At 48.7% G+C, this 68369-nt stretch overlaps 2 protein-coding genes across 8 annotated transcripts; one reads left to right on the top strand and one right to left on the bottom strand.

Annotated features, from left to right (window-relative positions):
* Positions 1-9519: 9519 nt before the first annotated feature.
* PIGH (phosphatidylinositol glycan anchor biosynthesis class H) lies at positions 9520-20102 on the top strand. 4 transcript variants are annotated; one of them, XM_064571217.1, is made up of 4 exons: positions 9520-9861; positions 14128-14337; positions 14817-14897; positions 19966-20102. In XM_064571217.1, exons 1-4 carry the CDS (start codon positions 9682-9684, stop codon positions 20005-20007), a joined length of 513 nt encoding a protein of 170 aa, XP_064427287.1. In that variant the 5' UTR covers positions 9520-9681; the 3' UTR covers positions 20008-20102. The 4 variants fall into 4 exon arrangements, with proteins under 4 accessions (XP_064427287.1, XP_045757017.1, XP_064427285.1 ...); XM_045901061.3 differs by lacking the exon at positions 19966-20102 and adding an exon at positions 16235-17820 and having other exon boundaries at positions 9582-9861; XM_064571215.1 differs by having other exon boundaries at positions 9583-9861; positions 14814-14897.
* On the bottom strand, positions 11631-66196 carry PLEKHH1 (pleckstrin homology, MyTH4 and FERM domain containing H1). Of its 4 annotated transcripts, none has more exons than XM_064571202.1 (29): positions 65961-66196; positions 57821-57979; positions 46605-46667; positions 45600-45749; positions 43213-43296; positions 41660-41741; positions 40813-41570; positions 37538-37616; positions 36799-36890; positions 35069-35219; positions 34710-34852; positions 33725-33835; positions 32739-32825; positions 32239-32400; positions 30558-30638; positions 30010-30192; positions 29506-29614; positions 28608-28720; positions 27855-28031; positions 27451-27548; positions 26793-26970; positions 25881-26036; positions 24698-24798; positions 23829-23970; positions 22524-22666; positions 22274-22403; positions 20477-20563; positions 20024-20170; positions 11631-11764 (listed from the first exon to the last, which is right to left on the bottom strand). In XM_064571202.1, the coding sequence occupies exons 2-29, from the start codon at positions 57944-57946 to the stop codon at positions 11750-11752; spliced, it is 3948 nt and encodes a 1315-aa protein (XP_064427272.1). In that variant the 5' UTR covers positions 57947-57979; positions 65961-66196; the 3' UTR covers positions 11631-11749. The 4 variants fall into 4 exon arrangements, with proteins under 4 accessions (XP_064427272.1, XP_045757018.1, XP_064427273.1 ...); XM_045901062.3 differs by lacking the exon at positions 11631-11764 and adding an exon at positions 18282-19064; XM_064571203.1 differs by lacking the exons at positions 11631-11764; positions 45600-45749; positions 46605-46667 and adding an exon at positions 18282-19064.
* Positions 66197-68369: the final 2173 nt, after the last annotated feature.

Here is a 68369-nt window from a genome sequence, read left to right as displayed (position 1 = left end):
AATAATGATTTTTAAGAACTGGTTTGAAATAGTCTTGAAAATGTAACAAAGTTTTGCAGGCGGCAAGCATACCTCCAGTATGTCTCCAGCAGTCTCCAGCAGACCACTGTTTACTGAAAATCCAAGGGAACTTAGAAAAGACTAAACTGGAAATTCTCAAGGGCTGGGACCATAAATCCTTCTGCTCATCGTTTTATCCCTTCCTGAATACAGTGCTTGGTACACAGCAGGAGCTTGGCAAATAATTGACCTTCCAGATTTTTTATGAAATCCTTACTCATAAGCCTTGGTCTATGGCTCTGATATGGAATGGAAGTCCCCAAAGATTTCTTTCTGAATTTCTACTTTTACATACTAAAGAGCTGAACTCACCAACCACACCTTTGGACTCTAAAATTTAGAGTCTCTCTTTCATTTAAAAAAATTTATTTGTTCACTCATTTATTGCCAATACTTACTGAGCACTTAGTGTGTGCAAAGCATTGTTCTATGTGCTGTTCATAGAGATGAAGACATAATAGCTCATCACTTCCAGTGCTTACATTCTAGTGGGGAAAAGAGTCAAGTAGTTAAATAATTTCAGATAGTAGTAAATACTATGGAGAAAATAAAGGAGGGAAATGGGACACGAGGTGCTGTTTTAGATAGGGGTATCAAGGAAGACCTCTCCAAACTAACCTTTGAGCCAGACACCTGAATGATGAGAAGGAGCTGGTCATAACAAGTTCTGGGAGTAGAGCCTTCTAGGTTTACAGGAACAGAAAGATCCCAAACCATAAAGTTAAAACATGCTTGTGGATCAGAAGAAGAACAAGAATGCCTGTGTAGCCCCAGTGTGCCCCAATGTGCAGAGCAAAGGGCATATAGTCCATTGAATCAGATTGATAGGCAGGGAACAGAGGCAGCACTGAAGAGCATGAACTTTAGAGGAAGAATTTTTTTACACAAAGGCAGAGGGTTAAATTGTTCTGAACCTGTATTATGTTGTTGGGAATATTTGGTCCCTTCTTTTTTGCTTTGCTCTTCTATCCCAAGTCTGGGAGAATTAACATAATGACCCTAGGATACAGTTAAGGTAAGGAAGCAGAGGATGAGTACTATAGAGGGTAAAATAAAGAGTCTGTTTACCATGCAGTGGGGACTCCTGGATTCAGTAGAAAGGCTGGATAGAGGGGAATAAAGGAGGGGATAACTATAAGTGACTGGTTTCATTGCCTGCCCAACCCACAGCCTGGTCTAGAGGCAGCCACCTGAGCCCCTTACATACTCCTCACCGCCAACACCACCACAAAGAGAGGAGTTTTCATTACAAGCCTTGATCAGTGATAGGGATGTGAAAGCAGGAATATGGCTGCCAGCAACGTATAAATGAAACTTAGGTGTGAAATCTGTTTTGGCACCAATGGAGGCCCAGGTTGCTAAGGACACCTGAATGCTTTTTCCTTTGTTCAGGTTCCAAACTGAAAACAAGTCTTGAGCCCTCTGTACCTGAATGTTCTATTTGGGATGTTTTGTAACCAAACTAACATTGAGTTCCCTCCTTGGTGAGTTACAGATAGAGACTACACCAGGTGGAGTTGTCACACAAAGGAAAGTTTATCTGCAGCAAATAAGGAAATCATGGAGATTAACTTCCAAAGTTAGCCTTTGGGGGTGAGTGGGTTTCTTTGAATATTAGGATGAATACTCGGAAAGGGGAGCTTTGTCATTGCATGTAAAGATGGGCATAAGGTTGCCAGGCGTATTTAGAAGTCATGCCTACACAGGTATCCCGTGTTATGTTAATGAAGCTTGTATTCCTCCTCGGGCCGAGATTTTTTTTTTTTTTCGGGCTGAGATTTTAATGGTATAATGAGGTAGAAGTAACCATCAGACACTCCATGGTCCCTCTGCTCTGGTGTGAGTCAGTGGTCAACCTCAAACTGCTCTAGGCCTGTGGAGCTTTTCCTGTTGTTTGCCTCAAAAAGATAAGGTTAACATTCCCGTGAGGAAGAAGGGTATCCACAGGGGTCTTGCTGGTGACAGTTTTAACCTAATTAACCCTATGGGGCATAGTTTCACTTCCTCCCCACTCCCTACCTCCTTCCCTTCACTTAATTTCTTCTCATCCTTCAGGTTTTGGTGTCAAAGGCCCTTCTCTGAAGAAGCCTTTCCAGACCTCCAAAGTTGAATTAAACATAATCATAAAATTTGCTAAGGTTGCTGAATGATTACTATATGCTAGATAGCTACCTGCTCACTACTTCACAGTTGTTATTTAATCCCCATCACAAGACATGAGATAGGCACTATTATCATCTTCATTTCAGATATGGTAACCAATGCTTGCAAAGGCTAACAAATTTGCCAGAGCTCACACAGTAAGTGGCCAAAAGCAGAATCCCAAACCCGAGACAGAGCGAGGGTTTTAAATACCCCTCGCATGGTTCACTTAATTCTCTGAATTATAATTTTCTATTTAAAGGACTGTCTCCTTCTCCTCGAGAGCAGCTTGAGAGCAGGAATGGTCCCTTACTGTCATTTAATACAGTGGCTAACATGAGAGGTGTTCAATAAATTTTTATTGAATGATTATATATTTTAACACTGCAAAATGGTGTGTACACTATGACTACAATAATTTTTTTTTTTTTTAAAGATTTTATTTATATTTGAGACAGAGAGAATGAGAGAGAGAGAGAGGGTCAGAGGGAGAAGCAGACTCCCCGCTGTGCAGGGAGCCCGATGCGGGACTCGATCCCGGGACTCCAGGATCATGACCTGAGCCGAAGGCAGCCGCTTAACCAACTGAGCCACCCAGGCGCCCTGACTACAATAATTTTTAAAAGTGCAAAAACTAAGAGATGGAATGAGAGAGAAACATGTAACACTGAAAGGTTTTTAGGATTGTGTGTAATATTTTTCTCTCATTCAAAAAATTTCTATATTATGTCATCTTTTCAACAATGAAAACATTAAAATAAGAGGACTTAAATGCTTGGGAAATGAAGATTTATTGGTTTAGGTGGCAGGATTATGGATGTATTTTCTTTTATATAATTTCAATTCGATGTTGGGAAAATAATAAATATATCTTATTAAAAATGGACTAGTAATAAGATTTTAAAAATATATATTATTTATAAGAGTATCAAAAACCACTAAACACCTAGAAATAAGTCTAATGGAAGATGTGCAAGACAACTACAAAATATTGCTGAGAAAAATTAGATAAGAACTAAATAAGTGGAGAAATATACCAGGTCCATGGACTGGAAGACTCAGCATAGTTAAGATATCAATTCTCCCTAAATCGACTGGTAGATTCAATGCAACCCAAGCAGAATTTTTGGTGAAAATACAAAGAACCTAGAACAGCTATCACAATCTTGAAGAAAAAGATTGAAGTTAAAAGACAACATCATGAGAAATCAAAACCTACTATAAAGCTATAGTAACTGAGACAGATTGATGTTGACACAGGGAAGACAAAATAGAAAAACAGACCAAAATAGAGTCTGGAAACAGACTAACACAAAAGTAGTCACTTGATTTACAACAAAGCCACCATTGCAGTCAGTGGGGAAAGATGGTCTTTTCAACAAAGCTATTGGGGGAAGGGCACTTGGGTGGCTCAGTCCGTTAAGTGCCTGCCTTCAGCCCAGGTCATGATCCCAGGGTCCTGGGATCAAGTCCTGCATGGGGCTCCCTGCTCAGCAGGGAGACTGCTTCTCCCTCTCCCTCTGCCCCTCCCCCCAACTCGTGTTTTCTCTTGCTCACTCTGCTCTCTCTCTCAAATAAATAAATTTTTTAAAAATCTTTAAAAAAAAAAAAGCTATTGGGGGAAGAAAAGAACTTTGACCCTTACCGTCTATCAAAAATTAATTCCAAATGGATCATAAGCCTAAATATGAAAGGTAAAACAATAAAGCTTTTAGGAAAAAAAAGGAATAGAATATTTTCATAACTTGAGGCAGGCAAACTGTCTTGAATAAGATCTAAAACAACATTAACCATGAAAGAAAAGATTGATAAATTAGACTACATTAAAATTAAAACCTCTCTTCACCAAAAGACACCATTAAGAGTATGAAAACATAAGGCATAGAGTGCATTTTACTGCACGGATGATAGCACCTAAATAAAAAATTGTTTTAAATGGACAGATAAGGAAAATTCCACTTCTAAAAGATGGGGTAGGCATATCCTTCCCTATCTTTCCCACTGAGAACAGCTAAAATCCTTGGACATTTTTGGGGTGCTTGGGTGGCTCAGTCCGTTAAGCATCTGCCTTCAGCTCAGGTCATGATCTCAGGGTCCTGGGATTCAGCCCTGCATTGGGCTCCCTGCTTGGCGGGGAGTCGGCCTCTCCTCTGCCCCTCCCCCTGCTCATGCTCTCTTTCTCAATTCCCTCTCTTTCTCAAATAAATGAATAAAATCTTAAAAAAAAAAAAAATCCACAGTGCCTGGATGGCTCAGTTGGTTAAGCAGCTGCCTTCGGCTCGGGTCATGATCCCAGGGTCTTGGGATCAAGCCCCACATCAGGCTCCCTGCTCAGCGGGGCACCTGCTTCTCCTTCTCCTGTTTGCCCTGCTTGTGCTCTCTCTGTCAAATAAATAAAAATATTTAAATAAATAAATTAATTAATTAATAATATCCTTGGACATTTAAATGAAACAAACAAAAGACTCTGAAAGGTGGCGAGGAGGCAGACTGACTAGAGAGTCTCACTATGACACAGCAGTGTGTTCCCTGGGTTTTCTTTTTGCCTCATATATTCCAGACTGGGTGCTGGAGTAAATGGCAACCAGGAAATGCTCTATAGAAACCTGCCTTCTCTAGACAAAGAACAAAGTAAGGCACAAACTAGCAAGACAGAAAACTTTTAGACATTACCTACTCTACAGCAGCCAAGCATTACCAAAAAAAAAAAAAAAAGTGCCCCCTCCCCACTCCTGCCAGCTGGGGAACCTAGACTTATACCTCACCAGGCTGTAAAGAGGAGCTCCACCCCTGCCACTGGGGTGGTATCAGAGAAGGCTGAGTGCAGAGTGGGGGTTTTATCCCTTTTGAGTAGTAACAGCTTCCCCCAGTGCCACCCCATGGTGTCAGTGGAGTACATGAAGGGGAACTTGGACTTCCACACCCATCCAGAAATTACAAGGAACACCTCCCCACCAGGTGTCAATGGAGGCCAAGTGGAGAACTTGGACTTCCACCTCTACCTAGCAATAATGTGTTAGTGTCCCTTTTCCTCCACTGGAGCAGTGTCAGTGGAAGCTTGTTAGAAGATTAAATAAGATCCAAAATCTCATAATATTCAAAATGCCCAGGTTTCAACTGAAAATCACTCATCATACCACAAACTAGAAAAGTCTCCACTTGAATGACAAGAGACAATCAACAGATGCCAATACTGAGATGACATAGATGTTAGTATTTTCTGATAAGGGTTTTAAAGCAGTCGTCATAAAAATGTTTCAACAAGTAAATACAAACACATTTCAAACAAATGATGAAGTTGAAAGTCTTAGTAAGGAATAAAATATATCAAGAAGAACCAAATGGAAATTCTAGAACTGAAAAATATAACTAAAATAAAAAACTCAAGGTATGGGCTTAACAACAGAATGGTGAAGACACAGGAAATAATCAGTGCTTTTTATAAAAAAAATCAGTGGCTTTTTATAAAACTGAGATATAATGGACAATACTTATCCTTTTATTAACCTTATTTATTTGGAATTTTTTACTTATATGGGCCTTTGCTTTTTCTCCCCAATTGGTAAGTGGTCCTAAGTAGAAGGAGACCTACTCTCAGTTGACATAATAGCAGCAATCATTAATGCTTTATCATAAAATAATAAATATAATAAAAACTACAGTATGAGACAGTATTCTTAGAACAACTACTCAATCCTTAAGTGCAAGCAAATACTAAAAAAGAAGGTTCTATAGAAGGGTTTTAAGAACCCAGCATGGGCCATAAAAATAAAAAGTTAACTGAATTGTTTCATCAGATTTTTTCTTTTTCTTTTTTTTTAAGATTTATTTATTTTAGGGGCGCCTTGGTGGCTCAGTCACTGAGCATCTGCGTTCGGCTCGGGTCATGATCCCAGGGTCCTGGGATCAAGCCCCACATTGGGCTCCCTGCTCCGCGGGAAGCCTGCTTCTCCCTCTCTCACTCCCCCTGCTTGTGTTCCTTCTCTCGCTCTCTCTCTCTAATAAATGAATTAAAATCTTTAAAAAAAAATTATTTTATTTTTTAAAAAGATTTATTTATTTTAGAGAGAGCACAAGTGGGAAGGGCAGAGGGAGAGGGAGAGAGAATCTCAAGCAGACTCCCCACTTAGCGTGGAGCCCAACACAGGGCTCGATCCCAGGACCCCGAGTTCATGACCACAGTCAAAATCAAGAGTTGGCTGCTTAACCAACTGAGCCACCCAGGCACCTCGATCAGATTTTTTTTACTTACTATTCATGTTCATAGATACTCAGATTCCAAGAATAACTTCACTAGTAGAAATAAGTACCCATCTTACTAAAAGTCAGATTAGTTCTGTGTACTGTGACCATAATGCTCAATTCACTCAAATATATTTTGTTTCTTGTAGCCAGTACTCTTTGGAAAGTGTAGCAAAGACTGGCTAGTAGTTGTTCTTACCAAATCACTTCTCTCTCCCCTCTGGGCATACCGATAAACCATGTTTCCCAGCCTCCTTTGAAGTTTGGTATAGACAAGCCAATAAATTCTGGCCACTGGAATGAGGGTGAAAGGCTTGGCCATAAAACCCTCCCATGCATGATCCTCCATTCTTGCCCCTCATCTGTAGGCCAGATACAGAGGATCAAATGGAGAGAAGCAGGATGAGGTCCCAAGGGATCATGAAGCCACTATCTGGAAGAAGCCTGGGTCTCCAAATTACCTCTTGGCAGAAATTCTAAGTCATCTGACCACAAGCATCCACGTGGAACAGAGAAATAATAAATAAACACTTGTGTTCAGCCTCTGAAATTGTGTTTTTGTTTTGTTTTGTTTTTAAAAATAACAGGGTATCTTGACAAATACAGAGTACACATGTTTCTCACGCTTCCTTTCTTTGCTTCTCCACAATGGAATTCATTAGGGTATTATGACCCTGCAAAAAGATAGTAAACTTTCTTGGAGAAACTTGCTAATTGGTAAGTCTTTTCATCAGCTGCCCTTCTTTGCTGAGGCTTATTAATACTTTGAAATCCAACATTATTTATTTATTTATTTATTTATTTAATGGACAGAGAGAGACAGAGAGAGAGGGAACACAAGCAGGGAGAGTGGGAGAGGGAGAAGCAGGCTTCCCGCCGAGCAGGGAGCCTGATGCAGCCCCGGACCGTGGGATTATGACCTGAGCCGAAGGCAGTGGCTTAACTAACTGAGCCACCCAGGGGCCCCTGAAATCCAACATTTAGAGCTAAATCAACACTCCTTGCTCTTATTTTAAAGCTTATTTATTTTCTTTTAGTAATCTCTGCACCCAAAATGGGGCTTGAACTCACAACTCCAAGATCAAGAGTCACATACTCTTCTGACTGAGCCAGCCAGGTTGCCCCTCCCTCCTTGCTCTTTTTATTCGGTCATGGTCATGAGAACTTATCACTTCATGTCCCAGATGGCATCTAGCTAAATGGCAAATACACAGGTTTCAATTTCTACTGAGGTCTCAAATGCAGAACAGAGTTAAGATGACATTGTGATCTGACAGAGCAAAGGAGTTATAAGGATTTTGGAATTACATTACCACACTATTTATCCCTAATCATTTAATATTCAAAATTAAGTACATTAGGTACCTTTTTTCTTTCAATGATCTACAGTTTTGAACCTTCTGAACCCGCACAGATTCTTAATCTTTTTTGTGCCACAGACCCTCTGTAAGTCTGGTAAACTTTATCACTATGTTTTTTAAAATGAATACAATACATAGGATTTAAAAAACAACTGAATTAAAATACAGTTATCAAAATATTTTTAATATGTGTTGTATGTGTCTCTATTGACAGATTAATAAGATATAGAAGGGGAGGTCTAATAAGTACTGCAATTTTGAAGTAGTGATGAATGGAAACGACATTTTGAGATAACAGTTATTGTGAAATGAAAATATTTGTGCTTTCTATCAGAGTGACAAGTATTGCTAATACTAATTGGTTTGCTGCCTGCATTCATAACCAAAAAAAAAAAGGTTAAATTTCAATTAGAAGTTAATGAAACTAAAGATAAACTTCTGATTTTATCCATGGAGTTCAGGTTAAGAACTCTAGGACTGGAGGTTCCCCCAAAACATAGACAGTGTTTCTCTGAGTGGTGGAAATATGGGTGGCTTAAATTTTTCTTCTTTTCTGTATTTTTCAAATTTTCCACAATAAGCAAACATCACTTTTGTAATTTTAAAAGACATCACGTGTTATTTATTGCTTGGTAAGATTCAGGGTATAGAAATAAAATTGGAAAAACAGCAATACTTGAAGACTATCCTTTAGGGGAAAAAAAGGAAACAAAATCCTGGATGAAGATGGAAAAATGGAACCTGACTTTCATCAGAAACTTAAAGCTGCTGAGACTGTTATGCCATTTATCTTTATAGACAGAGGGATCAATTCTTTAATACATGATGCTGCCTCAGGGCTGAAGCACCATAACTCTAACAGGCCACAATCCACTCTTAGGCCACATCCAAAGTTAAAAAAAAAAAAAAAAGAAGAAGAGGAAAACCCCACAGGCTATTACTCATGAGTTTAGTAATTTTATTATCCACACCCTGTGCATCTTCCTCTCTTACTAACCTCCTAGCCAGGACTCATCTGTCTACTCAGTGCTCCACGCAGCGGTTGGGAAGAGAGAACTCCCAGCCAGTGAAATCCAAACTTCTTACCAGGCCCTACAAGACCCTCTAGCACCTGAGCCCCGCACCTCCCTCCCCAACTTCCAGATGCAGTTTCTTTTTGTCAGCCTCTTGACTCCTCCAGTAAGTCAACCTTGTTCCAGCCTCGGGGGCTTTGCCTTTCCTGGTCCTCCAACCTGGCAAATTCCTCCTCCAGAGCTCTCCCAGACCAGTCTGGCTCCTCATCCGTGCAGCTCCAGTGTCCTCACAGACACTTTCCTGACTGCCCTATTGCAAGTGCCCAAGCCAGCCCTGCCCGTCATATTATTGCCAGCAGCACTCTCTGAAGTTATTTCCATATTGTTTCTCTTACTAAGAACGACGCTACTTGAAGGCAGAGACCTTCAATATTGGTCAGCGCTGTATCCTCAGCACCTAAAATTACCTGGCCCAGGAATGAATGAATGAATGAATGAATGAGTGGAATGAGCGTATACCTGTGGACTGTCTCCTCGGGGCGTACTCTGGCTTAGAAATAGAAAACGGTTTGCCGAGGGAAAGCGCGTTAACAGTGGTTTTAATCGGCCGGTTGAGTTAGCCCCCTGCGAGGCTCTGGAGTAGCCGGACAATCGCAGAAACCAGGCCGAACCAGGGAGCGGAGAACAAGCCCGGAGACCCGGGCCACAACTCTCGACGCGGAACTGCGGCTGCGCGGAGCGTGGGACGGGGCGGGGCGAGGTGGGGCCGACGCCGCTCCCCGGAAGTGGGTCCAGAGCCGGCGAGAGGACGCTGGCGGGCGGACTAGAGCGGCCCGGCCCGGCGGGGAGGAGGCGGCCCGGCCATGGAGGACGAGCGGAGCTTCTCGGATATTTGCGGTGGCCGCCTGGACCTGCAGCGCCGCTACTACTCCCCGTCCTGCCGGGAGTTCTGCCTCAGCTGCCCTCGGCTTTCGTTGCGCTCGCTCACCGCTGTCACCTGCGCCGTGTGGCTAGCGGCCTACGGACTCTTCACCCTCTGCGAGGTAATGGCCAGTCGGCCCGTTCCCGCGGTCCGAGTCGGGGGCTGGGGTTTGGAAGGGTCTTTGGAGTCAGAGGGTCGAGCCCGGGCCTCCTGTTGTTGAGTCGGAGGGCGGGAACTAGCTGGTTCCGCCGCTGGACAGCTGTGAAGTTTTTACACCTGTGCTTTATCCCTCTCATGGGTGGTGCTCTGCGGTTCCACCCAGCGTACTTCTAGCCCTGTAACAACAGCCTGAGGCTTTAACTTGCCTGTGCTCCACGTAGTCCACGCTCACAGTAATTCAGTTCCAAGAGCTCGGAGAACTATTAAGTGGATCGTCCTCATCCATCACTTCCACTCCTTAGAGGAATCACTGCGAACAGTACTTTATGTAGTCTTACAGAAACTGCCTTTGCCTCCACAGCATGAGCTTGATAGTTCTTCCTAATGTTTTTCAAGGCAGTCTGCCCACTCCCCACCCCCCTTTCCCCAACTTCAAGTACTTTCTAAAGAACTGTGAAGTTTTGGAGATAAGTTGTTTCTGTGCTCACTTTCCAGGCTCATTCCTATTTTCTGAGCCTCGGTTTCCGCACGTCTAAAATGGAATTGCTCTCTGCCATGCCAGCGTCACAGTATCACGAGGGTCCCGTGCGGTAGCTTTGTGACAGCCCTCAAGAGGAGTCATCCTGGGCGCCTGGGTGGCTCAGTTGGTTAAGCGACTGCCTTCAGCTCAGGTCATAATCCTGGAGTCCCAGGGTCGAGTCCCGCATCGGGCTCCTTGCTCAGCGAGGAGTCTGCTTCTCCCTCGGACCCTCCCCGCCTCATGCTCTCTCATTCTCTCTCTCTCAAATAAATAAATAAAATCTTTAAAAAAAAAAAAAAAGGAGTCATCCTAATTGTACTTTTCAGGATGAGTTTAGTTTCATATGTAGTGCCCTAAATTGAGTATTATTATTCCAGGAGTGATCCGACCAGAGCTAGGGCTATTTATTTCTATAATTTGGATCTTGTTTTCATTTAATGCATTCATTGGCGTTTTTACCATCAAAGCATGGAAATTTGGTGTAGATATATGCAGAATTAAGACTGCCCTAATTTGTACCAAACTGTCTAAAAGTTTGTTCAAAAGTCAGTTGAAATGGTTAAGTTGCCAGGACAGTCCTCCTCCTTTCCCCTAAAAAGATTTAATTTATAACGTAGTTGAGTTTAATACTAGCCTGCGTTCTGGCCATGTGAGGGGGAGGGAACAGATCCTAATTAAATGCCCCGACTGCCTTACTTCAACCTTAGAAGAAAACTAAGGCTTAGAAAGAGTAATAACTTACTTAAAGTCACAAAGCTAGTAAACGGCATACTTGGGTTTCAAACCCAGGGCTGTCTGACTCTGAAACCCTTTCTTTTCCACTATACTGTCTCCTCTTAGGGTAGAGTTTGCTTAGGAAAAATTTTTAAATAGAAGTTTGTTTTTATGCCAGCTCCTTTTTGTACTGTCTCTTGTCCTGGTATGTCCCACTTACCTCCATCAAGGTCCACGACTCAGTAGCCTTATCTTCCTTAAACTCCACTGCAACACTTCTTGAGGGCTCTGTGTACCAAAGTTTCATATCTTTGTGTTCAAAACTATTTTGTCAGAGTAATGACTCTCAGGAGTGAGAAGAAATGAAGGAATTCATAAAAACATGTGGCTTAATTTCAGCCCCAGTGTTAGAATTTCAGACAAAAAAATGAAGTATAAAGAATGCAGGTGAGGGCGCCTGGGTGGCTCAGTCGTTGAGTGTCTGCCTTCGGCTCTGGTCGTGGTCCCAGGGTTCTGGGATCGAGTCCCGCATCGGGCTCCCTGCTCAGCGGGAAGCCTGCTTCTCCCTCTCCCTCTGCCCCTGCTTGTGTCCCCTCTCTCGCTGTGTCTCTCTCTGTCAAATAAATAGAATCTTTAAAAAAAAAAAAAAAAGAATGCAGGTGGTAATGAAGTTTTGGGCAGGGATTACCTTATTAAAAAGCTGATATGAATGAAATCCCCTCACTTTTACTGTTCTTTATCCCTTCTTTCCTTCTGGTTTTTGAATTCACAGTTCTATTAAAATTGCAGGTTATTGCCTTATTTATTCCAATCTGGAATGCTTTTCCCCCTTCCTTTTCTCAACTAAGTATATCTGTCAGTAACCACCACCTCTTCTGTACCAGTGAAATCCTTCTTCCTTAGAAGTCTTCATGGGATATCCTGTGTGCTTTGATGTCTCTTTCTTGCTCTCTCTTTCTCTTTTAATCCTTTCTTAGGCACTTACAGTCAGTTTCATAGTATTCTCCAAAAATACTTTATATGTATTAATTTTGCCTCTTACACATCTGTAAGGGCCAGGACTGAATTTTATTTCTCTCTATTCTTCCATAGTGCTTATTCAGTTCAGACTATGAACCAGACACTGTACTAGATACTAGGCATTTAATTAACTCGAAGTAGATATTTCTGGATCATCAGAGACCCAGCACATAGATTTTTCCATTCTCCATTCATTAATCAACAAGTAATTACCTAGCACAGAGGTCAGCAAACTTTATCTTTAAAAGTCCAAATAGTACATATTTTAAGCTTTACAGGTCTCTGTCTCATAGTCTTCTGTTTCTTTTTCTTTCTTTTTTAAACAACTCTTTTAAGTGTAAAAACCATTCTTAGCTCAGGGTGGACCAGACAAAAATAGATCACAGGCCCAAACACTCTTGATCCAACACTTACTGTTGTGTTAGGTAGAATGAAGTAGAAAAGTATTTTCAAGGAACACCAGGGGCAGTCAGTAGTTAAAGCAGTAAAAACAGATTTTATTCAGAAACTATTGCAGTAGGAGAAAAGAGTGACCTCAGTGCAGAATTGGGCTCAATTCTGAATACAGCAAGGACAAGTAGGAATTTATAGTCAAAGAGCACAGTGGGGTTGTCAGTGGATGGAAAATGACTAAAAGGAAACATCAGGGGTAAAGGGAGATTCTGGCTAACTTGACATGATTCTTGATAAAGGCAGGCCAAGGTGATCAGATGCCAAGGGTTCTCTCTCAACTGACTTAGCAAGATTCTTGGTAGAATTTGCTGGGCAATGCAGGCCCAACAAGGATGGACACCAAGCATGATGGTTTAGAAGAGTATGATTAGGGTTAGGTCAAAGAGGGCATCTTGTCAGTAATAAAGAATAGATACTTCCTGCCATCAAGGAATGACATTAATAAATTACTGAATCTGTTTCGTTTCTAGGTCATCAGTGATTTTTTTCTGTCCCATCCTTCTAAATAGCTTTTTGGGGGGGAAAAAAAAAGAAAATAATGGTACGTAAAAAGAAAATACATCAATAGAAAAACACATTCAACTTCAGAAATGTTAAAAGATTGTAAATGTGTCTTAGAATCAAAGGAATAAATACCTTTTGAGCCCTTAACACGTAAGTTAGTCATTTCAGCTACTCCATCAGCCTTAACACATCAGTTAGTCACAACCCAAAAGAACTAAAAGCGCTCCAAATGATATGATCTTTATTATTTAACAAAAGGAGTCAGGAGGTAGGAGGGCTCTTGAGGTCATAAGAGGCTCTTAAGGGCCTTTTGATTCTTTTCATGTTACTGCTCCTCCACCATTGGTGTACTCGTCCTCGACCTGGCTTTCTGCATGGTCTGTCAGAGTAGCGTGGTTCCATAGTAGTTCCAGGCATCCAACCCCAAGAGGAAGGGACCTTTTCTTAGATCTCTTTTTAAGATGGACTTCCGTTTTCCAGAGGCCCCTTCAGCCGACTTCCCCTCACATCCCATTGGCCAGAGTTATGTCATGTGTTCATTTCTAAAGCAATCATTGGCAGGAGTGGGAACCAATCATGATTCCAAGTTCTATTAGGAAGGAGGAGTAGCTATTGAGTACTATCAGCTACACTGTGCTAAGCATCTATTATTATGCTGTCTAATTTTGCATCTGCTGATGGAGCATGAGAGGAAAAGGTCTGAGTCCTTAAGTTTCAGTTTTGGAAGAAAAACCTCTGAGAGTGGTGTGATGGTAGATACTATTTTGGTGATGGAGGTTCTCCTCCCACACCTATCCATTTGTTGTCTGGATGTATTTCATCATATGCTTTCATAGCATTACAGAGTTGAAATAAAAGTGATTTCCTCTTCCTCCATGCATGTACCTTCCATCTTTTCAACTCACAGTAGAACACAGGCTTTTTTCCACACTGCCTAGAGTGGACCAGTTAAATAACAGAGATCTGTGCAGAGGACCATTTGGTGACCTTACCGCCTGTGTCTGGCTCTCTCTTCAGAACAGCATGATACTCTCTGCTGCCATCTTCATCACCCTCTTAGGCCTGCTTGGTTACCTCCATTTTGTCAAGATTGATCAGGAGACTCTGTTAATCATTGACTCCCTTGGCATCCAGATGACTTCATCCTATGCCTCAGGCAAAGAAAGCACTACCTTCATAGAGATGGGCAAGGTGAAGGATGTGGTCATTAATGAGGCTATTTACATGGTAAGTAGTTAAGTAGTAAGTATTACAGGTTTCTCTGGAGGAGATAGCCCATGGCCTTTGCCTGGATCTAAACTGAGTCTTAATACCTTGATGTTACAGAATTAAACTTGAAGATTCTGTTCCAGTATTGTAGTGTTTCCTTTTTGGATGGCATGTCCATAAACCATGAAAGTGAAACTTATATTGGAAAGATACATTCCTTTGTTTGTATAGAGATTTAGCAGGCTTTCATAGATCGTAAGTTAGCATTTTGACTTTATTTTTTAGCCCAGCTTCAAAATCATCTCTTAGTGTTGTTGCTGCTGACGTTTCATCGTTTTTCATTTAAAGAATGAGAATATACTTTTCCCTCACTTCAAAAGCAATCAAGTGTTCTACTACTTAGAGATAACCATTTATAAAAAAGTTTTTAGCCTCCCTTGAAGAAAAAGAAAATAAGTTTCACTTAGATCTCTATTTGGTTTATTTTCTTACAGCAGAAGGTGATTTACTACCTTTGCATTTTATTGGAGGATCCAGTGGAACCACATGGGATATCCCAAGTAGTACCTGTCTTCCAGGTGAGCACAGAACAGTTGTCTAAAGTTTTTTCTCCAAAAAAAATCTGTTACCTTTCTCCGTTCTCTGCATTTCTCCTGCTACTTCGGTTCAGTAGGAATGTAAATTCTTGTCAAGATTATTTGAGGACACCTGACAGCTATTTTTAGTGAGAATTAGTGATTTCAGAAGTTTCTTTCTGAAGCAAATACAGGCTTTCAGAAATACTACAAATTTATCCAAATTTTAGAGAAAAAAATAGCAATTTCTGCTTATAAATCACCATTCATCTACTTTGTTAGTCTGCCAGTATAAGATTTTACATTGATGTCATTGATCTACACATACTGTTATACCCAATTTATGTCTTGCTTTTTAAATCAAATATACATATTTTCATGCATCTACAGAGTCCATTATACTTAACATTTTAAATAGTTATCATGTTGAGTATCAGTTCATTTAGCCACTCTACTGCTAGCTTTTGAAATCATCTCCAGGTTATTTTTTGTCTTGCTCTTACAAAAAATACTTACACAAACAGGATTATAAGTATATAAAGTGTTTATGTATATAGTTAACTGTGCCTTACTGCCCTTCCTTTTCTCACAAAGGATTTAAGGCTGCTAAGCTAAAATTCTTTTGCGTTACGGTTTAAAATTATATTATTAATGTTTATGAACAGTTTCATAGATTTTTACAGTTTGAGATTTGGCTCCAGAGATTGGACTACTTGACCATACTTTTTGGAATTTGTACTTGTTTTTCTACAGTCTTGGCTAAAACAGCAGGTTTAGTTATTTATTTCCTTTAGTATGTAGGTAAAGGAATTTAAAGTTACTAAATTGCTCCTTAAATGACAAAGAGATTTTTCATGTTTCCTTGAATTACCTATCCGTGTTTCCTTTGTTTTACACTATCCATCTCCTCTGTTAGTCAAGCAGAATCTAGATATTGATTATGCATTTGTAACAACTTATATACTTTGGATAACGAACTTGTATTAAATATGCTTTCCACATATATTTTTCCCATTCTGTGACTTTTCTTTTAATTTTGGTTGTATCACATTTCATTGTGCAAAATACTTTTCAATATTTACATATTAAATTGCCCTCCTTGTCCTTGCAGACTGTTTCACAGCTTGTGACATTTCCAGGAGGGTCTGTCTTTTGTTATTCCTCTTGCTTTCTTAGCCAGTAAGGTGCTGTGTGGCCTGAACTTCTGCCTCTCTGAGCTCATACCTGAGCCATCTAGACCCCCTGCTGTGGGGAGAGATTGAGGTTGCACATGGATGCAGCACTGCTAAGCTCTCTCTTATGTTCATCTTGACTCTGCATTTCTTCCCTTTGGAATTCAGAGTGCCAAGCCCCGCCTGGACTGCTTGATTGAAGTGTACAGGAGCTGCCAGGAGATCCTGGCACACCAGAAAGCCACATCAGCAAGTCCATGAGTCCCAGCATTTCAGAAGGCCAGTACTGTCTTCCATGGGAGATGACTCCTAAGCCATAGTGGCTGGTTTATTTTCTGTATTCTAAACCATCAGGTGGACATAGTCCTAGGAACCAGTATGGATGCAGTGGATCTCAGAGCCATAGAGCAGGTGACTGGGAACCTAACTCATTGTGTGATGTTGAGCAAAGTATTTATGTCTGTTTTAGTGATCCCCTTGTAAGGTTTTGCCTACTTTATCAATTGAGGGGAGACCTTAAGCGATATGTCAGAAGTAACGTTGACAAAGAGCACTTTGTGAAATTCCTAAGCACATTCAGGTTTACATTTTGTAGAGATTTGTGGTGCAAGGCAATGGGAAACTGATATCAGATCTCTTAAGAAACATAATTTCCAACTACGCAGTACCCCTGTATAAAAGTCAAGCCCTTCAGGTTCTGGTGAGTAGGAAGAAATGTCCTACAAAAGACTAGTCTCTGTCCACCTAGCTCCTGTGTTCTGTACAGGGTTAATTTATGATGACTGTCTTAATAAACCGATCTCCTTCCAAAACATACACAATAATTTGCCTGGTTCACAGACAGCTGCTTTTTATTGACAACACGAACATGGCACATTTCAGCCATGGATGTCAAGCACATTAATACTCTACTGTTACTCAGCATTGTCTATGGTTTCAAAAACATTTTTTGCCAAGAGGGGCGACATGAAAGGCTGGAGAGAAATTCAACTTTGGTTTCCAGACATGTTAAAGAAGGATAAACACACAAACTGTAGAAGCCTTTGATTATAAGGCAGTTTCTTCTGTGTAAAATTAATAAACCACGGGAGGATTCCTGAAGGGCTGGGAGGGAGATAGGGTGGGGGAAATAGCTTGACCCATAAGTTCAGTGTGAACACAGCTCCATCCTTGCTTGCTTTTTCCTTGGGATCCTAATTTTTTTTTTTAACTCCCAGGTAGATAATAATATCCTCATGGGCTTCAGAGACACTCAGGGTATTACAAACTAGAGCTGTAATTCCTGCCTTTTACACCAGCCCAGTAGGGGTTATTCGGAGCCTGTGGTACATGTGATATTTGACTTGTTCGAGGTAGAAATTTCTCAGCTAGTTCCCAAATCCTGGGGGAAAGGCAGCAGCAGAAATGGGAGATGGCTGTAAAATTTCCAGCCTTGCAAAGTCAAGTTCATTTAAAAGAGGCAGACACTCTCATGTGCTTCTTTTTTTTTTTTTTTTTTTATCACGCTTGTCAGTTTAAAGGGTGAGAGAGGGGAAGCCTACAGCAGCTGAGGTGTTCAGATAAACTAGTTCCAGCCTTGAAGTTCTTGCAGCGTGCAACACACACACACTTTGTTGAAGTCAAAGGCTTGGTTCTTAGATGCTGCTGCTAAACCCATACAGTTTTCAGCACGTTATTGACAAATGCTCAGACTGCCTTAGAGCTATGAAATAAAACTCTGTTTCTCCAATGCTGGAAAATCAGAGTATAATGAACTCTTCGTCTTTTTTTCTGTTAGGGGTGGGTGGAGACAAAGATCATCTCCGCACTCAACATAAGGTCTTAGTTGGGGATGGGGGGATATTTGTATCACCAGGATGCTCTTAGCCTATGTGCCTTCTGCCTTTGGACTAATTCCCAGCGGAAGTTCGCCAGAAGTCTTGAGGAGCAAGACTGGATTCTGTTTCTGACTCATCTTTGGTGGCCTCACAAAGCAGCAGAAACCAGTGCATTTGCTTGGTCTTTCAAAGAACAAGGAAACAAGTGACGATCACCCATTCTACAGTAGGAAGCACAGCCTTCACTGAGCCCTGTCTAATCGTTAAAATGAGACAGGGAGAGGTCATGTTGGACTTACCCCCTGCCCTTGCTTGTACCCAGCTGGGCTGACAGTCCAGTGTGAGGGAGAACAGCTTCAGTCTCAGCAGGGATAGTGCCTTTTCCTTGTCCTGTAAAGACAGGAGCTGCTGCCCCAGAGGGGCACTGCCAATGCCTACTCATTTGCAGTGGGGAAGGGAAAAGGTGAGTCTGTTCCTTTTTCTCCAGCCCTGCCAATACCTTTCCCATCTGGGAATGGAAGTCCAGTTTTAGGGAGTTCCAGGCTTTTGTCACAGTTCAGGTGAATTGGAAATTTTAGTCCTATCTTGTTCAGGGATGTTGGGAAAACTTCAAGTATAAATCCCCACATAAAGACCATGTACAATATAAAAGATACTAGCCCTCCCTGAGAGTATCAGTGCAGAAAGCCTTAATTTACATCACCGATGCCCTCAGTAACCAGTAACAGTGGACCATCCCAGTCTGTGTCTAGAATCGGGCAGCATCCAGAGCTCAGTATTCTGGTGAGAAAAAGTGGTTTCTATACTGGGTCTGGATTTTTAAAAGTTGGGCCCTGAAACAAGGCACCTAGAGAGTAAAGGCTTCATGGACACTGAAATACACATTTCATAGAACAGGGTGGGGTTGGGGGAGGGCTGTCAGGCCCATCACAGTAGTGTCATACCCCAGGATACAGATCTCTAATCCCAGAGGCACCAGGTTCGGCAGGGGGGGGGGGGGGGGGGGGTAGGAGAAACATTCACAGCAACGTTGGCCCTCTGGCAGCACAGGGAACAGAAGCAAAGAACTGTTGTCCATCCAGTTCCCATAGCTGGTGGGCAGCAGGTGGGCTGGTGGGGGGCTTCACAGTTGCAGAGCAATGGTTCATGTAGCTGGCCATGATGAACGTAGCCTCTGCAATCTTGAGACAACAGAAACAAAGGAATTAAACTGGCCTTGGCTTGAATCCTGGCTTTCTCACATACTAGCTGCTACACTGGGTGCATAACCGTCCTGGGCTTCAGTTTCTTACCTCGTCAAAATACCTGGGAGAAAATGTCGGGATCATTTCTGTAAGGTTCAGGGGCCCAGGGAAATGGGTGCCTATTGGTCTGAAGGGCCACTGACACACAGTACCCTCCTGAGAACAGGAGAGGCGATATTCTGCTCTGCTCATCTCCAGGCCAGGGAAGCGGGCCTCCCTGGAGGAAGTGTCTATATCCTCTCCTTTGGCAGGGGTGGTATTAAAAGGAGGAGGTTGGGGAAACTCCAATTTTAGGATTAAAACAGCAGGGTTTCCACTTACTCTCAGAAGGGAGTCAGGAACTAGATCAGAACTTGGGTTTTGGAGTCTTTGTTGTTTTTGCTAGTCTGTATCTCCTGCACTGAGCAGGATACAGAGGCCTTAAAGCAGAAGAGGTCTCTGGGATGGACTTTAAGACTGTAAGGAAGGGGGAGCACGTGGAGACCGTCCCGCTTGGGGAGCAGTGCTGGCAGAAGGCAGGAGAAGAGAGCATGCAGAGGAGGAAGCTGGCCGCCCTAGCCCCTGGGTCGGCTGCAAGAGGAGCAGTGGGGAGCAAGTGGGCACCCGCCTCCAGCCTGTGCAGCGCCGGGCTGCAGGGGCTGAGAGCACCACGGGAGCACCTGGACCAGAGCGCGCGCCCTCCCAGCCGGCCCCTCACCCGTCAGCTCGGCAGTGGCTACTGAGCTGCTACCCAACCTGAACCCTTTGGAGGACTGATTATAGACAAGACCAAAGTTTTACCTGGGACAGGGCCCTTCTAGGGTATGGTCATAACCCAGCTTCCTCCCTTCACTTCAAGCCCACCTCCTCAGACCAGAGAGATCCAAGTAACATGGTTTAGCAGCTGTCAGACCCACCTTGGGAGCAGCCATCCGGAAGAGCAACTTCTCAATGTGGCCTTTCGCAGAGCTCTGGTCTGGAATGGATCTAATCACAAGCATGAAGTCATCCCGGCAGCCGCCGAAGGTCATTACTGAAGAGTAGGGGTAAGTGATGTGCACTTGCTGCAAGAAGAAGCCAGTCAGTTCTGGGGAGACTTCCCAGCTGCCTCCTGAGCTGAACCAGCACCCCGTCTCTGCCAGGCACGGGCAGCCTTAACCAGAAAGGGAGAACCTGGAAGTGGTCCTAATGTGGAGATCTACATCTTGAATGTCAATAAGCCGTGTCTAGACTAGAGGACGTCAAGGCTTGGGTGGGGTGGGTAGGGAAACCATGGTCACTTAGCTCAGGCCTTTGAGTCTACAGAGGAGAAGAAAAGGCACTGTTGAGGAGAAGGAAGGGTCAGAGAACCAGCCCTTACTCTTTCGTACCATAGTGTTGTGGTCCAGGATGCTGACACCATCCTCATTCACAGCAATCCACACCAGAGTGCTCTCCTTGGAAGACCTCTGTGCAGGCTAGGGAAACAGGAAAATCCCATCAGACATATCCACAGCTAGGGATGCTCCACAATAAGAGCTTTTGGAGGAAGAAGGCACATCAAGGAATCTGCTAGGCAGTGATTTCCAACCTTTATCTTGGAAAACATGAAAGATGGTATTTGTACAGCATGCTGAAGTAAACAGAAGACATCTGGCCTTGGGGCTCTGGCCACCTAATTACCATCTTGAGAGGGGAGGAGTACCCACAGTACACTGTTGGGAGGCTCTGCTGCAGAACAAGGCCAGCCCCAGCTGCTTGTTCATGGGCACAGAGAACGGGCTGTGTTCTCCTAGTGCTCACAAACTGACAGCATAAAACCCACAGTCTCTCCCGGCTGAAGTGCATCTTGGTTCAGCCAATTTGCTACGGGCCGAGAAAGAAACAGGAATGTAAGAATGCAATCCTTTGGGCTTTAGGCTCTACTAGTGAGAAAAGTGGCTATTTGGTGGACAATTCCTGGTATGACTAATTTTCACGGCCGCACCTAAAATAGGGCAATCCAGATTTCCTAGCTCTCCTACCCAAAAGCCTGGGGACAGGGATGGACATGTCCTCATTTTCAGAAGCTTTTCCCAACCTCCCAGACTGAGAGGGTCCCAGGGTACCCTGTTATATGCCTTTATAACACCCCAATACTTCTCCTTTCTTAAGCACTTAGGACAGCTTGTAAAATAACTTACATGTGTATTTAAAGAATAAATATGATTATTTGATTAACGTGTATCTCCCCTACTACACGGGAAGCTCCACTAAGGCCAGGATGGTATCTGATTAGCTCATCTCTTGCAATCTCAAACAGTGCCTGAGACCTAGTAGCTCAACAATTGTTTCCTGAATGAATGAGTGAATGTCCACTGTCTAATCTATACCGTCAGTGAATAGGATCATGATCCAGCTTTGAGGACATGATAGTCTGATTATGAATAAAGTTATGCACACCAGACACCTGGCCAAGAAAAGTTCCAGCTGAAATTACTGCTGGCCACCTGGGCTTCATGCAGGGGAAATTAACTGTTGCCCGAGTAGTTAAGAGTCCCCTGTGGCCATGCCAAGTCAGTAGAGATGTATCTGTTTAGATTATATATTATTCTTTTACACTTTTTAAAAAATTAAAGTATTCTTGAGGTTGTCATGTCAAGTTTGAACGCTTGTGTGCGAATTAGTTGGTCCTATATTTTTTCTTTAGGGGTAGCACTGAGAAAGAAGTCAAAAAGGAAAGATTAAAGGACGCCTGGGTGGCTCATTTGGTTAAGCGTCTGCCTGCTTTCAGCTCAGGTCATGATCCCAGGGATCCTATCAAGTCCCATATCGGGCTCCTTGCTCTGTAGGGAGCGTGCTTCTCCCTCTTCCTGCCGCTCCCCCTGCTTGTGCATGCACCCTCTCTCTGACAAATAAATAAATAAAAATCTAAAAAAAAAAAAAAAGGAAGGAAGATGAAGGTCATCCAGAAATCATCCTGGCCCAAAAGCAGTGATCATAACTCTGCTCTGGACCATGGAAAGTGGAGGCCAGAAATGGGTGGAGAAATAGCGCCCCCTGGTGGTTTTGCTAGCGTGCAGGCGGGCCCTGCAGCCTGGACTGGCTCAAACAGGACCAGATGTGGAGTAGTAGCTTGAGGACAAATTTCGGGCACGTTCCTGAGGGTGTGGTAATCATTCCTTCCCCTGGAAACCATCGGCACTTACCTGAGCAGCAAAGAGCTTAGCACCAAAAAAAGGCCATTTCCGGGCCACTGTCAGGTAGATGCGGATGCACTCAGGAGGGGAGCAGCCTTGCAGGGCTGCCCACTTTGTGGTCAGCAGATCTGCCAGGTGCCTGGTTTGGATGGATGGAGAGAAATGGATCAGTAAGATGCCAACAGGTTTTCACTGCAGCTCTGAGGCCATCCAGCCCCTGCCTCCCCACAGCAACTCCCTCCGAGACCTTGCAGCCTACCTCAGCTGTTCAGGGGGTGCCCCATGTCTGTAGCGCCTCGGGTAGAACCTGTCCAGGACCTGCTGGAGGTGATGCTGAACCTTGGCAGGGGGTGTGCTCCCAGGGCCTGGAGGGCTGGGCCTCTCTAAGTCCCCATATTCTACCTGGGTTGGAAGCACATGGAAGAAGCAGTCAAGAATCCAAAGGTGGGTGGGGTGGGGCTGGGGCTGCTGGAGAGGTGACATAAACCATCACTTCATCACTTCATTGATGGGGTGTGGATGGATGTGAAAACACTTTCTGTGAAGAGACCCTTCATCTCAAGTTTCACAGACACTAGAGAAACCGCCTTATGGTCCTCGATTATTATTTACATCCACTCTCCTCTTACAGCGGGGGTTAAGTGCCTTATCCAAAGACACAGTTAATTAGTGACAGGCAAGGGAAAACTATGGATCTTCTGGCTTCTAATCCAAACATATGAGATCCAGAACTGAAGATGCTATAGATCCTAGAGTATTGCAGTGTTCCAAATGTGGCCTTTGGAATCACACCCGGCTCAGATCCCAGCTCTGCCATCTGCTGGCCTGGTAACCCTGAGCAAGTTATTTAAATTCTCTGGGCTTCAATTTCCTCATGTGGGGATAAGAACTAACTGGGATAATACATATAAAATACTTAGCAGAGAACCCTCTATGGAGTATTCAGCAAATGTTTATTATTATAAAGGTCAACTATTATTTCCCCTTCCTCTCCAGCATGTAGATTCAGGCCCTCCTCTCTCATGGGAACCCCGAGGGCATCCCAGATACCTCTGGCAAGACAGCCTCCTAAAGGTAATAGGGAGAAGAGTGGAAGTCCAAATGTACGTTCCTCTTCCTGATTCTACTTACAATGTTTTACAGTTGTAAGTACAAATCTTACCACATCTGTTCTGCGATATACATCATTTCAGTAGCATACTGAAGTACATGGTACAACCCCGTGGGGGAGGGCAGGGAGGCATTTTTGTTTTCGGTATACAGAGAAGGAAACTAAGGCAGAGACCACCGCAGTGACTTGCCAAGATCTCACGGTGGGAAGGTGGCCAGTGCTCAAGGGCAGGCCTCTGCATTCCATGTCCAGAGTTCTGCATGTAATCTCTATCTGCAGTGAAGGGCTGTGATGGTGAGGAGTCAGCTTCCCTCCACAGCCAGAGACAGCCAGGCCGCCCTCCCCTCGGGCACCGCAGGGTCTGCGGTCTCCTGTTTCAGGCTGTGTGCTACATGCCCCCTGTGAGTCCAAAGATGGTGCCCTGATCCTCCCAGTTCCTGAACAGAACCTTACCTGGGCCATCAGGGCAGCCATCTCAAGAGCCAGCTCCTTGTTGACAGGAAACCTCCCTGCCACTACCTCCCCGCTAGTCTGGGACGCCAGCAGCAGCCGCTCCCGCTCCGTCTCCCCTCTGACCTGACTCCGAAAGTACAGCCTGCAGGGAAGACGGCGAGAAGCAGCCAAGACTCAGCTGGGATCCCAAATGGATGAGGTCATCTTGGCATCTGTTTATCTTGATTTCCAAAGAAAGAAACTACTCTTTTTATACCATCTGTGAGCCTATTTTCTGTTGCCTCCAGAAAAATTTAAGCACGACCCAGGGCCGACACAGGGCCGTGAGCGCTCACAGCAACAGCGGCCCGCAGTACACCTGACCGCACCACTGCCCTGCTGGGTCTGCTGAGGGGGTCTGCTCCCCGGAGCCACAGCCTCTCAGGGAACTGGAGGAGTTCAAGATGCCAAGAGAATACTGGAAATCATGTGCCTGGAGACAGACCTGGGATGGGATTTTCTTATCTAAATGGACAAAAAATCATGGTATCTACTTCTGTATTTGCTGGAATTGTTACAGGAGCTATTTATTCTTGAGCCTTAAATATCTAGCGCTCATACAAAATTTCACTCTTCTAATGGAACCCGTGCAGCCACCCCACAAGGGTGGTCCGTTTTCCTGGCAGGTGTGTGTGTGTGTGTACATGCAGTTCAGGGACCAAGAGCCTGAGCTACCCAGGGTCTCACCGAGGATCACCAGAGCCAGCCTGGGCCACCACCTACTGCCCACAACACAGTGCCGTCTGTGGACGCGCTCTCTGCCCGGCACAGGCCCGAGGGTGCGAGTGATGGGTGCCCCCCTCCCCCTCCCCTCGGGCGGCGCTCGGGACCTGTTCTTGTACATCAGCTTCACAACACGTGTGCCACCCTCGGCCTTGCCAGGGTGCAGCTCCTTCAGGGCTTGCTCCCACTTGGAGATGGCATCACAGATCTGAAACAGGCAGGAGAGGACAGTCAGAAAAGGCCCTGAGGAGGGGTACAGGTCCCACCGGGGGCAGGACCCAGGGAGAGCAGCAGGGCAGAGTCAAGTGACTGTCCTCCATTAGGAGGCTGCCGTGCAGGCCTCACGCGCCTGGGACCAGAGCTGTCTTACAACGACCCCCCAGACAGAGCGGTAGAGCCCTGGGCATGGCGTGAGTAGAAAGCCTGAGATGCTGCCCCCCATTGGCCTTGACACCTGAGGGGGCCTCCCCAGAGGCTAGGCAGGCCTCCGTCAAAAACCGTGGCCTCCTATCACCAGCTCCATTTCCCTTCCACCGACCACTATTCTCTTCAACAAGTACACCCGGAGGCCTGCTGTGTAACTGAGCCTTACAGACACGCAGACGTTTACAAAGAGGACACGCGTGCAGTAGTTCCGGGAACGGTAAAGGACTGGAGGAGCCTTTGTCCTGTTGCCATAGGAAGAACAGACACGGAACCAAAACCCTCATACTCATCAACACCACAACACGTTCCCACAAACACTTAACATCCCCCATGGCACTAATCCCAGACCACAGACAAGATAGGTCTTAAATCCCATTCAAGGGCCTTTCACTTGTAGACGCGCCACATAGATCTACCTGCTTAAAATGTGGTTGAACCTGTAAGCACGGCAGAGGCCCTGGCACCCAGGGCAAGAATGAGGTGCAGTGCACAACACATATCAGCAGGTCCAGGGGGATGGCCGTCTACCTCTGCGTGTGTATAGGGGCAAGAGCCTCCCTGTCCTTCCTACACCAAGCTGAGAAGCAGCTTTTCCCCTGGATACTGCACAGCCCCTCGAGGGCGGGGGTGGGGGATATGGGGATATTCTCTCCAGAGACAAGGGCAAAAACAACTTTTCTCTGCCTGTACAGGTAGGTTTTCGGATGACACAGATTCTGGCCAGGGGAGCACCTTGGGCTCCCAACCTAACAGTCTGTGGAATAGGAAGGCACCCACCAGAGGGGCTCTTTCCCCACCATCCAAACCCTGAAGCCTGGAGGTATCCCAGGAGGGGCTCAGTCGGCTCAGTGGGGAGGCCATCACCTTGATGCTCCCCTGCAGGCAGTGTTCCAGGTCTCTGCCGGAAGGATCGTCTGTGAAGAGGGCAAAGCCAGAGTGGGAGGACTTCCTCATGCCGGTCTCTTGGTTCAGATGCTGGAGGAACTCATCAACTGTGGAGGAGCCATCAAAACCGACCACCTGCACGGGAGAGGGGTTAGTCCCAGAGGAAACTTCCGGAGAGGAGCTCGTTAGGGCTAGTGGAGGACTGTGAGTCTGGAAGGTGGGAAGGCTTGGCTGCAAGGAGCAAGGGCAAATGCAAAAGCCGAAGGAAGCTGGTTTCCCTGGTCACGTGCAGAGGGTGCATGCTTCAGGGACAAGCCCGCCCGCTGTAAGCTGGCGTCAGCAGCTCTGCTGCCCCTTTGCCGCCACGCTTTTGGAGGCCTTTGGTCCCGCCACTTTCTCGGTCAATGTCTCAGCTTCCCTGTTCACGCAGTGGCTTCGAAAGATCTACGTCCCAGGTGCCAAACAGTGAAGCACTTTTGCAATTCAAGCTCCTTTCTCCCTCCACACGAAGTTCATGGTCCCACCCCCACCTCCAAATCCCAGGCCCACCCTTCTGCTGGTCTGCCTATTAAGAAGCTGCCAAGCTGGGCGCCTGGGTGGCTCAGTCGGTTAAGCGACTGCCTTCGGCTCAGGCCATGATCCTGCAGTCCCTGGATCGAGTCCCGCATTGGGCTCCCTGCTCAGCCGGGAGTCTGCTTCTCCCTCTGACCCTCCTCCCTCCCATGCTCTGTCTCTCATTCTCTCTCGCAAATAAATAAATAAAAAATCTAAAAAAAAAAAAAAAGAAGCTGCCAAGCCTAAGGAGGTTTAGCACCCACCTGGCCCAAAGGTGTTCTCTGGGCTAGGGATAGGAGAGGACCAAGGACAGGGAAGCCAGCGCGGCCTCCTCACCTGGTAAGTCCCATTGGCGAAATGCACGGGGATGCTGAAGGGTGAGGAGTGGTGGAAGGGGTTGCGCAGCAGGATGGACACCACTTCCATGCGGGACGGCCTGGCCTCCCGCTCCCCAGTCTGCAGCGTCCGCTCCACAGCCCGTTGGCAGTAGGCGGCATACTGGCCAGTTTCATTTCTAAAGAGACAGGGGGAAGAAAGAAGATCCCAGAGAATCCACTCAGCCCTGCTACCTTGACCCCTTGGCCGCTGACCCTGACCCAGCCGAGACCCCATCTGCAGCGGGGCCGGTGGTGAGAAAAGCCCCGAATGCTCCCTGGTCTGCAGTGTTCATCTGTCTTTCAGGGTCTATCTGCTGCAAGTGGCTCACACAGATATTTTCTCCAGAAGCCAGAAGAACGGGGCCACAGACCATGAAAATGTGGGGATGATCTGGGGACACCCACAAAGCATGCATGCGTACACGGACTGTTGTGCAGAGCCACCCAGGCATGGCCAGACTCCACGTGCCCACTCCGGTACACAGCGACGAGCGAAGTCTCCGTGACCGCCGTGCCAGCCTCAGGGGCAGGGTGGCCTGGTCCCTCCCAGTCTGGCCCCCCCCGCCCCCGGGGCCCTCTTCCCCATGCACGGGCAGCGGGAAAGGACGCTCACGCACCTGGGGTCCGCGTGGCGCTGGAGCTGCTGTTTGACGTACCAGAGGAAGTGGTGCTGAGGCAGGAAGAGTGGGGCGCACAGAGCCAGGAGCTGCCAGCACTGTGGGAGCACAGGCAGCATGGGGCGGGTGCTGGCTCTGCAGCCCGCACAGCCCTGAGCTACCGAGCCCGCAGCACTCTCCAAACCAGGGCTCCCCCCCCAACCCTCTGTGGCCGCCAGGATGGCCAACCTGGTCACGCTTCGTCCATCACACGATCCGACCAGGCACAGCCGTACGGAGGCAGCCCACGGGCTACCGCGCTTAGAGCGTGCCTGCCCAGCCCCCTCCGTCCACCTTCCTGCCCCCCCACCCCCCTGCAGTCCCCCCCGTGGCTCCAGTCGGCTGCTTGCCCCGGGGCTGCTCACCTGTATGAGAGAGCACTTCTGAGGCGGGCGGCAGCTGGTCTGCTTCATGAGCTGGCAGTAGATCTCGCTCTGCAGCTCGGGGTGAACCAGGCAGACCTGCAGGGCCGTCTGGGCCAGAGACACGTGGTAGTCCACCGAGGCTGCTTCCACGGGCACGTTGATGAAGAGCTGGCAGGACTGGCCGGGCAAGGATGGTGGGCACGGGCAGACCCACAGCCCCTCGGTTAGTGTCCTTGGTGACAGTGGGCAGACCGGGCCTCTGTCCCCCCAGGGCCGTCCCCCCAGGGCCGCTCTGGTTCACCTTCTAAGAGGGAGGACTGCCACTGCCTGAGGGCGTCTGTGCCCGCTCCTTTGGGATAAGCATCCTGCCTTCTTTAAACGTGTCCGTTACATAAGCAAGACATCCATTTTTTTAAGAGAATATTCAGATGGACACAAAGTGGGTCAGACTCTCTCAGGTTCAGAAGCAACCTAAACCTGGCCCTTCCTGCTGTTCACTCCAGGAGGAGGGGAGTGCCTCAAAGGGAGTCTCATTGGCTCTTCCCCAGGAAGCCGTGAACGCCTCCCCGCCGTAACAGGCCGCGGCGAGGACATGGGGGGACTCTTTCCCTTCCACTCAGATCCCTCTGTGAGCTACCCCTACCCGCACGGGTTCCAGCCCGGCATCCCATGGTGGGCAAACTGCTCCAGGGAGAGCCTGGCCCACAGAGAGGGGGCACCTGCTGGTGGGCCTGCGCTCCGTTTCCATTTTACCTTGAAGAGCTTGAGAGCCTCCGTCTGCAGGGCCTCCGAGGGCAGGGTGGTGAGAGAGCTGTACAGCCCGTCCTTGCTGTAACACAGCATGGGGTGCCTCCAGAGAGGGGAATCTGCCCGAACCACAGCACCGAGAGCGGAAGCGGTTACTGCTGGTGAGGGCACTTGCCTCCTACCCCCACCCCCTCCTGGATCTGTGAGGAAGACAAGGACGGACTGTCCGGGCACAGAGTGGCGCTGGGTTTATACCCACAGAGGGTGGGGCACGCAGGGCACCCCTGCCTCTAGCATGCTCACAAGCGTGGCTCACAGGAAGTGGCTACTGCTTTGCTTGCAGGGCAGCAACAGGGGTGAGTACGTGTGCTGTGGGTATCTGAGCACAAGCGTGTGTGCGCAGGGCGGTCCCTCCCTGCGGGGTCGGGTCTGGATGGAGAGCGCACATCAGCCTGACGTCGGCAAGTCTCGGGGGCGCAGGGAAGGGGTGTGTGGCGTGTGCCGTTAGTTCCTCGGGGTCCTGAGGATCAGGAGCTAACACCCCACGCTTGGGATAGTCTAATCCCAATGAAGGCTTCGTTCATGAGTTAAACTCTTACAATGCGCCAGCTACCTTCTTTCCTCAACCCTTGGCCCAGCCGGCAAACCCAGAGTGAGCGAAGTAAAACATTGACCTGGGTCACTGGAAAGTCTGTTCCCAAATCAACTCCCCCAGATACAGCCTGGTCACCTCAGTATCTTCACCAGAAACAGGGGCTCTGGAGCTCGGATGGGAATGTCCTTCTATGGCTTAGACGGTTTTAAAACAGCTTCGGGGTACAGAAATGCTTTCTTTGGGTTTCTGACCAACCATCACCCAGCCACCACCCTCCAACCCATGCAGGGATGGCCCCCCTTGCCTTACCTGGGTCTCCCTCCCCGTCCATCAGTTTTCCAATGAGCTGCTCATAGGTAGTGCCGACCCGAGCACTGCTGCCCCCTGCAGCCACGGTGAGGTGGTACAGCCACGTGTCCTAGAAGGGGATGGAAGCCATCTGCGGAGACTGGAGTGGGAAAAATGGAGACGAGGGCTCCGGAGAAGTTTCCTTGAAGGGGCCAAGCCCAGGGTGAGCCTAGGCTAGTCTGGTTGGCACAAGTCAAGGCCACCAGTCTCTAAGAGGAAAGACTTGCGATCAGGCAACACGAACCCAAGTTTCTAAGCTTGAGGCACTATCTCATGGTCCCAGTGGAGAGACACTGGTCCCTGGGAGGGAATTCACTATAAGGAATAGTCCCAATCAGGGAATGCTAGTTGCCAAAATGTCCAGGAAGGAAAGAAACTTGAATCTGGGGAGGTTGGGAAAGAGAGAAGGGAAGATGGGAATCACAGGACAGAGCTAGGCCATGGAGGCCCAGCCCCCTCGCTTACCATTTCATGCTTGGTGCCAATGAGGAGGTAGGTGGGGCTGTGCTCTGGGGGGTGGATCGCCAGGGTGCGGTGGGAGGAGAGCAACCGCCGGCTTCCTCCAGCCTCGTAGTCCTCGTCTGAGTCACAGGATCGATCTACTTCCTCTATGCGCGCGTCCCGCACAGGCAGATGGCCCAGGGGTCGCTGTGGACAGGAGCGTTCCATGAATGGGAGAGCCAGCAGCGAGCAGGGCAGCCTCCTCTCTCTGAACCCTCAGGCCCTGTTGGGCTGGGAATCATGGATGTGGTCGGGTCATGGAATGAGGGGGGTTAACTACAGCTCCCTGGCTGAGGCTTGCCTGGAGAAGCACAGACAGACCCTACGGGTAGAATCTGTGGGCCATGCACACTGGCCATTCAGGCTACAGGGACCCAGCCAGCTCTGTACATTTGTGGTGGCATGAGGTGGGGTCAACAGAAAAGCTGGGGCCTTCCATCAAGGACATGGAGCCACAGGAATGTGGTCTAGGGAAAGCAGAGAGTGGGTGCTGTCAGGAAGCCAGGAAGTACCTTGTCCTCATGACTTCGATAGTAGTAGAAGGTTCTCCCAACAAGAGCACACCAGACCAGCTTGGAATGGCCATGTTTTACCTATAAGACAGAAATTAAGACCAAGTGATTAGAACCAGGTAATCCCAGAAGTAAATCCAGGACTGCCAAAGAGAAGCCAGAGGAAGGCAGGTCTCAGAACCCCTGGTCAAACTCAGGTCCTTAGTGGAGATGCCACCCAGGTGCCCTACTAACAGGACCGGCCCTTTCACATGGAGGGTCCGTGGCGTGTACCCTGTGACACCCCATCCATCCTTGCACCACACGCCATTAAAAGATTAACCAGGCCAATCAGATGTCCTGTCCCAGGAATACGGACACAGCTGTAAGGATGCTGAGGAGGGGGGGCAAGGCCATGCATGGGGGGCTAAAGCCCCCGGACAAACGTAAATCACGAGGGCACAGCAGGTGCACAAAAGGGGAGGAGACTGACTCAAGCACAGACTGAAAGTGGAGGCAGAGAGAGAGCCAAGAGCACCGAGCTCGCTCATACAAGTGGCTTTGCTTCCTCATGGCATTCTGGCCTAGTTCATGTGCTTCCTTGTTTACTTCCCTTTTCTTGAGGATAACAAGTACTTCTCTGCTCCTTATAGCCAGAAGAGTCCTAACTCAAACACCTTTAGGGCAGGCCTGGCATCTGACGTCTTTGAGTGGCCACACCTGCCTCGCCTACCTCACGGCTTCCCACTATTCATACTGAGGCACGGTGGGCGCAGGTGGGGGTGGGCAGCAACTCCTAATAACTCCTAATAACTCCTAATAACCTCAAAATAGGTCCTTTCCCTCCTGTCCTGACAACAGCTGTGGTGCTCACAACCCTGATCTCTGTGTTCACTCACTGACACTCTGAGTGGTCAGACCGTGTTTGAGGCCCATCCGCCAATCCCATGAGCCAAGTCCTGCAGACGGGCTGTAAGGAGGGCCGCACTCGGGCGCCTAGGGCTCCCCAGCCTCTCGGGGGGCCCGCGGTCCTCCTCGCCAGCCCCTCTCCCACCTTGGTCGGCCAGCCTAGGGCTCCCCAGCCTCTCGGGAGGCCCGCGGTCCTCCTCGCCAGCCCCTCTCCCACCTTGGTCGGCCAGCCTAGGGCTCCCCAGCCTCTCGGGAGGCCCGCGGTCCTCCTCGCCAGCCCCTCTCCCACCTTGGTCGGCCAGCCTAGGGCTCCCCAGCCTCTCGGGAAGCCCGCGGTCCTCCTCGCCAGCCCCTCTCCCACCTTGGTCGGCCAGCCTAGGGCTCCCCAGCCTCTCGGGAAGCCCGCGGTCCTCCTCGCCAGCCCCTCTCCCACCTTGGTCGGCCAGCCTAGGGCTCCCCAGCCTCTCGGGGGGCCCGCGGTCCTCCTCGCCAGCCCCTCTCCCACCTTGGTCGGCCAGCCTAGGGCTCCCCAGCCTCTCGGGAGGCCCGCGGTCCTCCTCGCCAGCCCCTCTCCCACCTTGGTCGGCCAGCCTAGGGCTCCCCAGCCTCTCGGGGGGCCCGCGGTCCTCCTCGCCAGCCCCTCTCCTACCTTGGTCAGCTAGCCTAGGGCTCCCCAGCCTCTCAGGAGGCCCGCGGTCCTCCTCACCAGCCCCTCTCCCACCTTGGCCGGCCAGGCTAGGGCTCCCCAGCCTCTCGGGGGGCCCGCGGTCCTCCTCGCCAGCCCCTCTCCTACCTTGGTCAGCCAGCCTTTCACAGTGGGTTTGGTGCCATCCCGCGGCGGGGCTGGAGGCCCCACGGCCTGGACCTTCAGCAGGCTCTGCAGTACTCGGATCCACTCCTCCAGCAGGCCCGGTGAGTCCGCCGTCAGGTAATAGGTTTTCTGCTCAGAGATAAGCTGTGGAGGAGGGATTGGAGGCGGGGGCGGGGAGATGGCAGGATGGCATGCCAGGGACCGGGCTCTGAGGTGGCACAGATCCCTGAACCCACTGGGCCTTCCTTCTTCCCACCCTGGGACTCCCTCCCTTCTTTCCCTTGTTCTCTTCTCCCCGTCTCTGCTACCTTCACTCTGTCTCACACATTCAGTCTCTTCTTCCCTCCTCGTACTCACAAATTAGAGTCACGTCCACACGTCTCTAACACATGCTCATTTTGCCCCAGCTTTGCTTCCATCCTAGTCCTATCCAAACCCAGCACCTCTTTGTCCAAACTGCTGGCTGGTAAGAGCCTGCCCACCTGGAATGTCTGTGCACCTTCCCCTCGAACAATTTGGCAACGGGAATTCAGTTCCACTTGACCCTGAGGTTTCCGGATGACATCACTCTGTAAAGACAAGAATGGGGAGGAACACGGTAGGAGCCTTCCCAGAGCACATCATTCTCCCTCAGATCTTAATCCAGGCCACAGGCGAAGGGGAAAGTGATGCCCAAGCTTTCCTGGGCTATGGTATGATGGGTAACTTGTTCTGGATCCTAGTTCTAGCTAAATGGAGCAACGATTAGAGACATGGGTCTGACCCAGGCCTCAAAAAGTACAGATTGAGCCTTTAACATTGGATCAGAAGCCACCATGTTATTACTGAGCTATAAAGCCTTTAAATTCTTTCTACTACATCCTTTACACCAAGTGTGGCAAATAAGTGGCATACACATCACCATTCCCCTTCCCAGTGTGCCCGCACACCTTACTTATCAGCCAGAGCATGCCCACTCACTGAGTGATACGGGCCCGGAATCCAGACACATGGCCTTTTCGCTTTCTTTATACCATGAATGTTGGTTCCCCAAGGAGGTCCTGCCAAACTAGATCTCAACATCCAAGGCTCCCTAATTCCAAACTGTACAGGAAGGAGGTGGAGGAGGTGATGGGCTCTCTGTTAGAACAACCCAGATGATGTGAGGACAACCTGGGAACAATTCTTTTACGGGACCAGGAATTCAAAGAAGTCAACTTCTGAAGTAAGAAGGAATCACCAAGCCAACTCATCTAGAACTGCCTTTCCCTGCTCTGTGCCTGATTTCACTCCAAGAACCAGTGACCAGCCTCATGGTCCCATGTGAGGCTCAAAGCCCCCGGTGCCCAGCCAGGCCGCCTCTCCCCACCTGCCAGACCTCTGCCCTCTGGCCGTGGGCCCCACCGACCCTTCTTCTAGCCCCTCCTGCACAGTTCTGAGTTTGGGCTGGGGTCCTTTTGACTACTGTCCTGGGGGAGGAGGGTCTCACCGGGGACTTGTAGTACATAATCTGTCCCTGTCTCAGGACAAACCAGCGCCTCTTCCACGTCTTCACCCGGCTCCCCAGTTTTAGCAGGTAGCCTGACTTCTCCAATGACTCCTGCAGGGGTGAGAGAGTACGGGGCGGGGAGGGAGAGGAGTGGACAGAAAGGGGGAATCACTTGGGGTTTGTAGACGTCATACAAGCCAAAATGGCCCCGTTGAGTTACTGCTTTGTTGTCAATTAAAAACAAATTCTTGAGAAGCTACTAGATGTATTTTCAGGGCACCATGCCCTGCTAAGGGTTCAGAAAGAACTAGCATAAAGCAAGGTGGCCCCGTCAGGGGCTGCATGAGGGAGAGGCTGGTCAGGGAGGGCGTCCCGAAGAGCCAGACCAAAATGGCCTTGGAAGGAAAAGTCAGCTTCCCTTCAAAGCCACGCCAAGGGGAGGAAAAGGCCATGGTAGGCAGCAGGAAGGGAGGGGGAGGTTTGGGGACAAAGGGACACATCAGCCAGGCTGGGGCAGAGGGCTGGGGAATGAGGGATGTGGGTTTGCAGCACGGCTCTGAGCCTCGGGCTTCTTATCCAGAAAATGGGGTCCTCATCCTGAGAGGATGGTGAGGACGCGTGAGACAAGGCATGAAGAGTACTGAGCACGGTGCGTGGTACTCTGTAAGAACCCCGTAAATGTCTGCTCTCAGCATTCCAGGGTGAGAACACATGGAAACGTGTGGGGCTGGTGGGCCGCCATGGGAAAGCCCACTGGCTACTCCCGGTTTGATGAGGAGCTCACTGGGTGCCCTCTCCTTCCTCACAGGGTCTGTGTGTACCAGACTTGGGACCTGCCCGTCCCCCAGCCCACTCCCTGGCGCCTCGCACCTGTCATGGCCCCCCTGCCCCCGCCTTCACCATGCCCCAGGACCCCTCGTCTCAGGCTGAGGGCTCCAGGCAGGCAGCCTCTGCTGGAGGCCGGCTCGCATCCTGCCTGGCTCACCCCGCCCAGGCCGGGCCACTCGGCGGAGTAGGACGAGGTCCGCTGCAGTTTGTGCTCTGGCTCGGAGTAGTCGCTGTCCAGCGAGCAGGCATCCGGGGGGATGGCGTAGTCACCTTCCGAGCTCAGCGAGGACATGGAGACGCCTGCCAAGGGAGGAGGAGTCAAGGCCTGGGTCCCAGACCTCCCCAGCTTACACAGCCTAGGAGCTGCAGGAGCCTTCCTCACCGACCCCGGGACCTCTGAGTCTGGAGCTGAGGGTCATGGGCAGAGATTAAGCAGGGGGCCCTGGATAAGCCCGCCCATGGGAGGAGGAGAGGGGCTGCTTGCTGCCCTGCACCTTCCTGCTCCCTCCCCTGTACCTCTCTTGATGGCCCGGGGGCTGCCCAGTCCGCTGGTCTTCCTGGACTCAGAGCAGGGGACCGAAGTTCGGAAACTCGCCTGAGAGCTGCGGTCATCATCGGACCCAGAGGATTCGTCCACAAAAGGCACGGTGCTGATCTGCGTGGCTCTCTGCAAGACAGGCGCCCTCCCCCACTGCAGCTCACCTTGCAGAACATGGCCCTTCCTGTGGGCACTGGTACTCCTGCTCCTGGGGCCCGGGGTGTGGCCAACATGGCCTGTCGGGGCACATGGGTGCCATCATCTGCCTGGGACACTCCAGACAACTGTTCTGTCTCCACCTTACTCTCGTGTCCTCACCTCCATCCTTCTCCTTAGGCCTCCCGCCCCCCACACGCCATCCTCTCTGGTCCCCAAAGGACCTGCCCCATCCAGGCCCAGTACGCGGCTGCTGTGACCCTTCCTCCTGCCACTAGGGGGCCAGAATGCCCTGCGGGCCAAGCCCGAGACAGGCGCTTTAAACGTAGTATGCCCATAAGGAAACAGGCCATCTCAGTTGGCAAACATTTAAAAAGACTACCTCAACAGTTGGTTAAAGTGTGGGGGAAAAGATACTCTGTAGCGTGATAAAGGCTTTTAGAAGGTAACGGCACTACCTGCCAAAATTTACGACATGACTATTATTCGCCCATAAATTTCCCCTCTAGAACTCTGTCCTCTGGAAATACACATACATGATACTTAAGTGCACAGAGATGTGTTTGCGCAATGATGTTCATCACAACACTGACTGTAGAGAAAAACAGAGATAGGACCTAAACTGTCCATCAGTGGAGGGCGGGTTAAGGTAGTTATGGGGCATCCACACCAACGGGTCCCGGACGGCCCTATAAGAGGAAGCGGAGCTGTGCACGGAGGTGCGGCCGGGAGATCGGGCTCATGGTCGTGCGAACAAGCAAGGGGCGGAAGGACATGTATGTTATGATCCTCGTTGGGCATGAGCACGGGTGTGTGCGTGCGTGCGTGTTTGTGCGTGTGCGTGAGAGAGAGACAGGAACACGGACACGGACACAGACAGTATCTGTCAGTACACTGGTAAATGCATGAGAGAGCCTCACAGAATAAACACCAAACCATGAATGACAGTTGCCTCCGGGGTTAGAAATTAGGGAAAAGCAATGTGAAAGAAAATTTCACTTTTGGCTCTTTGATTCTTCTATAAAAAGTTTTACAAAGTATTAACTGTTTTGGCCGCAAAAACCAGTAACAAAAGGAGACAAAAATATGTATGCAAACGTTATGTTGCAGTTACAGCTGATTTTTGTTAAAAAATAGAGATATGTAACTAATGTAATATCGTGTGCCAACTAATACCCAAAGAAAAATACGCAGAGATATTATGAGAGTATACATGGGAATATGTGTTTGAACACGTATGAAATACTCTGGAAGGAGTCCTCCCAGGACAGACATGTAAAAAGATGGGGAAGACAGGTGAAGCAGGGGTAGGTCTAACATTTAACTTTTCACTTTGCCCACGATCATATGGATCCAAATTTTTGTAAACATACAATTTTTATAATAAAAATCTAATAAATACTAAAAATAAAATGACATATAAATGGTAGCTGAGCTCCCTGCCCAGAGTCCTGTGTGTGCAGAAGCCTGACCCTAGAGCCCCACTGGAGCCACTACATGGACAAGGGGCCTCCTGGATGGAACACCCCCACCACAGACAGCAGCTTCTTACCCCCTTCAGGGCTGTGTAGACAGGCACGGTGACATTCTTGTAGACAAGGCCAGAGAAAGGCCCAGGGGACGCAAGGGCAGGAGGGCTTGAAGCTGGAGGGGGTGGGGAAGAGGGATGAGATTAACTCAGGTGCCATAACTCACTCAGGGGCCTGTGGGAGGCAGAGACCTGGGCACACTGAGGAGATCCACGCAGATAGTGTTCCCTGAAAGAGCACTCCAGGTGACAGGTGGGGTGGCTGTCCTTAGGATGGGGGCCAGGGACTTCTTCTGTCCCACTCTTGCGAAGGTGAATTACGAACCGTGAGACTCTGGAGCTCACATCACAGGGGATTCAGTGGCGGGCCAGCTGACTCAGAAGCCAGAGGGTAGGGATGCGGTTCCTTCAGGGAGCTCATCTAAATCAAGGCACTGGGGAGCTCTCCCACCCCCAGTACTGGGCACTACAGACTGGAAGCCAGTGCAGGTGGGAGGCTGAGCTGGAGGGCCCCGCCTCTAAGGTCCCTTCCAGCTCTGTAATTGGCTACAATCCTGTTAAAGGCCACGCCCACCCTGTAAGTGATGAGCGAAACATGCACAGCTTCCTTTTCCCTCCTAGGTAGCCCGGCTGCGTGATTTCACTGAACTCACCTGTTGGGGGAGGGAACGGGGTGCTGAGTGACACTGGCCCTGGGTGTTGCTAAGAGTCTTCTCCCTGCATGCCCACCCTGTCCAGCATGTGGGGCTCACTTGGGACTCACCGCAACAGGAGGCATTAGTTCTGGGAGATGCATCTGAGAGCCTCATGCCAGCCATGGCCACAGCATAGATCCGGCTCTCCTGGAATGGAAGGTCCCAGAGGGTCAGAGCGCAGCACAGAGCCTAGCCCAGCCTCTCCTCAGTGTGGAGGGAGAAGGATGGCTGTGGACGCAGGTCCACATCCAGCCTTGGCCAATTACTGCTGGAGTAATCCTAGGCAAGTTACATCTGAGTGTCCTTTTCCTCAGCGCTAACGTAGGGGTAATGCTCACCTGTCAGTAAACATCTGACACCTGGAACATAATCAGCATCCAACAGACAGGCATTCCTTCGCTTGCCTCCACCCTTCCGTTGGGGCAAGGAAGTTCAAGAGGAGGGGGTCAGTGACCTGTTTCTCTGAATCGTACCCATTTTAGAGGCCCTGGGTCTCAGGCTCTCACCCCTCAAAGCTGGGGTGCTGATAATAAGGAAGTGGGAGCCCCGTGGCAAGGGCATGCCCTTTTGTAAACCTGTTGTTTGGAAACTGGGACACAGTTTTTTCCTACAGTAACAACATGATGTTCATGGTTAGGCCCAACCTGCAAAGCCTGCCTAAGCTCACCCAGGACCCTATACCCTGCTGTAGAAGACACATGGACGAGAACCCCATCCTCAACTCCTCCCTGACCCCTTGGGATTCCTGGGTCTGAAGCAGGCCCACAGGCCTAGGGAGCTTTTCTAATGGGTTTGATCAAACAACCCAGAGGCCCCGCAGGTACTTTTCCCATCTCTTTTCTCCACTCAAAGTAAAGGGGAAAAAAAGACCCCCTCAGGGGACAGGGGAGTCGCAAGGACTAGGGCAGGTGGGTCTGGTTGGCTCAGGGAGGCAGTGGGGCTGGGGGGGTGCTGGAAGGGCTGTGGGGTGCTACTGGGGTGTCCCCCAGAAGGGAGCAGCAGCTCTGGGTACGTGGGGGAAGGAGGGCTGGGTGGGACCTCCCCTGAGCTGAGCGGAATGGTGGGAGGTAAGAGATAGAGGAGCAGCGAGGAAGGGGGTCCCAGGAGGGGATTATTCCTGCTAGTGCTGATCATGGAATTCAACCACGGTCAGGCCTCTAACTTCACAGAGGACATGCAAGTGAAGCCTGAGGGATTTAGGCAAAACAGACGTGGGAGTGTTTCACAAAAGTTATCCACTGCCCAACTCACAAGGTTGCTTTGAGGATCACCCGAAAAAGGGCTCTGCACGCTCTGAACTGGCAGATCAGTATACCTGACTCCCTCTGACTGAGAAATGTCCTTCTCTCCTTTCCCAGTCTTGATTTCCCCTCAGATGGTCCCACCTGAGAAGAGAGGGTGGGCACCTATCGGAGTTTTTTTTTAGGAGCAAGTTGCAATGAGGATTGTGAACAGGAGACAACTCCCCCTTAGCTGGTATGGCCGATTGCTGGGTCCCGGGCCCCAGCTGAGAGCAGGGAGGGGCTGTGGGAAGACCCGACACCCTTCACACCTTCACCCCCACGGCTCAGCCGATGTCCCATAGGAAAAGTGTCGTCCGAAGCATCTTCTGTATTTATTCACTCCCTTTTCCCCTGGGTCTCTCTCCCCCTCCCCTCAACCCACACTCAACACGTACAGGCAGAACACAAGAACTCCTCGGAGGCATCATGGTGGACGGCTCTATTTTGGCCAAATGGCAGAAGTGAGCAGCACTTTTCTCCGGTACCACCTGCTGAGGCCTCCTGTCACATCCCTCACCCGAATGCTCCCTCACTGCCCACCTCTGCTTTAGGATTCGAGAGCGTTTGCAGTTACAACAATGAAAGAGAAGAGGGATGGTTCTGACGGTGGTCCAGCCTGGCCCGGCCCTTCCCTCCTTGCCGACATCCGCTCCACTGCTGCCCCGCCTGCCCCTTCGCTCCTTCTCTGCCCGCTGCCCCTCCACCTCACCCTTGATCTCTGGGAGGCAGCATCTCATGTGGCGTTCCCCTGACCCCAGAGCTTCAGGGACAGGGCAGCAGCAGCATAAGGCCTGAGGACCGGCCCGGGGAGACCTGCTAGGCCTCCCCCCTGCGGCCCCGCTCCCAGGCGTGGCTGTGTCTCCGGCCATCGGGCCCCCTTACGGCCATCAGGGCTGGTCAGCAAGCACTGCTAAGACATGGCCCATGTGCTTGTAGCGCTGAGGCTCCCCGGGCCGCCAGCATTACAAACGGAGCCCCTGGCAAGGTGCTGCTGAAAAGGCAGGTCTCCTGGGCAGCAGTGAAAATGAAAGGCGGTGTCGCCCTGAAGTACGGCCCCCAAGGACGCCCTCCCTGTGCTGCCAGGAGCCGGACACTCAGAGGTCTCCCACCATAGCAGCACCCGGGGGTCTGAGCACGAGGAAGAAGGGACATCTGCTCTCTGATGTCCCCCAAGAGGCAGTGCAGCCAGAAGGCTGGAGCCGGGTCTGGGGGCGGCGAGGCCCACCTCGAAAGCCCAGCCCCTCACGAGCTGCTCCATGGCCGCCGGCAAGGACGCAAGTCTGTGGAGACAGCACCTCTCGGCTCGCACAGACGCGGGGTCCTGCGCTCGTGCCGGGCCCTGAGCTACCCGTTCCACGCCCCGAATCTTGTCTCACCCTCCACACTGACCTGTGCAGCCTTATCCAGGTCCACCCACCCCCCAGTATCACGGAAAATGCCAAACAGACACAAAAGCGGAATGAAGAGAATAAAGAATGACCTCGCGTAGCCATCACCGGGCTCTGGCCTTGTTTCCTCGGTGTCCCCAACCCCAGATCCCTGATTCTGAGGCAGTGCCACTGGCCATCGTGTCCTTTGTCCAGTATTACAATAAGGAGGCGAAGGCTTGCAGGTAATGACAGCCAGCCCTTTCTGATTCTGTGAACCACGGCCGCAGGCACTCCCTGCCTGCTCGCTCGCTCCATCCTCGCAATGACCCGATAAAATACTGTCATCCCCAAGTCACGGATGGGGAACCGGGGCTCACAGGTGGAGTAACATGCTCAGGGTCACACAATCAGCAGTTGGACCCCAGTGGTTTGATTCGGAGACCTGAGCTCCGTACCAGCGCACCGCACAACCTCAGAGTCCAGAAGATTAGATGAGAAAATGTGCACCAAGCGCCCAGCTTGGTAGGTGGCGCACGCTCACGAAAGGGGAGCCAGCCACCGTGCAATCACTCCAAGTCACTGCCAGTCGGCCACGCGGCCCAGAGCCTCCTGGCGCGCTCCGTGTGAGTCTGTGCTCCCTGAGCCGCTCTGCCCCCTGCCCCCTCGCCCAGCAAACAAACTGCCTCTTACCCAGGATGGAAACCGGTGCAGGGGGGGCGTGGGGGGTTTGTTGCCCAAATCCACTTCCTCCAGCTCAGCTCTGGGGGCCTCCGGGCTCTCTCTCTCCTCCTTCTTCCCCGCTGGGGCTTGCTCCTCCATCTCCACGTTCTCTCCTTCCTCCCGGAGCTCGGCTCGGGCCTCGGCCTCAGGAAGGCTGGAGGGGTGGAGGGCTGAGAGGGTCCCAATCTCGATGCTCACCACGTGGTTGAAGCGCTCAGGGCCCACCTGGGGCTGGCTGTAGTGCCGCTTGACCAGCTGGATGCTGTCCCGGGGGGTGTTGGGGACCCGCACCTTTGGGAGCGTGAGGCTGCAGCCCGGGCTACCTTCCCTGGCAGAGTTCTTCGTCCCAGGGAGTGTCCCTCCCTGAGCAGTGACCAGGCCCTCCCCCCAGGAAGCCGAACCATGTCTGTGGGTGCGAGGCTTCATGCACAACCGGCGGGCAGAGCCCTCCCTTCCCAGATGAGGTGGAAGGGTCTTGGCCTCTATTTCCCCAGGATGGACCACGATGGAACTAGAATCCTCCAGGGAAATTCCTTCTTTAGGACCAGAGTCCTTGCTCTGCAGAGCACCTGGGGAAGGTGCAGGCAGAGAGGCCTTCAGGGCACCCTGGGCCTGGGGACCACTGTCCTGCCCTACCGGCTGCGCCCCTGGCCCTGAAGGGGCAGAATCCTGCTCTGGGGTTTCCTGGGCGGCCACCAGCAGCTTCCCCGAAGGTGCCATCTGAAGAGCTGTGGTTGGGGGGAAGAACAGGCAGAGTGAGAGCCCCCTCAATTCAGCGCACATCCTGACACGCACGCGCACAGCCTGTTCCGCTTACCTTCTAGAGCATCTTGGAGGGCTCCCACCTGCTCCACCAGGTGCTGATTACTGCTCTTCAGGTGCTGATTCTCCATCTCAAGCTGGGCAAAAAGGAAAATAAAGATTTAGAATACTTAGCCGACAGGTTCGGGCATATAATTCGAAACAAGATTAAAATCATTTTTAAAGATCAAATCTTTGAAAAAGAACACTTGGTGCCCCGGCAATCCAGGGCTGACCCTCCCAGGGAGCCCTGACCTACCCCCTTTCCTTTGTGCTAACCAGTTTCGGTTGGGATAGAATTCCATTTGGCAGCCCTGACACCTTCTCTTCTAAAATACCTTTTTTTTTTTTTTTAACTGTGAACTAGAATTCATACCCAGGAGACTGCATACCACATCGATGAAGAGCTTGGCAAATGACTCCGAAGTGAACGCTCATGTGACCACCACGCAGTTCAAGAAATAGGAATTTGCGGGCACTGCCAACAACCCTGGGCTCGCCCCTTCCCAGTCACACGCTTCTTCCTCCCCCGGAAGGCAACCACTCTTCTAAGTGTACCGGACTCCCTTCCTTGCTTTCCAGGTTTTATCATCCAGGCATGCATCCCCGCACACAGTGGCTCAGTTGTACCCATCTGGGTATAAATGGGATTATACAGTACGTACTTCTGGGTCTGGCTTCTTTAACTCAACACACTGCCTACAACACCCTCGTGCATGGTTGCTGTATTTTCTTCTGAAGGAAATCCAGCCCACTTTTTTGAGCACCTTTCAGCAAATATGGAGGCAGACCAGGTATGAGCTCTGCACCCCAAGAGCTCATAGTCTAGTAGGTGACAGGAGATGGGGAGGCAAAAAGACCCCATAACCCATGCAGGCATGAACCACTTGTGTCGGGATAGAGGAAGAGAAGTGGATGTTCGTTCTTTTCCAAACTTCAATTCCTTTCCCTTTTGTTTAGAAAGAGGTTGCTTTGCTTCTTGTTGCTAGTAGCATGGCAGCTTCTAGCCCCAAGCTTTCCTAAGTGAGGCCATAAAACTAGAGGGGGAAACAGGACGGCGGCTCTCGGGGGCTGGGGGATGAGAGATGGAGAGATCGGGGACTTAGTGAGTCCTGGGCACAGAGCTGCTGTCTGGGGTGACGGAAGTTTTGGAAACAGTGGTGGTGGCTGCACGACATTGTGAATGTACTTAATGCCACTGAATTGTACAGTAAAAATGGGGAAAAGGGTCAATGACACGTGTATTTGACCACCACCACGGAGACCAGTGGAGAAGAACGCAGAGGACGAAGGGCAAGTGCAGAGGGTGGATGCAGGGCGTGTGTGCTCTCAGGGCGAGACTGACGGGGCGCCTCCCCGAACACAAAGCCGATCAGGGGCTCTAGGGCGACAGGAGGAAGGGAAAAGTGAAGCGACGAGTCTCAGTGTTGAAGCTGAGTGAAGGACAAATGGTTAACACAAGGAAGGTCAGTCAAGGCCCCGCAGACAGGAGGAAGAAAAATGCTGGGGGACGGAGGGACCCCCCTCGCATGTCCACTCCAGGCTTCCTAAGATGAGTTTTCCACTTACCTCTGCTAACTTCAGGGTCACCCATTCTTTGATCTTTGCAGCTTTTTCCTGGACAACTTTTGCTTCTTCAGCTCTCATCTGCTTCTGCGAGAAAGGGAAGGCTTAGTTCATCAGAGTGATCACCAGTGGAGTGAATGACTGGAGGCGGGAAACCCTGAGAAGGAATATCAAGCAACTGGGGCGGGGGGCGGATGGAAAAAAAGAAACTCACTTATGAATTTAAAAAAATACGCTTAAAGTGGGAAAAGCCTTCCTCAGCATGATACATACCCCCAAGCCATGAATAAAAAAGACTAATGAATCTAAACCGTCACTATAAATTACTATATGACAAACAAAAGTTCCCCTAAAATCAAAAGACCAACTGGGGGATGATTTACAACACAGATGACTTATATAAATATGGCTAATTTGAAATGAACAAACCAAAAAACACATGCAAAAAGAACATGAACAGGAAGTCAACAGAAAGAGAAATAAAGGGAAAGAAACCCATGAAAAGCTGTTCAACCTAACTGTAATTTTAAAAATGCACATAAAAGTCAGACATTGTTTCCTCTATCAGACCAACCCAATTTAAAAGTTTGATATTATCCCAAATTGTCAAGGCTGTTGACAACAACCCCTCTTCTAGAAACTGGCAAAGCCTTTTTGGGTGGCAATTTGATAATATCTGTCAACGTTTTAGATGTATATACTGCTGACCTGACAAACCCACTAGTTAGGAATCATTAGTTGCAATATTATTTGATTAAGCCAAAGACGCACAACTGGACATAACCTAAGTGTCCACAAATCAGGGCTAGGCTAAATAAACAAAATGAAAGTGGAATGCTGTCCTTTGATACACAAGAAACGTTCACAGGGAATACTGGAAGGACCTTACGGACAACCAGTTGAAGGGGTTTGCAAACTGGCCACCATCCAGCCTTCCACCTGGTTCCTCTCCCCCACCTCCCCCGCCCCGCCCCGCCCCGCCCCACCTCTTTTTATAAAGAAAGCTGTACTGGAACACAGCCATGCCTATTACTTATGTATTGTCTAGGGCTACTTTCCTGATGCAACGGCAGAGCTAAAGAGTTGCCAACAGAGGCCACACGGCCCACAGAGCCGAAAGTATGTCCTCTCTGGCCCTTTACCGAACAAGTCTGCCAACCCCTGACCTCGTCTGACACGTCTGTATGTGGCTGCAGAAACGGAGGCCCAGAGGGTGACGGGACTTGCCTCTGTCAGGGTGGGCAACACCGCTGAACCTAAAGCCAGGTCTGCTGACTTGCAGAACAGCATTCTTTCTATTCCGACCTTTTATTATTGGAAAACGATTTTTTTTTCTGATCTAAGCTTTAGCAGGAATCATTTTGCCCATGAATCCCCAGATGCAGCCACTTCTGTGAACCCCTGAAAAAAGGAGGTCAAGGTATCTCCAAAGTCAAAGAATAACTCATGAGAGATTTCACGGGTGGACATCGTATTTTCCCACGATGTTTCAGAAACACAGGCTGGGTGCCCCAGAGCATACCAAGGCACATCGCATGATTGGTATGTTCAGAGAATGCCAATGGATGATTCCAAGTTTGCCCATGATGGTGGGGAAATACTCCTAGGGCCGGCTGGCACCTCAGGGCGAATTCACGTGCAGAAAATGAAAAGTCATCTGGCCACACCGTGAGGTGGTTTGTGGGAAATGATGGTGCTCGGGCGCCAGGGGATAAGTGGGGAGGTGAGGCTGAGGGCAGAGGGAAGGGACAGCATCGGGGTGAAGTTAATGGGATTGTAAAGGGGAGGAGGCCGGGCACAGGGGACTGGCAGAGTGATGTTTCAGATGCCCTCTCCGGAGCAAAGGGGCTAACGAAGCTGGAACGCTGGGCATGGCCTCTCCTGGGCACCCACGTGTCTGCCTACTCGGGTTCACTGAGAAACTCTGGCCAACCAGCTGACCGAGGCTCACGGTCCAGCTCCGTGCCACTCCAATACTACGCTGGCAGGGCCCGAGGCCAGGGTGGAGGAGGACAGGCTCTGCTGACCAAACACCAACCTCATGTCTGATACTATACATAGACTACCTGAGTTCATCTCTGGACAGCCCCAGGGTGTATTATGACCCTTACCTTACAGCGGTGTAAATGAGAATCCGTGACTTACTTGCCTGCGGTCAGAGAACAGCAGGTGCTCGTGGCGGGGAGGGGATGCAAACCCAGATCAGTCTGCCTCCCCGGTCCTCTCCCCACTATATCCCCTGCCTGGCTCCTAACATACCTTCTAACAGTTAAATCTCCATGTGAAAGAACAGTTGCATGAGGGAACATGTTCCTCACCAGCAGAGGGCTCAAGCAGAGGGGCTCTGTTCAGTCGCAGGGGGCAAGGGTGCTGAGCGCATCAGCCCTTACCTGCTTCTCCAGCTGTGCTTGCAGCTGGCTGATGAGCTCATCTTTGCCCTGCGTGGCTTTCAGCAGTTCTTGGTACTTCCGGTGCAGGCTGCCTGCTGAGTCCACATTCTTCAGATTGGACAGTTTCACCTTCTCCTCCATCACACCCACCTTAAAAGTACCATCGCCATATAGGGTTGGCATGTGTGTGTGAAATGGCCACTAACCTGCCCTGGGACCCTTCCTGATGCCCCAGCCCACGATTCCCAGGCAGGGCCCTCACCCAGAACAGGTGGAGCCAATTAATTCCATGACCATCTATCAAGCCTCATCTGGGCAAACTAAGGACTTGACAAGGAAGAAACGGTCGGGTACTGGGCCATCGCACTCTGGGGGCCCCAACAGGGACAAGCTGGGCAGGACAAACAGCCCAGAGGGAAACTGCTTCAACCTCACTGTGGCACAGATATCTGCTGCTCACTGAATGTCCCTGTGCTTCTCGCTCTGCCCCAGTCCCCTCGTAGCTAGATGGCCATGGACTTCACTCCAGTCAATGGGTCCGAGTGGAGTGCCTCATCATTTCTGGACTGAGGTATTTAAGAGCTCTCTCCCTGCCATGGCAACCAAGGAGGCTGCCTGTTCCAGAGGGTCCAGGCAGAAGATGGAGAGCTCCATCGTGGAAAGCAGAATCCCCAGCTAACCCTCAATGGAGAGGCACCACGACTGAGAACTGAATGGGATAAGCTGCTGAGACCTGTTACCTTAGCATAATTTGGCCTATTTGGACTAATCCAGCCACCTGCTCATGCACTAACCCTTCCCCAAAGACCCCTTTGTGCCCAAAGAGAGCTCCGTGCACCTGAATTAATTTGTTCAGGAGAACTGACATGTGACTGCTGGTTTTCCATGTCCCCATGAGGAGCTGATGGGGGTGATGAGTACGTGCGTGTGTGTCCCTGGGAAGGATCAGGGAAGGCCAACAGCCGTTTCTGCTGCACGGTGCCGCCCATCCCCTGCCCCGGTTACCTGGGTCTCTGCGTTCTCGGCCCTCTGCTCTGCCTCCAGCAGCCTCTGCTCCAGCTCCTGCATCTGCTCAGCCAGAGAGGAAGGACAAATGTAGGTGGGGTGTCCCTACTACGACCATGGCCTCAGGGCAAAGTGAGCAAATTGTGCAGGCGCTCCACACAGGCCAGGCTAAACTGCCAACTCAATGGTGGCTCAAGGGTGTCAGGGCAAAGATTTTCATGGCAACCCTCCCTCATCCCAAATTTAGGGGGCAGGTGAGCCTAGAGCTGCTGTCCTCTCTCCCGTGCGTGGGGTACCTAGGCAGGTAGCAGGGACGTTCTTCATGAGGCAATGCTGCCCTCAGCCCTCGGCCTCCTCAGCACCAGGTCACAGGCAGGGCCCTGCCACTGCTCACCACGTGCCTGGCGTGGAACACGCTCCCACGTGAGCCGCCATGTTAGCAGTAAGAGAATGTTCCTTCCCACCCAAGGACAGCTCACTGGCTGGGGACAAATATTTATCCTTATCACGGACATCTCTAACTCTAAATGGCATTAACAGGCATCACCTTATTTGATTTCTTTAATCTTAAACAGAGAGGCTCAGGACACATTAGTACTATATAACGCGTCCCTCTTAGGCACCAGACCTGACTGGGCCAATCAGGTTCTCTGTCCCCAGGAATCTGACATCTGGGATCGAGAGACCAGAGACAAGAACCAGGGGGCTGCATGGGAGATCGTGCATAAACTTCACCAAGTCATGGTTGTTAGGTCATTCTTCCAGTTCCATGAGCTGGCCCAGGATCCTCCAAATTAATTCCATTTGCTTAAGCTAGCCAGAGTTGGAGTTTTGGCCCACCTCAGAAACATCTCTAATACAGTTGCTGGGAGCATTTACATTTTTTAAATAAGATTTATTTATTTTGAGAGAAAGAGAGAGGGATCACGAGCAGGATAGGAAGAGAGAGAAGCTCAAACACACTCCTCGCTCAGCACAGAGCCTAATGTGGGGCTCCATCTCCCGACCCTGAGTTCATGACCTGAGCCGAAACCAAGAGTTGTATGCTTAACCAATGCACCACCCAGGCACCCCGGAAGCATTTAATTTTTTAAAGAATACAATGAGGGGGATCTGGCTGGTTCAGTCAGGACAGCATCTGACTCTTGATCGTGGGGTCATGAGTTTGAGCCCCATGCTGGGTATAAAGGTTACTTAAAAAATAAAATAAATAAAAATACAGTGAAATATTGAATAGGAAGACTTTGGATTCCTGACAAGTTTCCCTAGATTATCCTTCAGCTGGACCATTCAGATCCAACATCTGCTCTGTAGCTCAGAAGACATGGGATTTCCATAGGAAATGATCACTCATATTCATAACCTTCTGTAACAACTGTCTGATATTTTCAAACTCTTTTGATAGAGAAACTTGTCTTCCTATTTTATGGATGGAGAAACCAAGGTAGAATGAAGAAGAGAATTGTATTTAAGTCCTACTGCCCAGCTGGGCATTTCTACGTGGGCAAAGAGCAGTCAGTGACACTGCTCAGGGCCGGAAATCACTCTGTTATTGACAACACAGTGAGCATTTTTTCCCCTCGAGATTTTACTACTAGAAGTCCCTTTAAAGTATACTATCCGGGGCACCTGGGTGGCTCAGTCATTAAGCGTCTGCCTTCAGCTCAGGTCGTGATCCCAGGGTCCTGGGATCGAGCCCTGCATCAGGCTCCCTGCTCGGTGGGAAGCCTGCTTCTCCCTCTCCCACTCCCCCTGCTTGTGTTCCCTCTCTCGCTGTGTCTCTCTGTGTCAAATGAATAAATAAAAATCTTTAAAAAAAAGTAATAAAGTACACTATCCAACAATGTCCACAATAGTCAAACTATGGAAAGAGCCCAGATGTCCATTGACAGATGAATGGATAAAGAAGGTATGGTACACACACACACACACACACACACACACACACACACACCTGCAGCCATCAAAAAATGAAATCTTGCCATTTGCAACGACGTGGATAGAACTACATGGTATTATGCTACGTGAAATGTCAATCAGAGAAAGACAGTTATCATATGATCTCACTCATATGTGGAATTTAAGAAACAAGGCAGAGGATCATAGGGGAAGAGAGGAAAAATAAAACAAGATGAAATCAGAAAGGGAGACAAACATAAGAGACTCTTAATCTCAGGAAACAAGCTGAGGGTTGCTGGAGTGGAGAGGGTAGAGGGATGGGGTAACTGGGTGACGGACACTGGGGAGGGTATGTGTTGTAATAAGCACTGGGTATTACGTAAGACTGATGAATCACAGACCTCTACCTCTGAAACTAATAATACATTATATGCTAATTTAAAAAAATAATAAAGTACACTCTCACTAAAGCAAATGGAACAGAAGGCACCTTCCAGAGTCTGGGGTCTCCTCCCAGCCTGGGCTGGCAGCCGCTGGGTCCCCGTATTGCTGCCGACCCTCTAGCTGTTCTTACCTGCCCAGCAGGGACACTAAAAACTCAAAGCATTTTGTATTCGCCTTTATGCTGGAATATTTTTTTTTCCTCTAAAACTAATTCCTGAACACTGAAAACATTTCAAACATCTGGAACGTTTTTGAGAAGAGTCTAATGACCACGTATCCATCACTATTGTCCAACATTTACCAACATCCTGCCATCCTTGTTTGAAAAGAATATTTTTAACACCATCTTCCCGTTTTCATGAATGCATGTTTTCTCCACTGCCCCGGGAGTACTCCAGGTGTGTCTGCGCTGGAATGTCATTTTTAGAGTTTTCGAACTTCACTTAATGCCAGGATCAATACTTTTCACGATGGCAGACTGTTCTTTGCACTTGCATACAGGGCCACCCCTCATCTGGGTTCTATTTCTCCTCTCAGCAGGTTCCCTAGGGCCGTGTCCTCAGCTGTCCTTTTAGTCCGTGGGCCTGGGGTGATGCGCCGGCCAAGGAGGTGCTGGGTTCAGGCAGGTGGCTCTGAGGCGGATCCACTTTCACCAGCTGTGACCGGCACACGAGACTCATAAATCAGGGGCCCTGGCACTGGCCGCAAGCGACCTGATGACGTGCGTTTGGCGCCAACCTGGTGCTTAATCCCCAAGTGCACAGCTCCTTGTTACGCTCATGACGCTGTGAAATGGCAGCCCCAGGGCAGCAGCTGCAGTGGGCCCTCCAGGGCGCTCCCGGCACAGTCCCGTGAGCAGAGCGGTGGCCTGAGCCGAGCGCTGCACCTGCTGGGGCTCAGCCATCCTTAGAAAAGGGGGCTCCGCATTCCTACCACTGCTCTGGTACAGGGAAGCACTAAGGCTTGAGCCTGACTGGCTTTGCCACTGTGTGGCTTTAGGTAGGTTCTTTAACTGCTGTGCCTCAGTTTCCTTACCAGGAAAAAAAGATAATGAGTCTCCACTGCCTAGGGTTGCCAGGAAGATTCACACGAGGTGCCTCTCGTAGAGCTCAGGTACACAACGCAGCCCTTACGGAGAAGCTGACAGTAAGTTCCTTGCTGGTTTTCATAGAGATGACACGGAGGACCAGGGAGACCAGTTTGCCTGGGACAGTCTGGTGTTCCCCTGTTGTCCCACAATAATTACTAACCGAGCCTTCTTTTCTCCCTCCAGAGTGTCCTGGGTTAGATGATAAATTACACAGCTGTCCCACTTACGATCCACCTGGAGCAAGAATGGCCTCAAGCCTGAGGCTGTCAGCTCTCGCCTGCAGAGCGTCTTGTACGACCCACCGTGCTGGGGGCATTCAGCTGACACAGACAGAACTAAACAAGGCCATTGGCTGCGTGTCCAGCACTGGCTTAAGCACTCGACGCGTGTCGACTCATTTAATCTTCATCCCAATGGGAAGGAGCTCGTCCTATTAGTGCTGCTGTGTGTAGGGGTTGGGCAGCGTCGCTGACAGGCCCCGTGGCTAAGAGGCAGAACGAGGGTTCCCCCTCAGGAGGGCTGCCTCCAGAGTCTACTGCACTGTTAGCCGCCGTGCCTCTCACATCTAAATCCCGCGTGTCACGTAAAAACTGAGATTCCACACACAATCCCTGGCTCCCAGCTTCCCTTGAAAACTCAGAAGATCTGGACATGCTAGGGTTCCACTTTCTCACGGCAATAACTGGCTTCCTCCTCTTGCTCCAGCATGTTCCCTTGAAGCCTTTCCAGAACCCACCTGTCTCACTTACGTAAGTTACCTGCAAGCGTCTGAGTAGCAACCCCCCGTTTTAGCTATTACATGGTTCTAACTCGGTTATTAAAGACGATGGCTTTCGACTTTTTCTTTTTTTACTGGATCTTTTGTTTAATTCAAATCCTATGTTTAGTCCCAAATATTTAAAATACAGCACCGTGGGGCTGCCCTGGTGTCTGACTACAGAAAAGGCAGGAGAGAAAGGGCTCCGAGTCTTCTCTGTGGGTTCCCCTGCTCCTCTGGGGCACATTGGGCTTAAGATGTCCACTAGAAGAACAGCTGAATGAGGCTGAGGCAAGGCCGTGGACAGAGTCTGTGCCTGTAGATCTCACTGTCAGGGGTGTAAGGCCCCACATGGAGCTTACTTGAGGCAGATTCCTGGGCTTTGCCCACAGAGGGTTTTAATTAGCAAGCCTGAGGCACGGACCCAGGAATGTGCTTGGAAAGAAAAATCTCAGGTGATCCCGATGTGGGAGGCCCACAGCCACTCTCTGAAAAACACTAGCCTGGCCACAGGATGCAAAGCATAGCAAAGCTTCTGGGATACATTGTGGGGCCAAACCCGTATCAGCACAGAGCTTCTCGAATGGCTTCACAGGGTTACAGAGCTCTTTCAATACTAAGGTTCCAGAAAAATACTACAGTGGACCCTATTAAAAATAGGTAGCTAGGAGAATAAAAAGCCTCTCTCTCTCTCCCTCCCTCTACACACACACACACACACAGGATCATACACAGTGAATAAAAGTTCTAGAAGGTATCTGTTCCCAAAGCAAATTGGATCTGTCAGCGAAGGCCAATTCCGTGATGACTGTATGCAGACTTCAACATATTTCCAACTAGTCCTGACAGCCCTAGTACTCTCCTTTCCCAGTACCTGGCCTTTTCGTAAATTCTAAGGTATGTAAGGATATGTTTTTCTGGCCTCTGTGTTCTATCCATACGTTGAGAAGCTGGTGCCTACAGAGAACCACCGCCTCTGTACAATCCATGGTCGGAGGGGGGAGAAGCGACAGTCATTGTTCTTTTAAGGGGCCTGAACTGAACCATTTATATGTTCAAAAAAAAAAGTCTTGAACTACACATTTTTGGTATATAAATGTAAAACTGAGTTATTGCATTTCAAAATCTTGGTCTGTAGAACTAGTAAGAAATTCCAGAAACAAGGAAGTGCACACAATCCTACTGGAATGGGTCTTGGGAAAAAGCTGCTTCGGTGAAAAATATTCAAGCTAAAAAATGAGGGATGTTTCATTACATTACTTCTTCTTTTCAATAAATCCACTCAAATCCCTTCTGGAAGCAGATGGAGAGTAAATAAATAAAATTAGTTCTAATACTGATGCCATGTATTCGTCATGGTCATTCCTACTGTGGAGAGCTCATCTGTGGACGGTTACTACACTCCCACTTTCCTGACGGGTAACTGAAGCACAAGTTTAGCAAGAAGGAAAAAAAATCCAAGGGACTTTCATACCACCTATAGAGCCTCCTAGAACAGTATCAAGTTTTGAATTGATCTGAACAGCCTTTGTGACTTCTTCAGCACAGCAAGGAAGAGAGCCGGCTGGGGGAGCGGGTGGGGGTTGGGGGAGGGGGGCGGACGGCTCCCAGGAAGCAGAGCAAGGTGTGAACTCTACGGCATCAGCCATTCCCTCGACTCCTGTCCTGGACAGAAAGTGCACCCACAATTCACCTGGCTGCGCGGTCTGGGTGTCCATGGCGACGGGCACACCAGGCCTGGTGAGGTGAACCAGCAGAAAAAGGTCTAATACTGTTTCCCCTCCCCTCCCCCCCCTCCCCCTTAGGCGAGGGATTATGTGGTAACCTTGACATCTTTTCTTTCAGAAAAATTTGCTTTTTAGCACAGATCATTCCGTGCCCAGAATGGCAGTTCTGCAAGAGGGAGGTGGATAGGAGCAGGCTGTGGGGTGCGGAAGGAGGAAGGGCACGTTTCCAAGCCTTCACAGCCCGTGGGTAGTATCTGATCCCAGGAAGGGCCGATCCCCTGGGAAGCACCCAGGCTTGGCCTGCCCTGCATCACAGCCAGCAGTGAGTGAGCGGCCATCAGTCATCCGGGCAGTGCAATCCGCACGGGTCGGCGGCCGAGCGACAGGGCTGCTCAGAGGGACCCAGCTGACCTGGCTCACCCCGTGTAGGAGGGTACTGGTGATGATTAACTAGTAAGCTCTAGGAGCAGCAACAGAGACAGGACCTGGGCTTGGCCCCAGCACGAGCTCTCCTGAGAAACCTGAGTCATCTCTTCCCGTGATCTGAAACTTACCTTGATGTACTGGGGAAAATCTCTAAGTGAACTGTTGAACCTGTCCTGTGGGTTTGGGGATGATTGCAGGTGACAGGAGCAGCCCTGACATTGAGCAACATGGTGTTTATGGCTTTTAAAGTTTCCTGCCAAGAGCTCTGTGTTGGGCTAATGTCCTGGTACTCTTCCTTAATTCTTCCAGCCTGTGAGTCCTAGTCAAGATTTTATTCTCTACCCTCTTCCCTTTGCACCCCAGTCTCTTCTGCCCTATGTCTACATGCTTCCCCCCCTTTTTTTTTTTGCTTCCCCTTTCTTTACCCAAGTCACACTCTGAGCACCCAACCTTTTTATGGGAGGGCATTCCAGCTACATGACAATCAAAGGCAGTCTGGAAGAGAAGATGGGGCCGATCCTACAAAAATTCAACCTACTGAGACCCAAGGGGCTGTGGAGAGAGAAGGTGTGTTTATTGATGTGTTTAAGGACACTGGGAAATAGGGGAGGAAGGCACTTGAAGACATTTTTTATTATGAAATATTTCAGAAAACACCTAGAGAATAATATTTTAAAACATGTATCCACCAGTCAGCTTTACCAAATCTTAATTTCTGTCCTCTCTGCTTCCAACATCTTCTAAGAAATGGGCCACTACAGAGAGGTGAAGGCCCCAGTCTACTCCACAATTTCACTTCTAGCATCTACCCCACACTTGGTTGTGTTTACATTTTACCTCATTTGCCTACACCCCTAATCGATAGATAGACTGTCCTGTAGGTTTTAAACTTTATATAAACCATACTGTTCTCTATATGTCCTCCTGATATTTTTTGTTCAGCGCTGGTGTTTGAGATTTTTTTTTTTAAGATTTTTTTTTTTAAGGTTTTTTTTTTTGAGAGAGAGAGAATGACAGAGAGAGCACAAGATGGGGGAGGGTCAGAGGGAGAAGCAGACTCCCTGCCCAGCAGGGAGCCCGATGCGGGACTCGATCCCTGGACTCCAGGATCATGACCTGAGCCAAAGGCAGTCGCTTAACCAACTGAGCCACCCAGGCGCCCATGGTTTTTGAGATTTATACATGTAGCTCACCTGATTCATTTTTACCTGCAATGTAGTATTCCACTGTACAAATATATTCAGCATGTTTATCCACTTCCCTGTTGATAAACATTTAGGATGTTTCTAATTTTTCATATAGCAATGCTACATTCTTGTATGTGACAAGACATTCTTATGTATGTCTCCTGTGACTGATACATTTGGATCTATTTCTACCATTGCATTTTGTGCCTTCTATTTATTCCTTTTTTTTTTTTTTTTTAATATTCTTGTTTTTCTTCCTGGTCTAGATTTCATAGATTTTATTCCATTTCCCTACTCTACTGATCTGAAAGTTACATACTCTGTTTCTGTTTATTATCATTATTCTAGACTTAGATTCCAGGCTTAAGACTGCTACTTGTTCCCCAGTATCTGTTCTCTCCTTCTCTCTCACACAAATCAAAGCCTCCAACTTTTAACTGAGCACATCGTTATCCAGAATAAAGACCACACTTTCCAATCTTCCCTGCAGCTGGGAACAACCGTGAGAATAAGTTTTGGTCAATGGAATGTGAGAAGAAGCAATGAATGGAACCCCTGGGTCACACAGGTAAAGGGAAGGGTGGAATGTGGCCATTACGGGAACCCTCTTCAACCATGCAGCTGACATCACCCTAGGACTACACACCCCTTATGTCTGAGAGGTTACATGAGAAGGAAATAAACAACTGCCAGTTTTAAGCCATTGTGTTTTTGGGTTCTTTCTTATGGCAGCCAAACTATAATCTAGCTCATACGGTCAGCACAGATTTTTAAGAAATGTATACTGCCTAGATTCATTCTGCTTCACAAATGTGAGGCTTCACAACTTTCATTAAGTTTGGGAATTTTTAAACCATTGTCTCTCTGAGTAATGTCTCTCCTTCATCCTGTCCTCCACTTCTGGGACCTTATAGGATCTTGTCATCCTAGTGTCCATGTCTCAGACTCTGGGCCTTTCTCTCTCTGTGCTGTATCGGGGACGGTTTCCCCAGGCCCATCTTTCCATCTTTCCACTCATTAAGCTCATCTCGATGGTGCCTCATCCGATGTTTAATCTATCTGTTGAACATTTAATTTCAATGAAGACATATTTTGCTTCTAGCAGTTCTATTTGGTTCTTTTTCCAGTCTACCCGATCTTTTTGAATTGTGTCTTATTCTTGTCTCACATGTTCAATTACTTCATTACATCTTCAATAATTTTGAACTCATTTATTTTACGGTGTCTTGCCAACAGTTCTTTTTTCGAAGTTCTTGTGGGATCTAGTTGTGTATGTGGACTCTAACTCAGGACAGATCATTCTCTCAAGCATTTAGTCGTTTTGGATCATATATTCATCTTTACTATGGGTTTACTATGGGATAATGTGAGGATTCCATGTGATCTGGGTTGAGATCTTATTTCTCCAGAGAGGTTCTCTGTCTATTCCTACAAGGTCTCTGAGAGGTATCACTGGCCCAGAACTTAGGGTTCCCGATCCACACAAATAGTATAAATTCTAATGCTATACCAATACCATCATCAGACTCTCAGAGAGTACTTTTCTTGGCTTTCTTTTATTTTTTCTGCCCAGAGCCTTGGCTAAGCATGAGAAGCTGTTCTGTCATCTCCCTGTGTTGGTAGATGATTTTCTTTTCCTTGTCTACCTTTTTATTTACGGTAAAGTACTTTGATAGTCCTGACAGGAAAGTTTCAGTTTCAGCTCCAGCTTCCAACAGGCCAGACCTCATCTCTGTCTCCACAGATTAAACCTCAAACCTCTCATCACTACAGGGAGGCCAGTCACACAGCCTGTCCCACTGAGATGCTTGAGTTGAGTACCACTTAGGTTTTTCCTCTTCGTTTTGCCCCCTGAGGACTCCTCCTGTTTTCTTCAGTGCATGGCTCTGCACTGAGAAGGATATTTTAAATATTTATTCCAGTATTTCTAGGTGTTTCATAGAGGTCTTTTTTTAAAAGGTTATTTTGTGGTTCTGATCACTAGGAACAGAAGTTTCTTTCCTCTGAGATGTGTTTTAAACCAGCTGGGAGACCCTTACTTATCCTTTCCTTCCTTCCCACACCTCCCCCAGTAACATATCCTAAGGCAAGGTTCTCAAACTTTACAGTGTACAAAACTAATTTCTGGGAGCCTGTTAAATCTGCAGATTATGAGCTGCACCCCCAGGAGACTTGGACCAGGAGGACTGGGGTGGGGCCCAGAAATGTACATGCTTAATAAGCACTCCAGGTTTCTGGCATGGGTGGCCCCAGGACCACCCTTTGAGAACCACTATCTAAGACTGCTTTCCTTTTCCTAAGGTGGCCGAATTCTACCCTTTCTCTTAGTACCTGAACCACAACCACAGGAACCTGCCGGTCTCTGTTTTACGAAGCCTGAACTAGGAGACAGCAATGCCAACAGACCCAAAGTTGGCATTCAGGCTGGTCCAGGGCCTGAACTCGGCAGTGGAAGTGAGGAGGTAATACCAATAACTTGTCTTCCTAGACTCCAGGTTGTGGGGCTATCAATAAAACAGGCCATTTCCTCAGGCTTTACTAACCAGACTTTGACATTACTTGGAGAGGAGTGGACTGAATTTTACTTTTGTCCTATGAAAGAAGGGTTGGGTAAGCAGATGGATGATGCAAACAAAACTAGAAAGAAAAGAGTTGATTCAACTGAGATACATATATAGTATAGGTCTCTACTCTCCAGGTAGGTTAAGCTCCAAAAATGCTTCTGAAAGTCAGCTGTTTGGAATGCATCTTCCCAGAGAAACATTACAAATGGTGGTCAGTTTCGCAGACCAGCCCATCCAAGCCTATAAAGATAATAATCATTCCCATATTCCATGCCAGAACCTTTATATATGTGACCTGACATAATTCTCAAAATAACTGAAAAGCAGACATTTGTGTACCTGCCTTAGAGGTGAGGGGACTCACCAGGTAACACAGCCAGTAAGTGGCAGAGCTAGTTGGCCCCAAAACCTGTGTCCTTAACATCAGGAAACCAGGCTGCCTTCCATAGGCTCCTATACTTAATAGACGGTGACAGCAGGATGGGAATTTCCCCTCTTCTCCCCTAAAACATCTTCCTTCCCCACACTAAAAAAAGAAATATTAAGGGAATAAGAGCTACAGTTGACCCAAGAGGTAACAGAGGACCAAGAAGATTTCTATCATTTCTCTGGAGCAGGAAAGAATGCAAGATGACAGCTTAGTAAGCTGTTTTGATTTTGGACTTAAAAATAAAAAAAGTACCCTGGGTTTCATTTTGCATGTGTGGAAAGTATCTTATTAAAAGTTCACCTTCCTGCAATGAGTAGCAAATAAGCCCTAGGGATCTAATACACAGTATGGTGAATATAGACAATAACGCTGCATTATAATCATCAAACTTGCTAGGAAACTGGAACTTCATTATTACAACCACTAAAAAGAAATGACAATTACGTAATGGGATAGAAGTGCTAATTACTACTACAAAGGCAACTATATTATAATATATAAATGCATCAAATTAATGTGTGCTATACCTTAAATTATATAATTTTATAGGTCAAATATACTTGGATTAATTTTTTTTTGGAAAAAAAAAAAGCAGCAGCAGAAAGTTCACCTTCCCTAACTCTCCCTCTCTCACTCTGGCCCTGTCTGACGTTGACCTCTGCAGGGAGGTTGGTTAGCTCCCCAAGACCTACCTTGTCGGCCAGCAGCTCCCTGATCTTGCTGGCCTGCAGGCGGAACCGGAAGAGCTGGGTTTCCAGGGCCAGGCAGCGCTTCTGCCAGTCCACGCCGGCATGGGTCTCCACCTTGAGTTCCGCCATGATGGAGTCAACTTCTGGCTATTCCAGGGATGCCTGGGAAGCGGCCCACAGGGAGAGGAGAAGAGCAGTAAGTGTGTGAGGAGGAGGGCGGAGAAAATAGGGCTGGGGAGGTGAGTGAGTCATTGCCACGGCCACTTTTCTTGGCTCAGTGCGTCCCATTCCATCGTAAGCTAGCTGAGCAAACTCAGGGAATCACAAAATCTGAGAAACTGTAAGGAGAACCTAGTCTCATTTTTTTTAAAAAAGATTTTATTTATTTATTTGTCAGAGAGAGAGAAACAGAGAGTGAGCACAAGCAGGGAGGGCGGCAGGCAGAGGGAGAAGCAGACTCCCCGCTGAGCAGGGAGCCCGATGTGGGACTTGATCCCAACACCTTGGGATCATGACTTGACCTGAAGGCAGACGCTTAACCGACTGAGCCACGCAGGCATCCCCCTAGTCTCATTTTTATAGCAGTAGAAAGTAGGGCCTCATTTGTTTTTCATTCAATTATCCATTTAACAAATATGTATCCATTCAATAAACATTTATATGCCAGACGCTGTTCTAGGCACTGGAGATGCAAAGGTAAATAAAAGAGATCCCTTGATCTTTGAGTTTTCCAAGGAACTCTTAGGAAAGTCTAATTGCAAAATTACCATGTACTCCCAATTGCTAATCAATATGCAGATAAATGGGAGCAGGGAAATGGGGTAGGCTATGGGGCAGGGATAAGGGGGGGATGATGGATGTTTAGGGGAGGCTTAAAGTGAGTGACAGATTCATTTGAGATCACATAGGTAACTGGAGGCAGAACCGTGGTTTCCCGTTTAGTACTGATTCTACTACACCTATATAGATTTTATTTATTTAGTAATCCATCCATCCATCCATCCTTCCTTCCTTCCTTCCTTCCTTACCTTCTTTCCTTCTCCTTCCCTTTCAAGTAGGCTCCATGCCCAATGTGGGGCTTGAACTTGAGACCCTGAGATCAATAGTCACATGCTCCACCGATTGAGCCAGCCAGGTGCCCCCACTTATATAGATTTTTGATGAGAAAAAATGGAATGAAAATGTGATGCTTTGATTTTCCTTGGCAATTTTCTATTTAGTTGGGATTCTGTCAGTTGTCATCGAATCATCCTCTTTTGGAACAGATTCTCGCTCTAATTTTTAAAATGCAAACAAAACGTTGGTAGACATTCTGCTGTAGCGTCTGGAGAATGCCACACGTCTCTGGGAAACAATCACACAAATTCAGAACAAATCAAGTAGACACCTATAATATGCCCGGTCAGGGAAATGGACCCAGATGTCTCCTGGACAAATTTTAGAGAAGACAAACTAGGTTGGGGATGAGAAAATGCAGAAACAAAGAGAGGACACAGCAGAGTGAACACAGAGGAGAGATGGGCTGGAAGACACATCCGTCACCAGGACTTTAAATGCTCCCTAACCCCCTGCTAACAATAATGACACTTGGCAACAAACATAAATTTGGTCTGTCCCAAACCATAACATATAATTACTCTAGTATTAGGTGATTTATAAGGAATGACTTTTAATTGTTTAGGTTAATAATATTTTTACAAAGTGATCGGTCAGAGATACATATGACTTACAGGTGAAATGACAGAACGTCTGGAATATATGCTTTAAAACACTTCATGGTGGGTACCTGGGTGGCTCAGTCGTTAAGCGTCTGCCTTCAGCTCAGGTCATGGTCCCAGGGTCCTGGGATCAAGTCCCACATCGGGCTCCCTGCTCGGCAGGAAGCCTGCTTCTCCCTCTCCCGCTCCCCCTGCTTGTGTTCCTGCTCTCGCTCTCTCTCTCTGTCAAATAAATAAATAAAATCTTTAAAAAAAAAACAAAACACTTCATGGTAGGGAGCTAGCAGTGGTGTGGGGAGGAGATACATGAAGTAAGATTTATCAAATTGCTGATAAGTTTTAAAGTTAGGTGATGGGCACCTGGGGGTTCTTTATACTGGTTTCTCTACTTGAATAAATGCCTAGAATTTTCTGAAATAAAAATTTTTTTTTTAATCCTTTTCTCTTCTTCAGGAGCCACATGGCCTCAGAAAACCCAGCCACCTCCTGCACTGCTGCCGATGCTACCGTGGTGACCAGTGAGCCTGTCCTCCGTAGGCTAACCACCTCACATCTCACTTCTATAAGCATCTTTCTACTATACCACAAATAGCTATCATTTATTGGGTTCTTACTGTATGCCAGGCATGTGTGGCCTCTTTAATCCTCATGACAATACATAAGACAAGGTGCAGGCATTGTCCCTACTCTCGCACGACGACACCGAGGAACTGAGAGACTACACAGAGAGTTCTAGAGCTAGTAAGTAATGGGGCTGGGATTCTTGTTCCAAAGTCCCTGCTCTGAGCGACTGTGCTCTTTACCCATCCAGAAAATGGAAAGAATTCTGATTTTACAAAGAGTGAGCAGGATTGTTAAGAATACGAGAAATAGGGGCACCTGGGTGGCTCAGTCGGTTAAGCGGCTGCCTTCAGCTCGGGTCATGATCCCAGGGTCCTGGAATCGAGCCCCACGTCGGGCTCCCTGCTCGGTGGAGAGTCTGCTTCTCCCTCTCCCTCTGCCTGCCTCTCTGCCTACTTGTGCTCTCTCTCTATCTCTCTGTCAAATAAATAAATAAAATCTTTAAAAAAAAAAGAATACGAGAAATATTTTACGGGATCTTTCAGGATCCTTGGCACTAAGGTGAACCTATATTCAAGATCTTCCAGGGCATCCTGGTCTCAAACATTCCGATACCATAACCTCCGTAAGCACAGACATTTATCATGTGTCCTGACTTTTCATTTAAAAAACAGGGTCAGTAGACTTATAGAGAAAGCCCCACCATAAAACACTGACGGATCTGGTGTCTAAGTCTTCGGGTTCTGGGCAGCTCAGAACTCTGGACATGTGACCTCAGCCCTGCTCTCCCGGGACTGTCATCCTGAACAATCCGGACATTGTGACCTCCCAGCAATCCCCACCTCAAAAGACTGGGACCGACTGGAACGGGCAGGAAGACAAAAGACAAAAACAAAACATGACCTTCTCTGAGCTAAGATCACAGCTGAAAAGACAAAACAGAACCTTGTGGGGCCTCCAGAGAAGGCCGGGAGGCTTCATCGTGTTTGATTTGCTTTGTCTTTTAAAGGAATTTTGCTTTTCCTCGTAGGGTAAAAAAAAAAAAAAGTGGCAGATCTGAAAGTAGGACCTGGAAGTCTTGCAACCTAGCTCAGGGCTGAGAATTAGCGGTAAAAACACCCAAGCAAAACCAAGGGGCAGAGGAAACTTAATCCTGTGTGGCATTAAAAGAGTTTGGTGAATATTTTTTTAAATTTTTTATTGTTATGTTAATCACCATACATTACATCATTAGTTTTTGATGTAGTGTTCCATGATTCATTGTTTGTGCATAACACCCAGTGCTCCATGCAGAACGTGCCCTCCTTAATACCCATCACCAGAAAAGTTTGGTGAATATTAATTCCCTCTTATTGATTGTCAAAGCTGCAGCTCCGATTCCATGAGGACAGTGGAAAACCAAATCATCAAAATCTCCAGGAGCTTTGGAAATAAAACACATCAGTGGCCTCTGACGAGCCCTGATATCTGAAATTATACCCAGACTGCAGGGAGTCCTTTCCCAATCAAGCGTCTTATGACATCACACTGTTGAACAGATCAAGTGCTCTGCTGAAGCCTCTCCCTTGCCCTGGGAATGTAGTGAGGGGGCTGGACCTGTGCTAGGCTTGTCTCAGCATGTGAGACATGAGAAGAGCTACGGGCATGAGAAAGGGAACTTGAGCAAGGTGCCTGCTGCCAAGCACGTGGCCCAGAGGCTCTTCCGACAGAAGCAGGTGGTTGCCGTAGCAGCTATAAAACATGAGATGTTAAGGCAAAATCCCAGTAAATTGAGCTTCACCTGCTAAGTCACCTCATACTTGTACCTCCCGTAAAGATGTGCAAAGATGAGCAGAAAAGAATTTACAGAATGGTTTTTAACTTTCCAAAGCACCGTGAAGGTGTGATTTCTCCCCTTATCCTCCCCAAATCCCTGAGATGTAGGACAAGTGATATTATTCACAATGAACAGATGAGAAAACCCATCACGTCTGTGACTTGAGACACTGAGCTAAGTAGTATCAGAGCTGGGCCAAGCATCCCGATCTCCCAACATACAGAACATCCTCTCTCCATGCAGATGCCGTGGTGGTGGTAGAGTCTCATGCTACCTGGCTAGCCTAACACAGAACATTAATGGCAAAACAGATGGGGAAATGAGAGAAGGGACAAAAGCCAGTACAACTGTTCATTTTTTTATTCTGGAAAGTTTCAAATACACACAAGAAGTAGGGAGAATAGTACAGTAAGTCCCCATGGGCCCTCCCCCCCAGCTACAAGATCAACTCATGCCACTCTTGTGAAACCCACTTCTCTTGATTCCTACTAGTGCCCAGCATGCTAAACTGCTCAGCAGGTGACAAATGACTGCACGGCCTGAGGCCCTGCTTTGGAACTCCCTAAGTCCTCCGGCATCCTGGACTGACAGCCAAGGAGGGTGATGGAGTATGCCTCAGAGGCAGGGGCTGCGTGCAGGATGGGTGATGTTAGGTGACCTCAGACTCTGGGCCTGTATCAGAGGAAACACAGACTTGACCTGGGATGGCTTTGGCAAGTGTAGGGATCTGACCAGAAATTGACAAGATGCTGAGATTAAATTTAATTCAACCAACTTTTGTGATGTGATTCCTCTGTGCAAGGATGGGGACATAAAGATGAATAAAGATCCCATGGTTTGCAAGGCTCAGGTCTATAGTCTGTATATCCTGGAACTTCCCTGCAAAGAGGACCAGCCAATACAAGACCCTAAAAGGAAGAGGTCAGAGGTCACTGCAGGAGGCTTCCCAAGGTAACAGGAACTCTGTTCTGGGTACAGTTTCCACTGGGCTCTCCCGTGCCACCTCACCATGGTTCACTCCCTGAGTGTAAGGACCTCTTGTGATTTCCACTTGCTAATGATGGGCTACCACCATCTTCTAAAAGTGCTAGACTAGGCTGACCACCTGCCCAACTGTGGGAAAGGAAGAGCTTTGTGCCCCCTTTCTGAGGATGGAGTTGGGGGAAGGGGAGTAGACAGAGGGGCATAGCTCCCCCTGCCCGCACCTTGTCATCTGATCAAGCCAACAATATGTGTTTTACCTTTGGGTGCTGAGCAGCACATTTCACAATGTTGGAAGAGACAGGAAAAGGTGAGTATGTTCCAACCTTCAGGGATCTAAATACCAGAAGGGACTAAGACAATCAGGAATAGGATCCTTTGAGAACAAAACCAGTAAAGAGAAACAGCAGAGTACGGTACTTAAGATCCCCCCTTCTGGCACCAAACAAGCCTGGGTTTGAGGACTGGCTCTGGCATTAATTAATCTTGTGACCTTAAACCATTTGCTTAACCTCTCTGAGCCTCAGCGCCATTTTGAAGTTGAGAGCAATAATATTTGAAAAGGAGGGCAATAATATTAGGTTGAAACACATGAAATTATCAACATTTAACCATTTTTCTGACCTTCAAAAATGGCAATTTCAGGGGCAGCTGGGTGGCTTAGTCAGTTAAGTGTCCGACTCTTGGTTTCAGCTCAGGTCATGATCTCACGGCCTGTAAGACTGAGCCCCGCATCCATCTGGGCTCTGCTCTCATCTGAGAGTCCACTTGAAGATACTTTCCCTCTGCCCCCTCCCCCTACTTGCACAGGCTCCCTCTCTCTCAAATAAATAAATAAATCTTTAAAGAAAAATGGCAAGTTCATAGACCACACTAGGTTGTATTTTTTTTTTTTTTTTTTTTTGAGAATTACAGGAGGTATTACAAAAGCCTGGCACACAGTAAGCACTCAATAATGATAGTTACTGTCAACAATGAAAAGGCAAACTAATTACCAGTGCCTGGGCATACCAGGAGATGTGGCCCACAGATGTGGTCACTACCAGATCCACCTCAGAAAGGGCAGGAGATTTTTAAAAATTATTTTATCTCTTTATTTTTGAATACTGAACAAAAGAGTATGTAGTACAAAGGCTTCTTCCCCCGCTGTACCCCAGCCACAGTTCTCCCCAGAGGCAACTGTGTTATGGGGTTTTACGTCTTTCAGAGATATCCGGTGCAGACACAAGCATTCCCATGTATGTTGCATGCACACACACAAACACAAATGGCGGCCCACCATACACACTGCACTTAACCTGTAACTGAGAGATCGTCCTATACCAGCATACATACCTGACCTATCTTCCCTCCATGCTTTTTAACAACTATACTGTATTCTATTGTGTAGGTATTACATGATTTTATTTAAGAGTCCCTTACTGACAGACATTTGGGTTGTCTGAAACCTTTTGCTAAAACAAACAATGTTGCAACAAATATATATCATTTCACATGCATCGGAGTATATCTGAAGGATAAAGTCCCAGAAATGGAATTGTAGGATTAAGTGATACACATTTTTAAATGGCCAAATAGTCTAAATTGCCTTCCCCAAGACTATTCGAATTCATACTCCAGCCAGCAATCAGTGTCTGTTTGCCCATGGAGGAGGTCAGTTTTGAATTTGACAGAAGGGAGAGAAAGCTCAGCTGGGCTCTCTAGAGAATGCAGGACGGTGGCTCAACAGCCAGCCTGCTGTGAACTCACCCAGATCAGGAGTGAGGGAATCCTCCACACATTAACATCAGCATGTATAAAGCACACTTCAAACCATAAGGAGCCCAGAGCTCCCCACATGGATACATAACCTCATAGAGAGAAGGGAATAGTAAAGAGGAGTGCACCATGGGGGAGCAGAGTAGGAGGTACACGCTTCTTCCCCTGACTTCTGAAGAGGGCAGAGGGGCACCACATTTTCTCAACTCAGCTGCTGGTCTCAATGAGTTTGAGACCACATGGTGTCCCCCGCCATCACCCAGCTCTAAGCAGGTCCCCTCAGCAGCCTGTGGGAGGGAAGGTGGCTAACAGTGGCCCCCGCATTTGGAATTTAGGAGGCTTGGGTTTGAGTTTTGCCTCTTCCACTTTTTAGCTATAGGACTCTGGGTAAATCACAATTTTTCCAGGTCTGTTTCCTCCTTTGTAAAATGGAGGACAATAACATGCAGAAACACTAGAACTGAAGTTCTATAAAGTCTTAAGTGACATTACCATACACAGAGTCTGGCACGGAGAAGACAGTCCAAAAAGCCTGATGAAGGAACCCACGACTTTTCCAAATTGGTAATAAAATGATCTTTCAAGCAGAAATTTTACCTGAAACGAAGGCTGTCCAAAAGAGTTTTATGAGATAGACTCACAGTAAAAGCTTATAGAGATGTCCTGGCAGGGAGAAATCCAACAGGGATTCCACTCCCAAGTGCGGGTCTTCACTGCCTCTGCCACCCCCATTAAGTCTTCCTGGTCCCTGGTGACACAGTCCTCTCTCAGGCTCCCAGGACACAAAGCTCCTGCTTGTCACTCAGTGCCCAACTTGTTTTTCTTTTCTGCTTGGCTGACCTGCCCCTAGAAGCCGAGCCTGACCCAACAGAATCCCTGAAAGAACCACCGCGAAATCACAGAAGAGATTACCTGAGCCAGGCGGGGAGGAGAGCGGGAGCGGGGACAGCGAGCGGGAGCCCAGGCACCGCGGAGTAAAGCCGGCAAGCGCGCCCGAGGGCCCTTCCCGGGGGCAACTGGCTCCAGCCGGTCCCAAACTCTCGCTCCTCCCGAGGAAGGCGACTCCTCGCCGCGCGCTGCGGGTCCCCCGAGCCCGACCGCGGCTGCCAGCGCCCCCAGCGCCAGGTGGGGAGGCACCTGCTCCGGGATCGCCCCGCGGCCGGAGAGACGCCGTCCTCTCCGCCCCGCCAAAGCCCTCGGGGCCGGCGCACACCTCCGAGCCCGTCCCTGCCCGCCGGGCGCGCGCGGCCGCGCAACCTCCCGCCGCCCACCCGGCACCCGGGCGCCCTCCGCGCGCTCCGCCGCTGACCTTGCGTCCTTCTAGCCCGACTCCGCGGCGGCCGCCGGGTCTCCGCTCGGCGGCAGCAGGGGTCGCGAGGGGCAGGGCGGGGCGAGGCGAGGCGAGGCGGGGGCCGCGCGGGGTGCCGGCGGGCTGGCCGCACAAAGCCGAGCCGGGCCTCGCGGCACCCCATTCACCGCCGCGCCGCCCCCCTCCTCCCCGCCGGCTCCTTAAAGGCCGAGCGCCCGCGCGGTTCCTCGGGCGGCTCGGGGAGAGGCACAGGAAATGACCTCAGCAGGCTCCAGCCTCCCACCTCTCCGCACCGCTGGGCTTGTCCCGGGGGCAGGCGGGGAGGGCGGCGGGGTCTCCCGGCCCCCGCCCCGAGCTCTCCGCGGGCGTCCGCACCCGCTGCCGCGAAGGGCGGCCGGGTGCCCCGAGACCCGTCCAGCCCCCGGCGGGCGTGGGACCCTCGCAGAATGGGGCGCAAGACCAGACCTTCCCACCGCCCCCCGAGGAGGGTCCCGCATTTGCTGGCAACCTGTGAGAACTGTAAGGCCGGGATATTTGGAGAAGTCCTTATTTCCAACAGTCTGTCCCACTGCCAGACCAATGCACTGATTTGTAATTTGGGGGGAAAAAAGTCACCACAACCCAGAGGGTAACTTGCTTGCTAATGTATGTATGTATGTATGTATGTGTGTATGCATGAATATGCATTATTTATGAGAAGGGAGCCGGCCAAGGAGCCAGAAGGCCAACGAAAGAGACCGCTTGGGCAGCTTCAGAGGTCTGCTCACCCTTGTTCTTCAAGGACTTGCCGTCCCTCAGCTCACCAGTACAATCCTACACCCAGAGGAGATTGGAACACTCAACTTTTTTTTAAAGATTTTATTTATTTATTTGGTAGAGAAAGCACGAGCGGGCGGGGAGAAGGATCTACCCACACAATAGAAGGTTACACAGCCATTAAGAGTCGTGTTTTTAAAGATTATTTTATTTTATTTATTTTTTAAAGGATTTTATTTATTTATTTGAGAGAGAGCAAGCACAGAGGGAGAGGGAGAAGCAGACTCCCTGCTGCTGAGCAGGGAGCCTGATTAGGGGCCCCATCCCAGGACCCTGGGATCATGACCTGAGCCAAAGGCAGACGCTTAAGCGACTGAGTTACCCAGGCGCCCCTGGAACACTCAACTTTTGGTAAAGAAGATGAATATAGAGAATATTGCAGGGAATGATCCACATTTCAAAAGTGCTTTCTTCCCCAATCCTACAGGCTCTCTGTCCAGGCTGAATGAACAGAGGCAAACACCACCAGGGCCCATTTCTCCAAAGGGGCTTTGGAAGACTCACTCCAGGCCTTGATGAAGGATTCCCCTGGCTCCACCCCAAGTTTGAATTTGAATCTCTGGAGGTGAGGCTGCTAGATTACCCAGTTAACAAGCTCCCCAGACAATTCTCAGGCATAACTTTGAGAGCACAGATACTTTAGAAAGCTGGTCCCAATAGTTCAGGAAGCCAAGGGCAAAAGTTCAACTGGGCCAATGGGACTCCAGGGGCTGAACTTGCAAATGGATTCATAGCTCCTGGGGATTGAGATAGATCAACCCCAGACTGTGGGACACTGGCCTCTGCTATCCCTTTAACACTCAGGAAGATGCCTTAGGTAGCCCAAAAGCAAATCTTCTGGAGTTGGTTAAGGGTGATTCATTCATTCATTCATGCCTTCATTCACCTTGAATAGCTCATCATGCACATACATTTCAAATAATATGGAAGTGCTAACGATGAAAAATGTCTACCTCCCATCCTGCCCTTGTCGCCCAGATCATTCCTCCCCAAACACAAAAGATATTTTATGCATAAAATATGCATAAATACATATACAGTTGACCCTTGAATAGCATGGATTTGAACTACACAGTTCCGCTTATACATAGGTCTTTTTCTTTCTTTTTTTAAAGATTTATTTATTTTTAAGGCGGGGAGGGGTAGAGGGAGAGGGAGAGAGAGGATCTCAAGCAAACTCCCCAGTGAGCACAGAGCCCAGTGCAGGGCTTGATCTCACACCCCTGAGATCATGACCTGAGCCAAAATCAAGAGTCGGATGCTTAACCAACTGAGCCCTTACATGGATCTTTTTCAATAAATATATTTGAATTTTTTTTGGAGATTTGCAACAATTTCAAAAAACTTGCTGATGAACCACATACCTAGAAATACCAAAAAAAATTAAGAAAAATTCAGTATTATTGTAAGAATACAGTATTTAGTACATGTAACATACAAACTATGTGCTGATCAACTGTGTTATCAGTAAGGTTTCTGGTCAACAGTAGGCTACTAGTTAAGGTTTGGGGGAGTCAAAGTTATACTGATTTTTTACTATATGGATGTTGGTGCCCCTAACCTTGGCATTGTGCAAGGGTCAACTTTAAATAT

The sequence above is a fragment of the Mirounga angustirostris genome, unplaced genomic scaffold (genome assembly GCF_029215605.1).
Source record: "Mirounga angustirostris isolate CCGP_5_RB_7025 unplaced genomic scaffold, mMirAng1.0.hap1 SCAF_9, whole genome shotgun sequence".
Taxonomy (NCBI): domain Eukaryota; kingdom Metazoa; phylum Chordata; class Mammalia; order Carnivora; family Phocidae; genus Mirounga; species Mirounga angustirostris.
The sequence above is the reverse complement of the archived record's forward strand: the minus strand, read 5'-3'. Positions and strand labels throughout refer to the sequence as shown.

Excerpts from the sequence above, each read along its gene's own strand:
- PIGH (XM_045901060.3), top strand. The coding sequence starts at position 9,682 with ATGGAGGACGAGCGGAGCTTCTCGGATATTTGCGGTGGCCGCCTGGAC. Across the intron at positions 9,862-14,127 it reads GACTCTTCACCCTCTGCGAG|AACAGCATGATACTCTCTGC; the intron begins GTAATGGCCAGT and ends CTCTCTCTTCAG. Across the intron at positions 14,898-16,234 it reads AAGTAGTACCTGTCTTCCAG|AGTGCCAAGCCCCGCCTGGA; the intron begins GTGAGCACAGAA and ends TTTGGAATTCAG.
- PLEKHH1 (XM_045901062.3), bottom strand. The coding sequence starts at position 57,946 with ATGGCGGAACTCAAGGTGGAGACCCATGCCGGCGTGGACTGGCAGAAG. Across the intron at positions 35,220-36,798 it reads TCTACACAGCCCTGAAGGGG|AGAGCCACGCAGATCAGCAC; the intron begins GTAAGAAGCTGC and ends CCTGTCTTGCAG. Across the intron at positions 30,639-32,238 it reads TGAAAGGCTGGCTGACCAAG|GTAAAACATGGCCATTCCAA; the intron begins GTAGGAGAGGGG and ends TCTGTCTTATAG.